Here is a 72,089-nt window from a genome sequence, read left to right as displayed (position 1 = left end):
TGAGTCCACTCCCCCCAGTCTCCCCATCATGAGTTCACTTTCCCCAGTCTCCCCATCATGAGTCCACTTCCCCCAGTCTCCCCATCATGAGTTCACTTTCCCCAGTCTCCCCATCATGAGTTCACTCCCCCCAGTCTCCCCATCATGAGTTCACTCCCCCCAGTCTCCCCATCATGAGTCCACTCCCCCCAGTCTCCCCATCATGAGTCCACTCCCCCCAGTCTCCCCATCATGAGTCCACTCCCCCCAGTCTCCCCATCATGAGTCCACTCCCCCCAGTCTCCCCATCATGAGTCCACTCCCCCCAGTCATGCAGGTAATTAGTGGTGTTTACTCCATATGTCTGTTGATTACCGCGTGACAGGTAACACTCACACCTGCCTTCACACTCTCTCTCTTTCTCTATTTTGGTGTTCCCTTTAACCCGCTCTTTTCTATTAATTCTTTAGAGCTATTTCTCTTTCTTCCATTTACTTCCTTTCACATTTCGTCTCTTCTTTTTCCTTTATTCCACTAAATTCTTACCGATCAATATCCGCAATCTCTCGCTTCCTTTCCTTCACTTTCCTTCGCTTCCTTTCCTTCCCTTTCCTTCCCTTTCCTTCGCTTCCTTTCCTTCCCTTTCCTTCGCTTCCTTTCCTTCCCTTTCCTTCGCTTCCCTATCGCTCCCTTTTATATCTCAAAACAGTGAACACAGCGGCCACCCAGAAAAGTGAACACTCTCAGTAGCCTCCCAGAACAGCGAACACACTCAGCAACCCCCAGAACAGTGAACACACTCAGCAACCCCCAGAACAGTGAACACTCAGCAACCCCCAGAACAGTGAACACACTCAGCAACCCCCAGAACAGTGAACACACTTCGAAGCCTCACAGAACAGTGAACACACTCAGCAACCCTCCAGAACCGTGAACACACTCAGCAACCCCCAGAACAGTGAACACTCTCAGCGGCCTTCCAGAACAGTGAGCACACTCAGCAGCCTCTCAAAACAGTGAACACTCTGAGAAGTCTCCTAGAACAGTGAACACTCTCAGCAGCCTCCCAGACCAGTGAATACTCTCAGCAGCCTCCCAGAACAATGAATACTCTCAGCAGCCTCACAGAACAGTGAACACTCTCAGCAGCCTCCCTGAATAGTGAACACAGCAGCTTCCCAGCGCAATGAGCACTCTCAGCAGCCTTCCAGAACAGTGAACACTCTCAGCAACCTCCCAGAACAATGAACACTCTCAGCAGCCTCCCAGAACAGTGAATACTCTCAGCAGCCTCCCAGAACAATGAACACTCTCAGCACTCTTCTAGAACAGTGAACTCTCTCAGCAGCCTCCCAGAACAATGAACACTCACAGAAGCCTCCCAGAACAATGAACACTCACAGAAGCCTCCCAGAACAGTGAACACACTCAACAGCCTCCCAGAACAGTGAACACACTCAGCAGCCTCCAAGAACATTGAAAACTCCCAGCAGCCTCCCAGAACAGTGAACACTCAGGAGCCTTACAGAACAGTGAACACTCTCAACAGTTTCCCAGAACAGTGAACACAGCTTCTCAGAACAGTGAACACTCTCAGCAGCCTCCTAGAACAGTCAACACATTCAGCAGCCTCCCAGAACAGTGAACACTCTCAGCAGCCTCCTAGAACAGTCAACACATTCAGCAGCCTCCCAGAACAGTGAACACAGCTTCTCAGAACAGTGAACACACTCAGCAGCCTCCCAGAACAGTGAACACACTCACCAGCCTCCCAGAACAGTGAACACTCTCAGCAGCCTCCTAGAACAGTCAACACATTCAGCAGCCTCCCAGAACAGTGAACACAGCAGCCTCCCAGGACAGTGAACACAGCAGCCTCCCAGAACAGTGAACACAGCAGCCTCCCAGAACAGCGAACACAGCTGCCTCTCAGAACAGTGAACACACTCAACAGCCTCCCAGAACAGTGAGCACTCACAGCAGCCTCCCACAACAGTGAGCACTCACTGCAGCCTCCCAAAACAGTGAACACTCTCAACAGCCTCCCAAAAGAGTGAAAATACTCGGAGGCCTACCAGAACAGTGAGCACTCACAGCAGGCTCCCACAACAGTGATCACTTTCAGGAGCCACCCAGAACAGTGAACACTCTCAGCAGCCTCCCAGAACAGTGAACACACTCAGCAGCCTCCTAGAACAGTGAACACGCTCAGCAGCCTCCCAGAACAGTGAACACACTCAGCAGCCTCCCAGAACAGTAAACACTCTCAGCAGCCTCCCAGAACAGTGAATACAGCAGCCTCCCAGAACAGTGAATACAGCAGCTTCCCAGAACAATGAACACACTCAGCAGCCTCCCAGAACAGTGAACACAGCAGCTTCCCAGAACAATGAACACACTCAGCAGCCTCCCAGAACTGTGATTTGTCCAGCCAAACTTTCTTCACTCAAGACATGCTCTTTCTTCCCTCAACTGTCACACATTGCAGTTTATTCCGCTCCAGGTTACATTCTAATACAATTCTTCTGCATTTCTTTCAAGATATCTTCTCCGGTTCCTGTGCTGTGTATGTTATGCATTGATGCTAATTCTTGCGTGACATTAAATTCATTGTCGACGCCACAGATGAATACTAGTAGTTGTGATGTGTCACGAGAAAATAAAACTGAAAATTTCGTGCTTTGTCTGCAGTTTGATGAATTATATTGCTTCCTATATCCTCAATTCTACGAGCAACAGTATTTGGCGCAAGACTTAGGATTTTGAAGTTTTTTCTTTTTCTAAGCATAACTCTGCCACAGCTTCCATCATACATTCTTTGATCAGATCTCCATTGGTGAATGGCTTTCCTCTTTTAACTAACACATAAGCTACTTTGAAACTGGTCCTGGTTAAAGCTTCATTTTCTTCTCTCATCTGCGTAAAAAAAACTTCGTTGAAAAGTAATCTGCGTTGCACTGATTCAGATTTTTCCGAACGCCGTGTTCCTGTGAATTGGGAATAACTTGGTTTATGTTTGATCTCAGCGCTGACGTACATTGTACTCCTTCAAAACTGCAGTAGTTTCGTGGCATACGACACACCTGTACAAAGAAGTACTTTACACCTCATTCTTCATTAAACAGGTGGCACTCCCTTTCCACTGTTCTTCCATAACTGAAGGGTCCATTTGAAAAAATGAAAAGATTGGAACTATAATCTGAACAAATTTTGAACAAACCTTAACTTTAAGCGACTGAAAATGAGGGTTTATTAGTGCTACTATTAGTAAATATTTCAAGCTGCTGCAAGCCGCATAAAATCCTTTGGTGGGCCGCAGTTTGCAGACCCCTGAGATAGAGGATGAATCCGAACACATAAGACGGTTTTACTAATTAAGAATTATTCAGTATATACGAAAATGCGATAAACATCTTACCTTAATAGCAGCTGTTACCCTATAAATACCTGATCCAATTGCACAGTAACATAAGTAAGGCGCCTTATTACTTAGTGAAAGATAAATCTTTTACAGTATAATAACAAAGGACAATTTAACTAAATGGAACATATGGGATCACTGAAATTTATTAGTATTCTCGTACTGGGCAGTAATAAATTCGTTGGTAAATACACAACATACATCAAATGAATTAATGCACAAATTATTTACACATAACAAGATTAGTGGGATCCCGTAGGCATAACATAAACACGGGGACAATAATCATCACAGTTTCCAGAAATAGCAAACCCATAATACTGACAGCAGAATTAGCAGCTTACTAGATCTCAGACTGGTGGAGCAAATATCCGAACGAGGGTATGTATTAAAACTAGGCTTCTGTAACATCAATAAAACTGACTACAGCAAAATTCCTCTCAGAACTTTACTGTGATACAGTTCACGGGACAAAAAATAATTACTACTCTCAGATTGTGTCACTCCAGGCTGATTAATAGCAATAGATAAATGGACAGATGCAGCATGTGGTGTGTCGTTGTGCATGCAAGGATAAAAATCTTCGACCCCAAGCATGATTTACAGTGACTTGAACAAAATTCTCCACCAAGAGGCACGAGAAGATTGCCGTGGTAGGAAAATCAGTAATAATCAAGTTATGGTCTAACGAAACAGAATTTTATATCTCGCCGATACACGTCTGCCTACTACAACCTCCCGGTTGCTTCCCTCTAAATCATCCCCGAACCCTACCAGGACGGCATCACGGACGGCATCACAGAAGGTTTAGAACCTGTCAAAAACTGCATAAAAGACGTCAAAGCAGCCAGTTCGAGAAACATCGCAAGATACAGCAGAGCACAGGAATGGGAGTCGGAACCGTCAGACACTACCAGTTGAAGCAATAGCCAGACTGAGTGACTGCCTGTTCAGCCACGTATCTTCTCACCTTTGAGCACAACTGTCAAACAGTCATAGCCTTGTGTGCGTGAAAAACGATTCAATTAGAATCCAGGGCTCCAGAGACTAGCTGAGGACAGCGATATGCCGGAACGACCCAAAAAGGCGGTAGTTTAAGCAATAGATCGTTAACCTACTGTTTAATGCATAAATTCGCATAGAATATACAAATTAATGTAAAAAAACATGAATAGACTTTGATGGACAATATAATTTAGATATCTTGGGTTACAGAAAATGCTTAGATTGAATTTAATATTAAAGTTAAATGTATAGGTGTATCTACTAAATGATAAATTATATTTTTTATGATTTATCACTTACTCTCTCACAATTGTCCAGTTATATGGCCAGGTACGTTCGCTTTCGTCTCTTGCCTGAGATCGTTGGTTCGAACTATCTCACACTTATCTGCATGCTCTCTCTCTTACGCTCCTACACCCACCTTTACACACCCTCACACTCTCCCTTCACACTTTCCCTGCCTTACACGATTTTCAAACTCTCAATTACCTCTCTCACTCATTGTCACAGTCTTACACTCATCTTTCAATAGTGGGGCCAGGCACATCACCCTGCTCCAGATTAAGTCCTAGTCAAATGGTGGGCCCAGATATATTGTTCTGGGTCCTGAGAGAATCCTAAGCAAAGCACCTACAATAAGTCACAATAAAAGGATATACTAAAAAAATCAGTATTTAGACAGGAGTGAACCAAACTATGAAGCGCTTTCCTAAACGTTTACTACGGGCTGAAAGATAAGAGATATTTAAGTTAGGAAATAAGAGACTGGCAGAGCACTTGCAAGGCAGGGAAGACTTCACGAGACAAACACCACGGTAGTAGGAATAGCAAGTCCTGCTTCATAGAGTTTTATGGCAGGGTGACGGAAATCAAGCAGAAAAGAGAAGAATGGGAACACTGCCATAAAGGTATTCGATACAGTGCCCCGCCAGAAAACGGAATATTCCCAGAGATACAGACTGGGATGATACCAGGGTTCCACTGGGTAAAAAGTACTTAATGGTGGTGTCTTTTATGCTTAGGGAAAATGTCTCTTGACTCGGAAGTTGTTTACATGTTGACCAGTTCAGTGATTAAGCAACTGCTGGATTATTGATACTAGGGTTCCACCTCTGACTGGTGTACCCGTGCTAAGGATCCATGTCTGATTGGCGTACCCGTGCTGGGGATCTACGTCTGACAGGTGTATCGGTGTTAGGTAAGAGGTATCAGTGTTAAATATCCACACCTGACTGGAGTATCAGTACTAAGGATCCACACCCAACTGAGGTATCAGTGCTAAGGATCCACACCTGACTGGTGTATCAGTACTAGGGATGCACACCTGACTGGTGTATCAATGCTAGGAATTCACGTCTGACTGGTGTATCAGTGCTAGGGATCCATACCAATTGAAAACCTGAAGGGATCGAACTTCTACACACCTCACCTTGTATCCTGAACACTTCGGATACAAACGACAAAAATATTCAGATCATAATCCTAGTTAAAACTAGATCATAATGGGCAGAAGTTATTCGTAGTCTGTCAAGGATTTGTTGATGGATGCGTACTCTTTCTTACGTACATGAACATGCCAGGGAGTCCGTTGCTTGTGCTCCGGACGATGCTGAACTGACGGGGATACGAAGGACGATAATGGATAGCTGCTTGATGGTCCGGAGGGACAAGAAGATTGGTCCACTAAGTAACTTTTGAAGTTAATCCTTGACAAGTGCAGGAAGCTGGAAGATGAGGAATGGAGACGAGAGACAGTTTAGTAGACGGAGGATCGAACCCCCCTCCCCCCTCTCCCCCCTCCCCCCCTCTCCCCTCTCCCCCCAAAAAATACTTCAAATGGGTTTATTGCTTTACATAATAATAATAATAATAATAATAATATAATAAAAGGGTCTGGGGGTAGACATCATACCGGACATGTCCCCCAACACAAAAACATAGTATCAACACTAAATGTAAGGCTTGTAAACTTAGGGAACGCCTTCAGCCTCATTAACACTGTTCTGGAGTACACAGTACCATGTTTTAATCCCTATGTAAAAACGTAATAAAGCTGGAGAACTTCGGAATTGTTCAACAGACCGGTTTTGGAGCTGAGAGAAATGAATTACCAGGAAGGGCTTAAGGAGACATTTCATACAACACTGAAATGTCGAATATACAAAGGAGTCATCAAGCCCTGCACAAGGTGCGCCTTGGCTTGGAAAGCGTGGTCACGAATGAATTATTTGACGTGGACGTCGAGAAGCAAGAAGAAAAAAAGAGGATACAAGTCGAAAGTTGCACAACACCTGAATGTGATGTAGGAGAATACAAAACCAAATACACAATTTAAGAAAAAAAGGTTTGGAATCAACTATACCGGCGGCCAGGTGAATACTAAGAGGCGGGCCCAGGAAAAACAGTTCAACTCTGCAATCACTAATAATGTGGCAGCGAAGACTGAAAGTCGAGTGTAGTAGAAATACAAGAGTCTTAGAGTGAACAACGTATTCTTTTTTGCAGTGACAAGACAGTCATGGAGTAACATTAAGGTATTCTTGCAATGACAGAGTCTTACAGATTGCACCTGGTGTATAATGAAGCGGAAATGCATTTACTGATGGGCAGTAAGAAGTTGGAAGAAGAGATCTAAGAAGCCAAGATAGCTCAAGGAGGCTGACGCAAGTTGTGAAATATTTCTTTAACGTTATAGCCAGAAATAGTAAATCAAAGAAAATGGAAACGACCACGTGGAGAGGGAATGTAGAGATAGGGGAAAGATGCAAGGGAAGAGGAAGAGGCAGGGGGAAAAGGCAGGGAAAATAGGGAGACGAAGTAGTGGGGGAGGTAGGAAAAAACTGGGGAGAGGGGGGGAAGAGACAAGGGTAAAGGAGGTAGGGAAAGTAAACCAACAATATCGAGCACAGAAGACAAACGCTGTAAACTTTTAAAGTATATGATCATCGACAAGCAAATGACGAATGAAAGTATGGATAGAGAAGGAAGAAGAAAATAAAGAAGGGAGGAAACAGCACGCTTGCGCGCCCCCACCCACCCCACACGCACACACGTACACACGTACGTTGCAAAACTAATGAGGAGCATAATAAGTGACAAGCACTGCTGAGAGCTCCACTGACACCTGGAAAAAGCTTCAGGAATGGATGGAAAAATGGCTGCCAGAACTCAACCCTCATGTCATGAAAATGTGAAAAGACCTAAGAGATATCATCGCACTTATACTATCGCCAGTTTTATGTGAAGCGCCAAATCCGTATTGATAAATCAGCGCAAGGTAAGGTGGAGGCTCAATCCTCCGTTTGCTAAGCGCGAAGCAAAAACCCTTCCTCATTCTTCTTAGTTTATTGCACCAGAAATCCACATGTATCAAATACCAGCCGCATAAAATAAACTTGAGAATACATGAGTGTCATTCTGGAACATAAAGAAACATTCAGAACACTTTACATAAGGCTTGTTAAAGTAATCCTGGAGTACTGGGACTCGACGCAGTGCACAAACTCACGGGGAAACCTGGAAAAGTGAAAAAGTTTGCAATAATATTGGTACGGGAGTTAAGGAACAAACGCTATGAAGAAACCTGTGAGGAATAGAAGTCAAGACGCTAGAAAACAGAAGAACGCGAGGAGACATGATCATTACACAGGAAATGATCAGAGAATTAGACAAGGTAAACATTACAGACTGAAAGGTAAGAAAAAGCGTAGACGCAGTTAAAAGCTGAATACTGAAGTGACTGCAGACGTGGTTATAAAGGCGATAAAAACGAAGGAAAGACAAGTACAGAGTAGCTTTTATTATGACGACGTTACACTCTATGACAGAACTATATACACAGAGAATATTGTTACAGTAGAAGCTACCTCTGCGTCTTTTCTTTTTTTTTTTCACCAGCAGAGAAGTTATGAAACATTTACCTCCAACAACCAATAAAAATGATAAAAAAGACAGTAGAATAACATCGTGGAGACTCAAACCATATATAACTTGAGAGAAAGATAACGTAAACCAATTCGGTGTTACGAGCGACCCTAGAAAAAAAAAGAATGATTAGGATGAAGAGGTGGCAAAGGCAGACTTTATATACAACTTTAAAAATAGGCATGGCAGGGCCCAGGAGACAAGGAGTGAGTGACTCTGGAGATGTAAAGTGGAGAGGTGGGACCAGGAGCTGAGACTCGACCCTCCCCACACTCTCCACCACTCACACTCATACATACTCAAACACACAAATATTTGGGCATCTGTAAGAGACTAAACCTCACCGACTGAAGACGGTCATAAAAGGTGTGTTCTGAGCTTCCTGCACTACCACTATCGTCAACACTCCACCACCACTACTACTACCTCCGACAACTTGTCGCCACTGCCTGCAACACTCCACCACCATCATCAGCTCTAAAACTCTACCACCGCCGCCACCACCACCATCACCACCAACAACAATAAGAACACTTAACCACTATTTTCTCTAACACACTTCCGTTGTTGTCAACTTTATTACTCCGGCACCTCCATCGTCTTCGTCTTTCCATTAACACTACCTCCAACACACTGTCATTATCTTAACTACCACAACTTCCAATATTCAGCCATCATCAACACCACACCAACACTACACTACCACCTTCACCATCACCTCCAACACTCTACTACCATCACCACTACTATCACAACCCCCAATACTCCACCACCATAATTACCACCTGTCTCAGTCAAACACTACTACTACTACTACTACTACTACCACCACCACCACCACCACCTCTACAACCACCACCACCTCCACCTCTACAACCACCATCACCTCCACCTCTACAACCATCATCACCTCCACCTCTACCACCACCACCACCACCACCACCTCTACTACCACCACCACCTCCACCTCTACCACCATCACCTCTATAACCACCATCACCTCCACCTCTACAACCACCACCACCACCACCTCTACTACCACCACCACCTCCACCTCTACCACCATCACCTCTATAACCACCATCACCTCCACCTCTACAACCACCACCACCACCACCTCTACTACCACCACCACCTCTACTACCACCACCACCACCACCACCTCTACTACCACCACCACAACCTCTACTACCACCACCACCACCTCTACTACCACCGCCACCTCCACCACCACCACCACCACCCCCCCTACCACCACCACCTCTACCACCACCACCTCTACCACCTCTACAACCACCACCACCTCTACAACCACCACCACAACCTCCACCTCTACCGCGTCTACAACCACCACCACCACCACCTCCACCTCTACCACCTCTACCACCTCTACAACCACCACCACCACCACCTCCACTTCTACCACCTCTACAACCACCACCACCTCCACCTCTACCACCTCTACAACCACCACCACCACCTCCACCTCTGCCACCTCCACAATCACCACCACCACCACCACCACCACCTCCACAATCACCACCACCACCACCACCTCCACAATCACCACCACCACCTCCACAATCACCACCACCACCATCACCACACCACCACCACCACCACCACCACTACCACTAATTTTCTCAACCAGATCGTTCCACTTCTATACTAACCTCAAACTCAAATCTACCATCTGAAGTTCCTTTTATTTCTGTTTATTTTGGTTTAGCTTCCATTTATATTCTTTCCTAAATGGGCCTCACACTTCCATCAGTCTCTCTTTATCGACCTTATCAGCTTCTGTAAGTTTCCTGTACATCATAATCCAATCTTCCTTAGTCCTTCTCTCGTCCAAAGCCATTAGTATTCGATTCTTTAGTATCTCCTCGTGGTTCCTACTCCTCATTTCTGGGGCTAATCACGGTTGGAAATCTTTGGATAATTTCAAGTAGAAACTAGCGGTTGTTTGAGCAAGTGCATGACTGAACACGCATGACTGAACACACAAGACATGTTAGAACAGGTAGGGAAGCAGTTCTGTGTTTTGCAATGAACATGATTGTGATTACAATGTAGATTTAAACAAACGCTAACTGGTGTTCAGACTTAATAATTTCATAACACGGAGAATAGTTGCATCAAGCCTTGTTGCCTCAGCTAAGAATTTTAATTTTTATGGAGAGCCAAATAATTTCAATGTTGTACATAATTCGTGCGAAAATAAGAATCTCGGAAAAAAGACGTAAGTAGTTTGCGGGAATGTTGAGAACAATGAAAGTCAAACTGGTATCCATGTAAGGCTTATGTATACCTTTACATAAATTTTTCGCCATGTGGCTTGTTGTTATATATATATATCTATATATATATATATATATATATATATATATATATATATATATATATATATATATATATATATAATTGCAATAAGATCACAGTAAACAGGTGATTTTAAATATGCAATATGGTAAAAATCTCGAACTTAGATTAAAACAACCTAAATATAGCATTAGAACTGGACAAGATTCCAATGCTCTATTTATTCATGTGAGAGATTTTAACCATCCAATTGATTTTCAAAAAGTTGAGAAAGTTGTATCAAGAAAGTCCATGGTTGACAGAAATATAATTGAATCTTGTTTCATAAAAAGCAGTTTTGAAAATAATATGAGTATTTCCTTAGGTTTATATAAATTAGACTCATTTATAATTAATAAAATTTGGTTAGAGTTTAATAATATATTGGACAAATAATAAACCTTATTTCTTGGGTAGAATATTTTGTTGGTGGGATGTCGTGAGGACCTGTCTAGTTGGACCAGCGGACCTACTGCAGTGTTCCTCTTTTCTTATGAGTCCGGTATTGTCGCGCGTCAGGTATTTCTTTGTTGTGGGGGGATGACTGTGAGGTGTAGTCTAAGCCCTTTAATTGCCTTCCTTTGATGTATTACTTTTATAGTTCCTTGACAATGTGAGTAGTCACGAAAGCGCTTGGAATTTCACTACTTTTGCATACATATATATATATATATATATATATATATATATATATATATATATATATATATATATATATATATATATATGTATGTATATATATATATATATATGCAAAACAACCACTGTGAAAGAATAGAGAAATTCCAAGCGCTTTCGTGACTACTCACATTATCAAGGAACAATGAAAGTAAAGCATCAAAGGAAGGTACATAAAGGGTCTAGCCTACACCTCACTATCAGATCCCACAACAAAACAACACCTGATGCGCGACTCATAAGAAAGGGAACACTGCAGCAGGCCCGCCGGCCCAACTAGACAGGTCCTTCACACAACCCACCAACAAACTATTCTACCCAAGAAATAAGAATTTTAAAAACTATTATTTGTCCAATGTATTATTAAATTCTTCCCAAATTCTATTAATTATAAATTGATCTAATTTATATAAACCAAAGGAAATATTCATATCTCTATCTTGATGCGAAGAATAATAGTGGACATAGGAATAGTTATTTGTAGGTTTTCTGTAAATTTTAAATTTGAATTCATTATTACCCTTAATAATTAAAACTTCTAGAAAAGGCAATGAGTTATTTTCTTCAAACTCAACAGCAAAGTTTATAGAATGGGCTAAGCTATTTAATTTGCCAAGGAAATGGTGTATATCTACATTTTTGGGCATAAGACACAAAATATCATCAACATATCTGAACCATTTAGCTCTCTTAGGGAGGATTGTGTTAAGCACCCTTGTTTCAAAAAATTCCATGTATAGGTTACTAAGAACAGGTGAAAGAGGATTTCCCATTGCCATACCAAACTTCTGAGTGTAAAACTTATCATTAAATACAAATTTTGCATCAAAAATACAAAGTTTAATAAGTTTAATGATCGTAGGAACTGGCAATGGTAAATCATAATTAACGAGTTCTTCGGATAAGAAACTTAATAAATCATCAACAGGAACTTTCGTAAACAAGGAAGTAACATCAAAACTAACCTTGTCAAAATCATGTAAGTCAGTCAAGGAGCTTAATTTATCAATTAAATCTTTGTTTTTAACATTAAAGTTAGAAATTTTGCCAACAATAGGGCTCAAAATATCAAGCCATTTGGATAATTTATATGAAACTGATCGTATAGAGCTAATAATTGGTCTGACTGGATTCCCTGGTTTTTGTGTTTTTATTAGTCCTTATATGTAAGGTAAAGATGGATTAGTGGAAGTAAATTGTGTGACTAATTCATCTAATTGGTTCTGATATGTTGATGATATTTTGTGTCTTATGTCCAAAAATGTAGATATACACCATTTCCTTGGCAAATTAAATAGCTTAGCCCATTCTATAAACTTTACTGTTGAGTTTGAAGAAAATAACTCATTGCCTTTTCTAGATGTTTTAATTATTAAGGGTAATAATGATTTAAAATTTAAAATTTACAGAAAACCTACAAATAACTGTTCCTATGTCCACTATTATTCTTCGCATCAAGATTGAGTTAAACTGTCTGTTTTCTCATCATTGTTTTTGAGAGCTTTACGAATTTGTAGTCCAGAGTTCATAGATGATGAATTATCCAAAATTTATGAAATAGGTAATGATTTGAAATACCCAAGAAACGTAATTGATAAATCTTTTAAAGTTGCTAGAAATACTTTTTACAATCCAAAAAGGGACAACCAGCCTTTTTCAACTAAAAATATGTTGGTTCTCCCTTACCATGAAAACTTGGTTGATATGCCTTCTCTTCTTAAGACTTTTCATATTAAATTTGTATTCAAAAATCTTGATACAGTAAAAAAAAACTTTTGATAAAGAATTCCCCCCAAAATGCTGATGGATGTGTCTATAAGATTGATTCCTTGTAAAATTTGCGATAAAGTTTATTACGGTCAAACTGGTAAAAATATCGAACTCAGATTAAAGCAACATAAATATAGCATTAGAACTGGACAAGATTCCAATGCTCTTTTTATTCATGTGAGTGATTTTAACCATCCAATTGATTTTCAAAAAGTTGAGAAAGTCCAAGCAAGTCCATGGTCGACAGGAATATAATTGAATCTTGTTTCATAAAAAGCCATTTTGACAATAATATGAATATTTCCTTTTATTTACATAAATTAGATCCATTTATAATTAATAGAACATGGGAAGAATTTAATAATACATTGGACAAATAATAATTTTTAAAATTCTTATTTCTTGGGTAGAATAGTTTGTTGGTGGGTTGTGTGAAGGATCTGTGTAGTTGGGCCGGTGGGCCTGCTGCAGTGTTCCCTTTCTTATCAGTCGTGTGTCAGATGTTCTTTTGTTGTGGGATCTGATAGTGAGGTGTAGGCTAGACCCTTTATATACTTTCCTTTGATGCTTTACTTTCATTGTTCCTTGATAATGTGAGTAGTCACGAAAGCGCTTGGAATTTCTCTATTCTTTCACAGTGGTTGTTTTGCATATATATATATATATATATATATATATGTATATATATATATATATATATATATATATATATATATATATATATATAATAAATATATATATATATAATATATATATATATATATATATATATATATATATATATATATATATATAATAAATATTATATATATATATATATAATTAATAAATATATATATATATATATATATATATATATATATATTATTATCACACTGGCCGATTCCCACCAAGGCAGGGTGGCCCAAAAAAGAAAAACTTTCACCATCATTCACTCCATCACTGTCTTGCCAGAAGGGTGCTTTACACTACAGTTTTTAAACTGCAACATTAACACCCCTCCTTCAGAGTGCAGGCACTGTACTTCCCATCTCCAGGACTCAAGTCCGGCCTGCCGGTTTCCCTGAATCCCTTCATAAATGTTACTTTGCTCACACTCCAACAGCACATCAAGTATTAAAAACCATTTGTCTCCATTCACTCCTATCAAACACGCTCACGCATGCCTGCTGGAAGTCCAAGCCCCTCGCACACAAAACCTCCTTTACCCCCTCCCTCCAACCTTTCTTAGGCCGACCCCTACCCCGCTTTCCTTCCACAACAGACTGATACACTCTTGAAGTCATTCTGTTTCGCTCCATTCTCTCTACATGTCCGAACCACCTCAACAACCCTTCCTCAGCCCTCTGGACAACAGTTTTGGTAATCCCGCACCTCCTCCTAACTTCCAAACTACGAATTCTCTGCATTATATTCACACCACACATTGCCCTCAGACATGACATCTCCACTGCCTCCAGCCTTCTCCTCGCTGCAACATTCATCACCCACGCTTCACACCCATATAAGAGCGTTGGTAAAACTATACTCTCATACATTCCCCTCTTTGCCTCCAAGGACAAAGTTCTTTGTCTCCACAGACTCCTAAGTGCACCACTCACTCTTTTTCCCTCATCAATTCTATGATTCACCTCATCTTTCATAGACCCATCCGCTGACACGTCCACTCCCAAATATCTGAATACGTTCACCTCCTCCATACTCTCTCCCTCCAATCTGATATCCAATCTTTCATCACCTAATCTTTTTGTTATCCTCATAACCTTACTCTTTCCTGTATTCACCTTTAATTTTCTTCTTTTGCACACCCTACCAAATTCATCCACCAATCTCTGCAACTTCTCTTCAGAATCTCCCAAGAGCACAGTGTCATCAGCAAAGAGCAGCTGTGACAACTCCCACTTTGTGTGTGATTCTTTATCTTTTAACTCCACGCCTCTTGCCAAGACCCTCGCATTTACTTCTCTTACAACCCCATCTATAAATATATTAAACAACCACGGTGACATCACACATCCTTGTCTAAGGCCTACTTTTACTGGGAAAAAATTTCCCTCTTTCCTACATACTCTAACTTGAGCCTCACTATCCTCGTAAAAACTCTTCACTGCTTTCAGTAACCTACCTCCTACACCATACACTTGCAACATCTGCCACATTGCACCCCTATCCACCCTGTCATACGCCTTTTCCAAATCCATAAATGCCACAAAGACCTCTTTAGCCTTATCTAAATACTGTTCACTTATATGTTTCACTGTAAACACCTGGTCCACACACCCCCTACCTTTCCTAAAGCCTCCTTGTTCATCTGCTATCCTATTCTCCGTCTTACTCTTAATTCTTTCAATTATAACTCTACCATACACTTTACCAGGTATACTCAACAGACTTATCCCCCTATAATTTTTGCACTCTCTTTTATCCCCTTTGCCTTTATACAAAGGAACTATGCATGCTCTCTGCCAATCCCTAGGTACCTTACCCTCTTCCATACATTTATTAAATAATTGCACCAACCACTCCAAAACTATATCCCCACCTGCTTTTAACATTTCTATCTTTATCCCATCAATCCCGGCTGCCTTACCCCCTTTCATTTTACCTACTGCCTCACGAACTTCCCCCACACTCACAACTGGCTCTTCCTCACTCCTACAAGATGTTATTCCTCCTTGCCCTATACACGTAATCACAGCTTCCCTATCTTCATCAACATTTAACAATTCCTCAAAATATTCCCTCCATCTTCCCAATACCTCTAACTCTCCATTTAATAACTCTCCTCTCCTATTTTTAACTGACAAATCCATTTGTTCTCTAGGCTTTCTTAACTTGTTAATCTCACTCCAAAACTTTTTCTTATTTTCAACAAAATTTGTTGATAACATCTCACCCACTCTCTCATTTGCTCTCTTTTTACATTGCTTCACCACTCTCTTAACCTCTCTCTTTTTCTCCATATACTCTTCCCTCCTTGCATCACTTCTACTTTGTAAAAACTTCTCATATGCTAACTTTTTCTCCCTTACTACTCTCTTTACATCATCATTCCACCAATCGCTCCTCTTCCCTCCTGCACCCACTTTCCTGTAACCACAAACTTCTGCTGAACACTCTAACACTACATTTTTAAACCTACCCCATACCTCTTCGACCCCATTGCCTATGCTCTCATTAGCCCATCTATCCTCCAATAGCTGTTTATATCTTACCCTAACTGCCTCCTCTTTTAGTTTATAAACCTTCACCTCTCTCTTCCCTGATGCTTCTATTCTCCTTGTATCCCATCTACCTTTTACTCTCAGTGTAGCTACAACTAGAAAGTGATCTGATATATCTATGGCCCCTCTATAAACATGTACATCCTGAAGTCTACTCAACAGTCTTTTATCTACCAATACATAATCCAACAAACTACTGTCATTTCGCCCTACATCATATCTTGTATACTTATTTATCCTCTTTTTCTTAAAATATGTATTACCTATAACTAAACCCCTTTCTATACAAAGTTCAATCAAAGGGCTCCCATTATCATTTACACCTGGCACCCCAAACTTACCTACCACACCCTCTCTAAAAGTTTCTCCTACTTTAGCATTCAGGTCCCCTACCACAATTACTCTCTCACTTGGTTCAAAGGCTCCTATACATTCACTTAACATCTCCCAAAATCTCTCTCTCTCCTCTGCATTCCTCTCTTCTCCAGGTGCATACACGCTTATTATGACCCACTTCTCGCATCCAACCTTCACTTTAATCCACATAATTCTTGAATTTACACATTCATATTCTCTTTTCTCCTTCCATAACTGATCATTTAACATTACTGCTACCCCTTCCTTTGCTCTAACTCTCTCAGATACTCCAGATTTAATCCCATTTATTTCCCCCCACTGAAACTCTCCTACCCCCTTCAGCTTTGTTTCGCTTAGGGCCAGGACATCCAACTTCTTTTCATTCATAACATCAGCAATCATCTGTTTCTTGTCATCCGCACTACATCCACGCACATTTAAGCATCCCAGTTTTATAAAGTTTTTCTTCTTCTCTTTTTTAGTAAATGTCTACAGGAGAAGGGGTTACTAGCCCATTGCTCCCGGCATTTTAGTCGCCTCATACGACACGCATGGCTTACGGAGGAAAGATTCTTTTCCACTTCCCCATGGACAATAGAAGAAATAAAGAAGAACAAGAGCTATTTAGAAAAAGGAGAAAAACCTAGATGTATGTATATATATATGCATGTGCGTGTCTGTGAAGTGTGACCAAAGTGTAAGTAGGAGTAGCAAGATATCCCTGTTATCTAGCGTGTTTATGAGACAGAAAAGGAAACCAGCAATCCTACCATCATGCAAAACAGTTACAGGTTTCTGTTTCACAGTCATCTGGCAGGACGGTAGTACTTCCCTGGGTGGTTGCTGTCTACCAACCTACTATATAATATATATATATATATATATTATATATATATATATATATATATATATATACATATATATATACATATATATATATATATATATATATGTATATATATATATATATATATATATATTTATATATATATATATATATATATATATATATATATATATATATATTACTATTATTATTACATCAACGTCAACAGCAGTACCAGTACATGCAAACTCTGTATCAGAGTACATAGTACTTTACAGCGAAGCCAGACTGGGGTCAGGTTTCGTGGTAAAGTACTGTGTACTCTGATACAGAGTTTGCATGTTCGAATCATGTTGCGGACGTAGAGATAATGTTTGTAAATAATTTCGCTTGTTTTCGAATTGTTAAGCATATATAATGTCGTGCCAAATAGGTAAAACTTGCTATTTTGGCTTGAAAAGCTACGGTATTCATGCCGTGTAAGGCAAACGAAAATTTGTGTATGCAAGGCTTTCTCAAAAATCATTCTAAACATAACGATAAAAATATATATCATTGTGTTTGTTTATTATTAAATTATTGTAAACTTACCTAAAATATATTTAGCTGCATTAGGCTAAATTAAATTGCGCTTGTTATAAAAAGGTTAGGTATGTTTTCTAAGGTTCTTTACGTACAAAATTATTAATTGTTATATTCACGTAAATGAAAAATATAAATCTTTAAAAGTATAAGAGAAAATTTAGAAATGACTTAATTTTAAACGAGTTCATGCTAATTGACCAGTTTTACCTATTCGTTTTATGTATATATATATAATTATATATATATATATATATATATATATATATATATATATATATATATATATATATATATATATAAATATATTTATATATATATATATATATATATATATATATATATATATGTATATATGTATATATATACGTGTCTGTGTGTATGTAGGTATGTAGGTAGTAGGTTGGTAGGCAGCAACCACCTAGGAAGGTGCTACCTTCCTGCTAGATGAGTGTGGAACAGAAACCTCCAATTGTTTTACATGATGGTAGGATTGCTGGTGTCCTTTTTCTGTCACATAAACATGCGTAATAACAGGTATATTTTGCTATTTCTACTTACACTTAGGTCAGACAACACATACATGTACACGCATATATATTTACACATCCATCTGGGTTTTATTTTCTTAATAGTTCTTGTTCTCCTCTATTTCCTATCTCCATAGGAAAGTAGAAAATAATTCTTCCTCTGTAAATCATGCATGTTGTAAGAGGCAACTAAAATGCTGGGAACAAGGGGTTAGTAACCCCCTTTCCTGTATAAATTACTAAATTTAATACACACACACACACTACATATATATATATATATATATATATATATATATATATATATATATATATATATATATATATATATATATATATATATATATAATGTGTGTGTGTGTAGTGCCGAATATGTAAAACTGGTCAGTTAGCAAGAACTCATTTAAAATTAAGTCCTTTCTGAAATTTTCTCTTATACGTTTAAAGATATATTTTTTCATTAATGTTAATGTAAAAAATTTTAATTTTGCACCAAAAGAATCTTAGAAAACTTACCTAACCTTATTATAACAAGCGCAATTTATTTTAGCCTAACCCAACTAAATATATTTTACATTTGTTTACAATAATTTAATACTAAACAAACTCAGTGAAATATATTTTTTTCGTTAGGTTGAGAATGATTTTGGCGAAATTATTGCATACACAAATTTTCGCTTGTCCTATATGGCAAGATGAGCGTTGCTATTTAAGCCAAGATAGCAAGTTCTGCCTATTCGGCACAACATATCTATCTATCTATATATATATATATATATATATATATATATATATATATATATATATATATATATATATATATATATATATATATATATATACAATAAAATCACAGTAAACAAGTGATGTCACAATTTGCAGAATAACCACTGTGAAATTTCAAGCACTTTCATGACTTCTCACATTATCAAGGAACTATAAAAACAAAATATCAACAAGGCATACATGGGCAAGACTGTACCTCACAGTCGCGTCACAACACCCGATTCTGTGAAACAACTGACACTTTACCCTAGCATTAAGATCTTTTACTTGTCTAATGTATCATTAAATTTTTCCCAAGTTTTGTTAATTATATTCATAATATTTTCAAAACTGCTTTTTATGTAACACGATTCAATTACATTCCTGTCGACTATGGACTTGCTTGATACAACTTTCTCAGCCTTTTGAGAATCAATTGGATGGCTAAAATCTCTCACATCAATAAAAAGAACATTAGAATCTTGTAAAGCTTCAATGCCATATTTATGTTGTTTTAATCTTGGTTCAAGACTTTTAACAGTTTGACTGTAATAAACTTTATCGCATATTTTACAAGGAATCTTCTAGACACAACAGTCAGCATTTTGGGAGGAATTTTCTATCAAATTTTTTTTTTATTGAATCAAGATTTTGAAATGCAACTTTGACATTAAATGTCTTAAGAGAAGGCATGTCAACCAAGTTTTCATGGTAAGGGAGAACCAACATATTTGTAGTTGAATAAGGTTTGTTGTCCCTCTTTGAACTGTAAAAGGTATTTCTGACAATTTTAAAAGATTTATCAATTAAGTTTCTTGGGTATTTTAGATCGTTACCTATTTCATAATTTTTTTAGATTTCTTCATCTATGAATTCTGAACTACAAATACGCAAAGTTCTCAGTGTTTTTGAGAACTTTGCGTATTTCTGGTCCAGAATTCATAGATGAAGAAATCTCAACTAAATATATTTTAGATAAGTTTACAAATATTTAATGATGAGAAACACAATGAAATATATTTTTTCGTTAGGTTCAGAATTATTTTTTTGCGACATTATTGCATACGCAAATTTTTTATTGCTTTATTCGGCAAGAAGAGCTTTGTTATTTAAGCCAAAATAGCAAGTTTTACCTATTCGACATGCATATATATATATATATATATATATATATATATATATATATATATATATATATATATATATATATATATAGAAGCATCAGGGAAGAGAGAGGTGAAGGTTTATAAACTAAAAGAGGAGGCAGTTAGGGTAAGATATAAACAGCTATTGGAGGATAGATGGGCTAATGAGAGCATAGGCAATGGGGTCGAAGAGGTATGGGGTAGGTTTAAAAATGTAGTGTTAGAGTGTTCAGCAGAAGTTTGTGGTTACAGGAAAGTGGGTGCAGGAGGGAAGAGGAGCGATTGGTGGAATGATGATGTAAAGAGAGTAGTAAGGGAGAAAAAGTTAGCATATGAGAAGTTTTTACAAAGTAGAAGTGATGCAAGGAGGGAAGAGTATATGGAGAAAAAGAGAGAAGTTAAGAGAGTGGTGAAGCAATGTAAAAAGAGAGCAAATGAGAGAGTGGGTGAGATGTTATCAACAAATTTTGTTGAAAATAAGAAAAAGTTTGGAGTGAGATTAACAAGTTAAGAAAGCCTAGAGAACAAATGGATTTGTCAGTTAAAAATAGGAGAGGAGAGTTATTAAATGGAGAGTTAGAGGTATTGGGAAGATGGAAGGAATATTTTGAGGAATTGTTAAATGTTGATGAAGATAGGGAAGCTGTGATTTCGTGTATAGGGCAAGGAGGAATAACATCTTGTAGGAGTGAGGAAGAGCCAGTTGTGAGTGTGGGGGAAGTTCGTGAGGCAGTAGGTAAAATGAAAGGGGGTAAGGCACCCGGGATTGATGGGATAAAGATAGAAATGTTAAAAGTAGGTGGGGATATAGTTTTGGAGTGGTTGGTGCAATTATTTAATAAATGTATGGAAGAGGGTAAGGTACTTAGGGATTGGCAGAGAGCATGCATAGTTCCTTTGTATAAAGGCAAAGGGGATAAAAGAGAGTGCAAAAATTATAGGGGGATAAGTCTGTTGAGTGTACCTGGTAAAGTGTATGGTAGAGTTATAATTGAAAGAATTAAGAGTAAGACGGAGAATAGGATAGCAGATGAACAAGGAGGCTTTAGGAAAGGTAGGGGGTGTGTGGACCAGGTGTTTACAGTGAAACATATAAGTGAACAGTATTTAGATAAGGCGAAAGAGGTCTTTGTGGCATTTATGGATTTGGAAAAGGCGTATGACAGGGTGGATAGGGGGGCAATGTGGCAGATGTTGCAAGTGTATGGTGTAGGAGGTAGGTTACTGAAAGCAGTGAAGAGTTTTTATGAGGATAGTGAGGCTCAAGTTAGAGTATGTAGGAAAGAGGGAAATTTTTTCCCAGTAAAAGTAGGCCTTAGACAAGGATGTGTGATGTCACCGTGGTTGTTTAATATATTTATAGATGGGGTTGTAAGAGAAGTAAATGCGAGGGTCTTGGCAAGAGGCGTGGAGTTAAAAGATAAAGAATCACACACAAAGTGGGAGTTGTCACAGCTGCTCTTTGCTGATGACACTGTGCTCTTGGGAGATTCTGAAGAGAAGTTGCAGAGATTGGTGGATGAATTTGGTAGGGTGTGCAAAAGAAGAAAATTAAAGGTGAATACAGGAAAGAGTAAGGTTATGAGGATAACAAAAAGATTAGGTGATGAAAGATTGAATATCAGATTGGAGGGAGAGAGTATGGAGGAGGTGAACGTATTCAGATATTTGGGAGTGGACGTGTCAGCGGATGGGTCTATGAAAGATGAGGTGAATCATAGAATTGATGAGGGAAAAAGAGTGAGTGGTGCACTTAGGAGTCTGTGGAGACAAAGAACTTTGTCCTTGGAGGCAAAGAGGGGAATGTATGAGAGTATAGTTTTACCAACGCTCTTATATGGGTGTGAAGCGTGGGTGATGAATGTTGCAGCGAGGAGAAGGCTGGAGGCAGTGGAGATGTCATGTCTGAGGGCAATGTGTGGTGTGAATATAATGCAGAGAATTCGTAGTTTGGAAGTTAGGAGGAGGTGCGGGATTACCAAAACTGTTGTCCAGAGGGCTGAGGAAGGGTTGTTGAGGTGGTTCGGACATGTAGAGAGAATGGAGCGAAACAGAATGACTTCAAGAGTGTATCAGTCTGTAGTGGAAGGAAGGCGGGGTAGGGGTCGGCCTAGGAAGGGTTGGAGGGAGGGGGTAAAGGAGGTTTTGTGTGCGAGGGGCTTGGACTTCCAGCAGGCATGCGTGAGCGTGTTTGATAGGAGTGAATGGAGACAAATGGTTTTTAATACTTGACGTGCTGTTGGAGTGTGAGCAAAGTAACATTTATGAAGGGATTCAGGGAAACCGGCAGGCCGGACTTGAGTCCTGGAGATGGGAAGTACAGTGCCTGCACTCTGAAGGAGGGGTGTTAATGTTGCAGTTTAAAAACTGTAGTGTAAAGCACCCTTCTGGCAAGACAGTGATGGAGTGAATGATGGTGAAAGTTTTTCTTTTTCGGGCCACCCTGCCTTGGTGGGAATCGGCCGGTGTGATAATAAAAAAAAAAAAATAATATATATATATATATATATATATATATATATATAATTGCTAATTCTTAATGTAACCTTAATCTACGTGAATTACAAATAGCTTAATTTTTAATTAGAGTTTAGAGTTTATTTAACTGAACAGCTAATTTGTAAATTGTAAAATATTAATGTGTAAGTCTAGGGTATATTTTTGTCATTAGGATATTTTTATGACTATGAGAGTTGTTAGAGAATAGTAAATTTTTTATATTCTAGATAAGTGTGTGTGTTACTTATTAAATATAAAACAAAAATGAGCATTTTATTTAACCTTAAGTAATGAAAAAGATTTTGCATATTCCATTTGAGAAACTGAGGTGAATGTCTCATGGTGTACGTATGTTCAAAATTTGATTTAATTTCATTTTTGGAAATGAAAATATTCTTGTCTGGTTGTGAACAGGTGATGTCAAGCCTTAATGACCCACTAAGTAGTAGATTGGTCTTAAGCCCAGCTAAATATATGGAACACAGGCATTAACAACATCGAGTTTTTAAAGTCTTCTGGTAAACCAATGGAAAGCCTCATTCATATGACTAAAAGTTCCTGTAGCAGGTCATCACATGACCATGACACGGGTCATGAGACATTTGTTCAGTTCTCTAACAAATCTTACCTACCCTATGAAACACAGGATATATATATATATATATATATATATATATATATATATATATATATATATATATATATATATATATATATATATATGTGTGTGTGTGTGTGTGTGCACACTGAGATGTGTTTCGCTCTCAGTATATATACTTTGAGAATTTACCTTATTTTATATTTCTGGGATTAAACTATTCTTGACTGGTGATATACAGCTGAAATGCAGCCTAAATGACCCTCGTGTAGTCGACAGGCTTTAAGCCTAAAGTTGAGGTAAGTGAGAAGACTGGTTTTAAATAGAGTAACCGGATTTTTGCAGTGCTGCATGTGCTTTGTAAGATGACTGTTTTACTCAAGTTATATCAAACATTTTATATTTTTGTGAAGTTCTGGCTCGAATTCAACTACAAGCAGCACAAACTAAGCCCCAGGGACGCTGTTAATAAAAAAATGGGTCTCAGCGTGGGACTGAAATATATATTAATTCTGAATTGTATACCATTCTTTACAGGGTGGAAAGGAAGGCTTTGATGTCGGTGAAGTGCTTTTGATGTGAGAAATATGAGCCTCTCCTCCCCTTGCTCGGATCGAACCCAATTGCTTTCTATTCACCAGGCGATGTATAATCCCCTACGGGCTTAGCCCTCCCCCACGAATGAAGTAATCGGAAATTACGTCGTCAATTCTCCATCTGAGTTGATTGCTGCCACTGATAATTATTTATTATAGTTTTATGACTGGATTATTCACGTACATAAATTATATAAATGTACAGATATAGATTCTGCTGATGTCACTATATATCGATAATAATTTTGTAAATGTGTATTGTTAGACTGCTGGAATAAAATATTTACGTGACCTCATACAAGTTGTTAATATATATATATATATATATATATATATATATATATATATATATATATATATATATATATATATATATATATATATAATTATCAGATCATTTTTAGTTGTAGCTACAGTGAGAGTAAAAGGTAGATGAGATACAAGGAAAATAGAAGCAGCAAATAAGAGAGAAGCGAAGTCTTATAAACTAAAGGAGGAAGCAGTTAGGGTAAGACATAAGCAACTATTGGAGGATAGATGGGCTAGTGAGAGTATAGGCAATGGGGTCGAAGATGTATGGGGTAGGCGGGAGGGAAGAAGAGTGATTGGTGGAATGATGTAAAGAGAGAGTAGTAAGGGAGAAAAAGTTAGCATATGAGAGGTTTTTACGAAGTAGAAGTGACGCAAGGAGGGAGGAGTATATGGATAGAAAAAGTGAGGTTAAGAGAGTGGTGAAGCAATGTAAAAAGAACAAATGAGAGAGTGGTTGAGATGTTATCAACAAATTTTGCTGAGAATAAGAAAAAGTTTAGAGTGAGATTAATAAGTTGAGGAAGCCTAGGGAACGAATGGATTTCATAGTCAAAAATAGCAGAGGAGAGTTATTAAATGGAGAGTTAGAGGTATCAGGAGGGAGAGAATATTTTGAGGAATTGTTAAATGTTGATGAAGATAGGGAAGCTGTGATTTCGTGTATATGGGAAGGAGGAATAATATTTTGTTGGAGTGAAGAGGAGCGAGTTGTGAGTGTGGGGGAAGTTTGTGAGGTGGTGGGTAGAATGAAACGGGGTAAGCAGCAGGGATTGATTGGATATAGATGGAAATGTTAAAAGCAGGTGAGGATATAATTTTGGAGTAGTTGGTGCTTTCATTTAATAAATGTATGGAAGAGGGTAAGGTACCTAGGGACTGGCAGAGAGAATGTATAGTTCCTTTGTATAATAAGAACATAAGAACATAAGAACGAAGGAACACTGCAGAAGGCTTACTGGCCCATGCGAGGCAGGTCCAAGTCTCCTACCGGCTTAAGCCAATGCACCCAACCTAGTCAGGTCAGGTCACATTGACTTAAGGGAGGAACACGGCAACCGACCTGGTAGCACAAGCTATCAGGTCTAACTCACACCCACCCACATCCACTCATGTATTTATCCAACCTATTTTTAAAGCTACACAACGTTCTGGCCTCTATAACGGTACTTGGGAGTTTGTTCCACTCATCCACAACTCTATTACCAAACCAGTACTTTCCTATATCCTTCCTGAATCTGAATTTTTCCAACTTAAAACCATTGCTGCGAGTCCTGTCTAGGCTAGATATTTTCAGCACACTATTTAAGAAGAACATAAGAACATAAGAACGAAGGAACACTGCAGAAGGCCTACTGGCCCATGCGAGGCAGGTCCAAGTCCCTACCGGCTTAAGCCAATGCACCCAACCTAGTCAGGTCAGGTCACATTGACTTAAGGGAGGAACACGGCAACCGACCTGTTAGCACAAGCTATCAGGTCCAACTCACACCCACCCACATCTACTCATGTATTTATCCAACCTATTTTTAAAGCTACACAACGTTCTGGCCTCTATAACTGTACTTGGGAGTTTGTTCCACTCATCCACAACTCTATTACCAAACCAGTACTTTCCTATATCCCTCCTGAATCTGAATTTTTCCAACTTAAAACCATTGCTGCGAGTCCTGTCTAGGCTAGATATTTTCAGCACACTATTTACATCCCCTTTATTTATTCCTGTCTTCCACTTATAAACCTCAATCATATCCCCCCTAATTCTACGTCTTTCTAGAGAGTGCAGTTTCAGGGCCCTTAGTCTATCCTCATATGGAAGGTTTCTGATACATGGGATCATCTTTGTCATCCTCCTTTGTACATTTTCCAGAGAATTTATATCCATTCTGTAATACGGTGACCAAAACTGTGCAGCATAATCTAAATGAGGCCTAACCAAGGATGTATAGAGTTGAAGAACAACCTGAGGACTCCTATTATTTATGCTTCTTGATATGAAGCCAAGGATTCTATTAGCTTTATTGCGAACACTTATGCACTGTTGTCTTGGTTTCAGATTACTGCTAACCAGAACTCCTAAATCTTTTTCGCAATCCGTAATATTAAGATCTACATTATTTAGTTTATATGTGGCATGGTTATTGTCCTGTCCAACATTTAGAACTTTGCATTTGTCTATATTAAACTGCATCTGCCACTTCTCCGACCACTGCATCAGTCTATTCAAATCTTCCTGGAGTGCTCGAATGTCCTCGTCAGAATGAATTCGACGGCCTATTTTGGTGTCATCGGCAAACTTGCCGATGTCGCTCTTTATGCCCTCATCTATGTCGTTTATGTAGATTGTGAACAGCAGGGGGCCCAACACTGACCCCTGTGGAACACCGCTCGTGACGCTTCCCCACTCTGATTTCTCCCCATTTATGCAAACTCTCTGCTGCCTATTTGTCAACCATGCCTCTATCCAGGAAAAAATTTCTCCTCCTATTCCATGTGCTTTAATTTTCCTCAATAGTCTCTGATGTGGGACCCTGTCAAAAGCCTTACTGAAGTCCATATACACAATATCATATTCATTACCATGATCTACCTCCTCAAATACCTTAGTGAAAAAAGTTAATAAATTCGTAAGGCAGGAACGCCCCTTTGTAAAACCATGCTGAGATTCGTTGATTAATTTATGCTTTTCAAGGTGGCTACGAACTGCCTCGGCAATTATTGATTCCATAAATTTTCCCACTATGGAGGTTAGGCTTATTGGTCTATAGTTCGAAGCTAAGGACCTGTCACCTGTTTTGAAAATAGGTATCACATTTGCCATTTTCCACTTATCTGGCACCATGCCAGTTTGTAGTGATATGTTGAAAAGATTAGCCAAAGGTGTGCTAAGCTCCTCTTTACATTCCTTTAGAACCCTTGCATACAGTTCATCAGGGCCTGGGGATTTGTTAGGTTTTAATTTATCTATTTGCCTAAGGACCATGTCACTTGTGACCCTAATAGTGCACAGTTTATTATCGTCCTGTTCTACATAATTTATCATTACTGGAATATCGCTGGTATCCTCCTGTGTAAAAACTGAGAGGAAGTATGTGTTAAAAATTCTACACATTTCCTTATCACTGTCAGTGAGCTGACCCGAGGAACTTTTGAGTGGGCCTATCTTGTCCCTGATCTTACTTCTGTATACCTGAAAGAATCCTTTTGGGTTAGTCTTCGATTCTCTTGCAACTTTAACCTCATAATCTCTATTTGCTTTTCTAATTCCCTTTTTTATTTCTCTCTTTAACTGAATATATCGATTTCTTAATTGCCCCTCTCCTCTTTTGATTTGCCTATATATGCCTCTCTTTTGACCAATCAGATATTTTAATCTATTGTTCATCCATTTAGGATCATTTTTGTTTGATCTGATTTCCCTATTTGGAACATAATTTGACTGAGCAGCTAGAACTATGCCCTGGAAAGCATCATATCGGCAACCATCACCACCTACCTGACCCCTAGTCAGGTCATTCCAGTTCAGCCCACCTAAGTAATTTTTCAGTCCTATGAAATCAGCCAAGCGAAAGTCAGGGACGGAGACTTGATTGCCATTATTAGGGGAATTCCATGATATGTTAAAACTGAGTGATTTGTGATCACTCTCCCCAAGCTCATCATTAACCTCAAGATTATTAATTAGTGTTTCCCTACTGGCAAGAACCAAGTCAAGGAGGTTATTTCCCCTAGTTGGCTCTGTCACAAACTGTTTTAAAAAACAATCCTGGATCGTATCAAGAAAGTCACCCGACTCTAAATTTCCTGTCAAATTGCTCCAGTCAATCTGTCTATAGTTGAAATCTCCCATTAGCACAACATTTTCGTATGTAGATGCCTTACGAATTTCGTCCCATAGAAGTTTACTGCACTCCCTATCAAGATTTGGGGCCCTGTAAATCACACCCAAAATTAGTTTTTCTCGGCCCTCGAGAAGCTGTAACCAAACAGATTCAGTGGCTGACGCTTCTAATTTAATATCTTGTCTAACACAACAATTTAAATTGTCTCTGACATACATCGCTACTCCACCACCTTTCCTGTTGACCCTGTCAGTCTGGAATAATTTATAGCCTTGTATGTGACATTCAGAGGGCATCTCTCTATCTTTCAGATTGAGCCAGGTCTCTGTTATAGCAATAATATCTATGTTTCCTGCACTTGCAATTAATCTTAGCTCATCTATCTTATTTCTAACACTCCTGCTATTAGTATAGTAAACCTTAAGGGAGCTAGTCCCTTGCTGCCCTCTGCTGTCCCCCTTTGTTTGCTGACCTGTTCTATTGTCTTTATTTATAACTTCATGCTGAATGCCTTTTATACATTTACTGTTTCCAACCCTAGTGTTGCAACCTGCTTGTTTCCCACACACACCCATACCTCTATCTTCCATCAGTTTAAAATCATAGGCATTTCACCAATGGCCTTCTCAATCGAGTCTGCAAGTGCTACCACCCCTGCCCCAGAGAGATGAACCCCATCCCTTGCATACATATCATGTTTGCCATAAAAGTTGTTCCAGTTGTCAATGAATGGGATTGCAAGTTCCTTGCAGTATCTGTCTAGCCAGCAATTTACACCAATTGCCCTAGACAACCATTCATTTCCTACTCCCCTTCTAGGCAAGATGCTACATATGATTGGGATCCCTCCCTTAGACTTAATGAAATCTATAGCTGACCTGTACTTATCTAGCAGCTCTTCTCTCCTACCCTTCCCAATATCATTTCCACCAGCACTGAGACAGATAATGGGCTTGTTCCCATTACCTGACATGATATTATCCAGTCTGTTGACAATGTCCCCAACACCAGCTCCAGGGAAGCACACACTATCTCTCATCTTCTTATTCCTATTACAAAAAGCACGATCAACATATCTTACCTGAGAGTCACCAACCACAAGAATGCGCTTACCTTCATTAGCAGGGGCAGTAGTACCCTTACCTTCACTGGCCACTGAAGTACATTCATCCTGGAGAACAGAGAAGCGATTTCCTACCTTCAGATCTGCACTCTTAACTTTCCTTACTCTGATGCGCCTCCCATTACTGTGAACAACTCGCCACTTGTAGCAGGTGCTGGGCTGCACCTCACTGCTGGTAGCCGTTGCTACCACCCCACCAACAGCCTCCTCACAGTGAGAGACAGACTGCACCTCACTGCTAGAAGCCTCATTCCCCACATCTCCAACCACCTCACACTCTCTCCCAGGCCCATTGAGGTGGACCTTCAGCCTCCTAATCTCCTCCTGGAGAAGCAAGACCTCCTCCTTCAACTTTCCAACCTCAGCTTTTAAAACACTGTAGAAGCAAGCCATGCTTTGTAACCGTCCACGCTAATCCCCAAGCAGCTCAGGGTCTGTGACCTCACGTGACGACTGACCATTTATACACCTCAATCATATCCCCCCTAATTCTACGTCTTTCTAGAGAGTGCAGATTCAGGGCCCTTAGTCTATCCTCATAGGGAAGGTTTCTGATACATGGGATCAACTTTGTCATCCTCCTTTGTACATTTTCCAGAGAATTTATATCCATTCTGTAATAAGGTGACCAAAACTGTGCAGCATAATCTAAATGAGGCCTAACCAAGGATGTATAGAGTTGAAGAACAACCTGAGGACTCCTATTATTTATGCTTCTTGATATGAAGCCAAGGATTCTATTAGCTTTATTGCGAACACTTATGCACTGTTGTCTTGGTTTCAGATTACTGCTAACCAGAACTCCTAAATCTTTTTCGCAATCCGTAATATTAAGATCTACATTATTTAGTTTATATGTGGCATGGTTATTGTCCTGTCCAACATTTAGAACTTTGCATTTGTCTATATTAAACTGCATCTGCCACTTCTCCGACCACTGCATCAGTCTATTCAAATCTTCCTGGAGTGCTCGAATGTCCTCGTCAGAATGAATTCGACGGCATATTTTGGTGTCATCGGCAAACTTGCCGATGTCGCTCTTTATGCCCTCATCTATGTCGTTTATGTAGATTGTGAACAGCAGGGGGCCCAACACTGACCCCTGTGGAACACCGCTCGTGACACTTCCCCACTCTGATTTCTCCCCATTTATGCAAACTCTCTGCTGCCTATTTGTCAACCATGCCTCTATCCAGGAAAAAATTTCTCCTCCTATTCCATGTGCTTTAATTTTCCTCAATAGTCTCTGATGTGGGACCCTGTCAAAAGCCTTACTGAAGTCCATATACACAATATCATATTCATTACCATGATCTACCTCCTCAAATACCTTAGTGAAAAAAGTTAATAAATTCGTAAGGCAGGAACGCCCCTTTGTAAAACCATGCTGAGATTCGTTGATTAATTTATGCTTTTCAAGGTGGCTACGAACTGCCTCGGCAATTATTGATTCCATAAATTTTCCCACTATGGAGGTTAGGCTTATTGGTCTATAGTTCGAAGCTAAGGACCTGTCACCTGTTTTGAAAATAGGTATCACATTTGCCATTTTCCACTTATCTGGCACCATGCCAGTTTGTAGTGATATGTTGAAAAGATTAGCCAAAGGTGTGCTAAGCTCCTCTTTACATTCCTTTAGAACCCTTGCATACAGTTCATCAGGGCCTGGGGATTTGTTAGGTTTTAATTTATCTATTTGCCTAAGGACCATGTCACTTGTGACCCTAATAGTACACAGTTTATTATCGTCCTGTTCTACATAATTTATCATTACTGGAATATCGCTGGTATCCTCCTGTGTAAAAACTGAGAGGAAGTATGTGTTAAAAATTCTACACATTTCCTTATCACTGTCAGTGAGCTGACCCGAGGAACTTTTGAGTGGGCCTATCTTGTCCCTGATCTTACTTCTGTATACCTGAAAGAATCCTTTTGGGTTAATCTTCGATTCTCTTGCAACTTTAACCTCATAATCTCTTTTTGCTTTTCTAATTCCCTTTTTTATTTCTCTCTTTAACTGAATATATCGATTTCTCAATTGCCCCTCTCCTCTTTTGATTTGCCTATATATGCCTCTCTTTTGACCAATCAGATATTTTAATCTATTGTTCATCCATTTAGGATCATTTTTGTTTGATCTGATTTCCCTATTTGGAACATAATTTGACTGAGCAGCTAGAACTATGCCCTGGAAAGCATCATATCGGCAACCATCACCACCTACCTGACCCTTAGTCAGGTCATTCCAGTTCAGCCCACCTAAGTAATTTTTCAGTCCTATGAAATCAGCCAAGCGAAAGTCAGGGACGGAGACTTGATTGCCATTATTAGGGGAATTCCATGATATATTAAAACTGAGTGATTTGTGATCACTTTCCCCAAGCTCATCATTAACCTCAAGATTATTAATTAGTGTTTCCCTACTGGCAAGAACCAAGTCAAGGAGGTTATTTCCCCTAGTTGGCTCTGTCACAAACTGTTTTAAAAAACAATCCTGGATCGTATCAAGAAAGTCACCTGACTCTAAATTTCCTGTCAAATTGCTCCAGTCAATCTGTCTATAGTTGAAATCTTCCATTAGCACAACATTTTCGTATGTAGATGCCTTACGAATTTCGTCCCATAGAAGTTTACTGCACTCCCTATCAAGATTTGGGGCCCTGTAAATCACACCCAAAATTAGTTTTTCTCGGCCCTCGAGAAGCTGTAACCAAACAGATTCAGTGGCTGACGCTTCTAATTTAATATCTTGTCTAACACAACAATTTAAATTGTCTCTGACATACATCGCTACTCCACCACCTTTCCTGTTGACCCTGTCAGTGTGGAATAATTTATAGCCTTGTATGTGACATTCAGAGGGCATCTCTCTATCTTTCAGATTGAGCCAGGTCTCTGTTATAGCAATAATATCTATGTCTCCTGCACTTGCAATTAATCTTAGCTCATCTATCTTATTTCTTACACTCCTGCTATTAGTATAGTAAACCTTAAGGGAGCTAGTCCCTTGCTGCCCTCTGCTGTCCCCCTTTGTTTGCTGACCTGATCTATTGTCTTTATTTATAACTTCATGCTGAATGCCTTTTATACATTTACTGTTTCCAACCCAAGTGTTGCAACCTGCTTGTTTCCCACACACACCCATACCTCTATCTTCCATCAGTTTAAAATCATAGGGATTTCACCAATGGCCTTCTCAATCGAGTCTGCAAGTGCTACCACCCCAGCCCCAGAGAGATGTACCCCATCCCTTGCATACATATCATGTTTGCCATAAAAGTTGTTCCAGTTGTCAATGAATGGGATTGCAAGTTCCTTGCAGTATCTGTCTAGCCAGCAATTTACACCAATTGCCCTAGACAACCATTCATTTCCTACTCCCCTTCTAGGCAAGATGCTACATATGATTGGGATCCCTCCCTTAGACTTAATGAAATCTATAGCTGACCTGTACTTATCTAGCAGCTCTTCTCTCCTACCCTTCCCAATATCATTTCCACCAGCACTGAGACAGATAATGGGCTTGCTCCCATTACCTGACATGATATTATCCAGCCTGTTGACAATGTCCCCAACACCAGCTCCAGGGAAGCACACTCTATCTCTCATCTTCTTATTCCTATTACAAAAAGCACGGTCAATGTATCTTACCTGAGAGTCACCAACCACAAGAATGCGCTTACCTCCATTAGCAGGGGCAGTAGTACCCTTACCTTCACTGGCCACTGAAGTACATTCATCCTGAAGAACAGAGAAGCGATTTCCTACCTTCAGATCTTCACTCTTAACTTTCCTTACTCTGATGCGCCTTCCATTACTGTGAACTACTCGCCACTTGTAGCAGGTGCTGGGCTGCACCTCACTGCTGGTAGCCGTTGCTGCCTCCCCAACTACAGCCTCCTCACAGCGAGAGACAGACTGCACCTCGCTGCTAGAAGCCTCATTCCCCACAACTCCAGCCACCTCACTCCAGCCACCTCACACTCTCTCCCAGACCCATTGAGGTGGACCTTCAGCCTCCTAATCTCCTCCTGGAGAAGCAAGACCTCCTCCTTCAACTCTCCAACCTCAATTTTTAAAACACTGCAGAAGCAAGCCATGCTTTGTAACCGTCCACACTAATCCCCAAGGCAGCTCAGGGTCTGTGACCTCACGTGACGACTGACCACTGAGTACTGACAAAAGAGAGTCCAAAAATTATAGGGGAATAAGTCTGTTTAGTATACCTGGAAAAGTGAATGGCAGAGTTATTATTGAAAGAATTAAGAATAAGACTGAGAGTAGGATAGCAGATGAACAAGGAGGCTTTAGAAAAGGTAGAGGGTGTGTGGACCAGGTGTTTACAGTGAAACATATAGGTGAACAGTATTTAGATAAGGGTAAAGAGGTTTTTGTGGCATTTGTGGATCTGGAAAAAGCATATGATAGGGTGGATATAGGGGCAATGTGGTAGATGTTACAAATGTATGGAACAGGAGGTAGGTTACTGAAAGCAGTGAAGAATTTTTATGAGGATAATGAGGCTTAAGTTAGAGTATATAGGAGAGAGGGAGATTATTTCCCAGGAAAATTAGGCCGTAGACAAGGATGTGTGATGTCACCACGGTTGTTCAATATATTTATAGATGGTTATAAGAGGGTTGTAAGAGAAGTGAATGCTTGGGTGTTGGCAAGAGGTGTAGGGTTAAAGATAAAGAACCTAACAGTTCTTCTTCGCTGATGACACTGTGCTTCTGGGAGATTCTGAAGAGAAGTTGCAGTGGTTGGTGGATGAGTTTGTTAGGGTATGTAAATGAAGAAAATTAAAAGTGACTGTAGGAAAGAGTATGGTGATAAGGATAAAAAATAATTAGGTGACAAAAGACTGGATATCAGATTGGAGGGTGAGAGTTTGGATGAGGTGAATGTATTCAGATATATAGGAGTGGACGTGTCAGCAGATAGGTCTATGAAAGATGAGGTGAATCATAGAATTGATCACAGGAAAACGGTGAGTGGTGCACTTAGGAGTCTGTGGAGACAAAGAACTTTGTCCGACGATGCAAAGAGGGAAATGTATGAGAGTATAGTTATACCAACGCTCTTATATAGGTGTGAAACATGGGTGATGAATGTTGCAACAAGGAAAAGGCTGGAGGCAGTGGAGATGTCATGTCTGAGGTCAGTGTGTGGTGTGAATATAATGCAGAGAATTCGTAGTTTGGAAATTAAGAGGAGGTATGGGACTACTAAAACTATTATCCAGAGGGCTGAGAAGGGATTATTGAGGTGGTTCGGACATGTAGGGAGGTTGGAACAAAATAATATGACTTCGAGAGTGTATAAATTTGTAGTGAAGGGAAGGCAGGGTAGGGATCGGCCTAGGAAAAGTTGGAGGGAGGGGGTAAAGGAGGTTTAGTGTGCAAGGGATTTGGACTTCCAACAAGCATTCCTGAGCGTATTTGATAGGAGTGAATGGAGACAAATGTTTTTTAGTACTTGATGTGCTGTTGGAGTGCGAAAAGTAACATTTATGAAGGGATTCAAGGAAACCGGCAGGCCGGACTTGAGTCCTGGAGATGGAAAGTACAGTGTCTGCACTCTGTAGGAGGGGTGTTAATGTTGCAGTTTTATAAACTGTAGTGTAAGCACGCCTCTGGCAAGACAGTGATGGAGCGAATGATGAAAGTTTTTCTTTTTCAGGCCACCCTGCTTTGGTAGGAGGCGGCCTTTATATATATATATATATATATATATATATACAAAATTAATTATACTTTCAAAATAAATAGTAGTGATCATACCAGTAACTGATTTATTATTACGAGACATATGGACGGGTAAGCAGCTGGAAATAAATATTTACAGTTGTGTAAATAAATTCCTATGATAGTTTCTTCATATACTGAAAAACTTTCTTGAAATTTCGTATGAGTAAAAGGTGTAAACCAAAAAATATAAATGTTTAGACGGTCTAAACCAAAAATCCTACGTGTTTAGTAGGAGGAAAAAAAAGTAGGTGTAAACCAACTGTGAGTTTAGCGTCTAATAAAATAAAATAAAGTACAGTAAGTGGTTTAGAAAGATGGAGTGGCGTCTGAATCCAAACTTGAATTCCAGAGCAGGTATGAAAAGGCTCAGCAGGAGGGGTGTAAACAACATCAAATAAATGATCAAACAGCTGGCCTAGGAGCTGGATTTCAACTTGTCTACATAGTAATCAACTATGCAAATAAATATGTTGATAAACAGCAACCGCCCAAGGAGGTACTACCGTCCTGCCAAGTGAATGTAAAATGAAAGCCTGTAATTGTTTTATATGATGGTAGGATTGCTGGTGTCTTTTTTTCTGTCTCATAAACATAAAAGATTTCAGGTAGGTCTTGCTACTTCTACTTACACTTAGGTCACACTACACATACATGTACACGTTTATGTAAACACACTCATCTGAGTTTTCTTTGATTTTATCTTAATACTTCTTTTTCTTATTGCTTTTCCTTTTATATCCATGAGGAAGTGGAACAAGAATCTTTCCTCCGTAAGCCATGCGTGGTATAAAAGTCAACTAAAATACCGGGAACTGTGGGCTAGTAACCCCTTTTCCCGTATAACCTACTAAAAAGAAAAAGAAAACCGTCAAAGTGGGATGTTTAAATGTGCGTGGATGTTGTGCGAATGATAAGAAAGAGATGATTGTGGATGTTATGAATGAGAAGAAGCTGGATGTCCTGGCTTTAAGTGAAACAAAGCCAGGGGGGTAGGAGAGTTTCAGTGGGGAGAAATAAATGGGATTAGGTCAGGGGTTTCAAATAGAGTTAGAGCTAAAGAAGGAGTAGCAATAATGTTGAAGGATAAGTTATGGCAGGAAAAGAGGGAATATAAATGTATAAATTCAAGGATTATATGGAGAAAAATAAGGGTTGGGTTTGAAAAGTGGGTCATAGTAAGTGTTTATACACCTAGAGAAGAGAGAAGTGTATTGAGAGATTTTGGGAAATGATGAGTGAGTGCGTGGGGAGTTTTGAACCAAGTGTGAGAGTACGTGTGGTTGGGGATTTCAATGCTGAAGTGGGTAAAAATGTTGTGGAGGGAGTAGTAGGTAAATCTGGGGTGTCAGGAATTAATGAAAATGGGGAGCCTTTAATCGAGCTACGTGTAGAAAGAGGTTTGGTAATAAGTAATACATATTTTATGAAAGAGGATAAATAAGTATACAAGGTATGATATAGCACGTAATGAAAGTGGTTTGTTAGATTATGCATTGATGGATAAAAGGTTGATGGGTAGGCATCAGGATGTACATGTATATATAGGGGCAACTGATAGGATCATTATTTAGTTGTAGCTACAGTAAGAGGTAGATGGGACAAAAGGAAAACGGCAACAAGTAAGAGAGAGGTGAAAGTGTATAAACTAAGGGAGGAGGAAATTACCGTGAGATATAAGCAATTATTGGCAGAAAGGTGGGCTAGTGCAAGTATGAGTAGTGGGGGGGGGGGTTGAAGAGGGATGGAATAGTTTTAAAAATGCAGTATTAAAATGTGGGGTAGAAGTTTGTGGCTATAGGAGGGAGGGTGCAGGAGGAGAGAGGAGTGATTGGTGGAATGATGAAGTAAAGGGTGTGATAAAAGAGAAGAAGGTGGCCTATGAGAGGTTTTTACAAAGCAGAAGTGTTATATGAAGAGCAGAGTATATGAAGGGTAAAAGAAAGGTGAAGAGAGTGGTGAGAGAGTGCAAAAGGAGAGCAGATGATAGAGTGGGAGAGGCACTGTCAAGAAATTTTGATGAAAATAAGAAAAAAATTTGAAGTGAGATAAACAAGTTAAGAAAGCCTAGGGATCGAATGGACTTGTCAGTTAAAAACAGAGTAGGGGAGTTAGTAGATGGGGAGCTGGAGGTACTGGGTCGATTAGATTTTGCCACCGAAGTGGCTAGTTTATTGTTCACCCCACATCCATCCTGTGGACGGTAGCACAAGAGCTTATCGATACACAAAAGGCCTAGGAACTAGGCCCCAAAAGGGTTAACAGGTGTACATATGGGTTTATATCTACATATCTACAGTTCACTTATCTGTTACAAGCAAATTTAGGAAATTTGCTTAGTATATCTGGTATCCTATTTTCATTAATACGATACCTTGACATGTCACATAGGTTATTATGCTGTCTGTCTCTGTATTCCTCAATAAGTGGACAATTAAGCACATACTGTTCAAGGCAGTGACCATATGCCTGATCACATAATTTGCATTTAGTTTGATCATCATCTGTGTGTCTCCCAAACTGCCAGCACTTGTAACCAAGCCTAAGCCTGGCCACTACAACATCAGTCAGTCTGTTCGCATTGCACGTTGCTCCATAAACATACTTATCTACGTTCATGTTATAGTGGGTTATAGATCTACTCAGGCTTCTGACTGCATTCCTATAACAATCAAAGGAAGGTATATAAAGGGTCTAGACCACACCTCACTATCACATCCCACAAAGCAACATCTGAAGAGCGACTCATAAGAAAGAGAACACTGCAGCAGGCCCACTGGCCCAACTAGACAGGACCTTCACACAACCCACGAACAAACTATTCCACCCAAGTACCAAGAATTCCAAAATTTATTATTTGTCCAATGTATTATTAAATTCTTCCCAAATTCTACTAATTATAAATTAATCTAATTTATATAAACCAAAGGAAATGTTCATATTATTGTCAAAACTTCTTTTTATTAAACAAGATTCAATTATATTCCTGTCGATCATGGACTTGCTAGATACAACTTTCTCAACATTTTGAAAATCAATTGGATGGTTAAAATCTCTCACATGAATAGAGCATTGGAATCTTGTCCAGTTCTAATGCTATATTTATGTTGTTTTAATCTTAGTTCGAGACTTTTACCGGTTTGACCGTAATAAACTTAATCGCAAATTTTACAAGGAACCTTATATACACACCCATCAGCACTTTTGGGAGAATTCTTTATCAAAAGTTTTTTTTACTGTATCAAGATTTTTAAATACAACTTTGATATTAAAAGTCTTAAGAAGAGAAGGCATATCAACCAAGTTTTCATGGTAAGGGAGAACCAACATATTTTTAGTTGAATAAGGCTGGTTGTCCCTTTTTGGATTGTAAAAAGTGTTTCTAGCAATTTTAAAAGATTTATCAGTTACGTTTCATGGGTATTTCAAATCATTACCTATTTCATAAATTTTGGATATTTCCTCATCTATGAACTCTGGACTACAAATACGTAAAGCTCTCAAAAACATTGATGAGAAAACAGACAGTTTAACTCTATCTTGATGTGAAGAATAATAGTGGACATAGGAACAGTTATTTGTAGGTTTTCTGTAAATTTTAAATTTGAATTCATTATTACCCTTAATAATTAAAACATCTAGAAAAGGCATTGAGTTATTTTCTTCTTAGTCAACAGTGAAATTTATAGAATGGGCTAAGCTATTTAATTTGTCAAGGAAATAGTATATATCTACATTTTTGGGCATAAGACACAAAATATCATCAACATATCTGAACCATTTAGCTCTATTAGGGAGGATTGTGTTAAGCAGCCTTGTTTCAAAAAATTCCATGTATAGGTTACTAAGAACAGGTGAAAGAAAATTTCCCATTGCCATACCAAACTTCTGAGAGTAAAACTTATCATTAAATACAAATTTTGCATCGACAATGCAAAGTTTAATAAGTTTAATGATAGTAGGAACTGTCAATGGTAATTCATAATTAATGAGTTCTTCAGATAAACTTAATAAATCATCAACAGGAACTTTCGTAAACAAGGACGTAACATCAAAACTAACCATGTTAAAATCATTTAAGTCAGTCAAGGAGCTTAATTTATAAATTAAATCTATGTTGTTTTTAACATTAAAGTTAGAAATTTTGCCAACAATAGGGCTCAAAATGTCAACAAGCCATTTGGATAATTTATATGAAACTGATCCTATGGAGCTAATAATTGGTCTGACTGGATTCCCTGGTTTGTGTGTTTTTATTATTCCATACATGTAAGGTAAAGATGGATTAGTGGAAGTAAATTGTATGATTAATTCATCTTTGCCTTTCAGAAGTTTTATTATTTTATTGAAATTGCTGTTAACGGTTTCTAGGGAATTTTTTCCAAGTTTATAATAGGTTTCAGTATCATCTAAGAGATTATTCATTTTTTCTTGGTAATCATTTTCTTTCATAATTACTATTGCATTTATTTTATCTGCTTTAGTAAGACGCAAATTTTTATTGTTATTAAGTGTATCATAAGACTTTAGAATCTTTGAGGGCAATTTGGAATGTTTGGTTTTAACATAGAGCTGTATACCATTCCTTTACTAATATTAATTTCATCAGGGGATAAATCAGAAAAATTTTCAAAGTTACAAAAGGCTTTTGCAATTTCAACATTATTAAGTTTTTTTGAAGTTAACTCATTGCCTTTTCTAGATGTTTCAGTTATTAAGAGTAATAATGAATTCAAATTTAAAATTTACAGAAAACCTACAAATAACTGTTCCTATGTCCACTATTATTCTTCACATCAAGATAGAGTTAAACTGTCTTTTTTCTCATCAAGGTTTTTGAGAGCTTTACGTGTTTGTAGTCCGGAGTTCATAGATGAGGAAATATCCAAAATTTATGAAATAGCTAATGATTTGAAATACCCAAGAAACGTAATTGATAAATCTTTTAAAATTGCTAGAAATACTTTTTACAATCCAAAAAGGGACAACCAACCTTATTCAACTAAAAATATGTTGGTTCTCCCTTACCATGAAAACTTGGTTGATATGCCTTCTCTTCTTAAGACTTTTAATATCAAAGTTGTATTTAAAAATCTTGATACAGTAAAAAAAACTTTTGATAAAGAATTCCCCCCAAAATGCTGACGGATGTGTCTATAAGGTTCCTTGTAAAATTTGCGATAAAGTTTATTACGGTCAAACTGGTAAAAGTCTCGAACTAAGATTAAAACAACATAAATATAGCATTAGAACTGGACAAGATTCCAGTACTCTATTCATGTGAGAGATTTTAACCATCCAATTGATTTTCAAAAAGTTGAGAAAGTTGAATCAAGCAAGTCCATGATCGACAGGAATATAATTGAATTCTTGTTTCATAAAAAGCAGTTTTGACAATAGTATGAATATTTCCTTTGGTTTATATAAATTAGATCCATTTATGATTAGTAGAGTTTGGGAAGAATTTAATAATACATTGGACAAATAATAAATTTTGGAATTCTTAGTTCTTGGGTGGAATAGTTTGTTCGTGGGTTGTGTGAGGGACCTGTCTAGTTGGGCCAGCGGGTCTGCTGCAGTGTTCCCTTTCTTATGAGTCGCGCGTCAGGTGTTGCTTTGTTGTGGGATGTGATAGTGAGGTGTGGTCTAGACACTTTATATGCCCTCCTTTGATGCATTACTTTTATTGTTCCTTGATAATGTGAGTAGTCACGAATGCGATTGGAATTTCTCTATTCTTTCACAGTTTTGCATTTATATATATATATATATATATATATATATATATATATATATATATATATATATATATATATATATATATATATATATATATATATATGAAAGAGTAAGGATATGAGGATAAAAAGATTAGGTGACGAGAGAGTGGATATCAGATTGGAATTAGAGAGTATGGAGGAGGTGAACGTATTCAGATATTTGGGAGTGGACGTTTCATGCTTCAGTCATCTCCCACCACAAAAAAAAAGATGTACATTCACAATCATTAAGCCAATAGCGTTCTTGCCAGAAGTGAACAAGCATGACAATTCCAGTGACGTTCTGATCAGACACTACTTCCCATATCAAGAACTCAAATCCAGCTAGTCGGTTTATTATGAATTCCCTCATAAATGTTACCTTACTAATACTACAAGCGTACCTCAAACCCAATAAACCACGTGACCCCACTCACTCCGATCTAATATGCTCACACGTTAATTCTGGAAGCACAAGCCCCGACCATTTGCAACCTCATTCACCGTCCTCCCTCCTTTCAACACTTTCTGGGAGGACCCCTTACCCTATTTCCTGCCACCATTTATTTACACACCCGTCATCCAATTCTTCATTTTTTTTCTAGCTGGTCAAACCACTTGAACAATCCTTCCTTACTCTGAATTATACCTTTTGAAACCTCGCACCGTCTTCTCATTTCTGCGGTCCTAATTCTCTACATAATATTCTCACCACACGTTCTCAGACGACATTTCCACTGCTTCCTGCTCTTCCTCAATGCAAAGTTTAAATCCCATGCCTCATGTTCGTACCAGTGTACTCTGATAAATTCTTCTTCTTTGCACCTTCAGATAAGTTTTATTGTTTCCCGGATTTTCTCTTACTAACCCAACCTTTTTTTTCCCCTCGCCTGTTTTGCGTGTCACCTCGTCTTTCTTAGACTTATCTGCCGACACGTCCGCTCCAAATATCTAAATTCGTTCACCGCATCCATACTTCCTCCAGTTTGATGTCCAGTCTTTTATTGCCTAATTTTCTCGTTACTATCATTACCTTGCTCTTTTCTGCTCTCTTTCAGTTGGTTTCTGCTACACACTCTTTCAAACTCCTCCACCATCGGCGAAGAACTGTAAAAATTCCACACCGTATTATTACTAGTAGTAGTATTATTATTATCGTGTGAAAGTGTTAAACCCATTAGAGTCATACAGCTCTTAGTGAATAAAAGAAAGTTTGATCTGAGGAAGTAAACGAGTAGCTTAAATGCTTCTGATCAAAAGCTCTTCACCATCATCGTTACTGCACATGAAGGGTTGGTAATAGAGCGCCACGTAGCTTAGTGGCAGATCAATCGACTCGCAATCGCAAGGTTCCGGGTTCGATCACCTTGCACGGAGAAATATATATGCCAGCTTCCTTTCACCCCTCCTGCTTTTGCCCTCCTAGCAGTTAAAATAGGTACTTGTGTGTAAGCTGGCCGTTGTGAGAGCATTTAAAGGAAAATATGTTAGAAAACTCCAATCCTGCTGGAGTGTCATCTCCTATGTTAGAAAACAAATAGTCCTGTGTGTAAGTAACTTTGGTCTTACTCGAATATCATATCCTGTGCTAGAAAGTACTGCAGTCTTGTATGCAAGGAGCACCAATCCATCTGGTATCTTACATCCTGTGTTACAAAACTCTCGGATCTTGCAAGTAAGCAATTCCAGCTCTGCTCGAATGTCTTATCCTGTGCAAGAAAACGTTCCAGTCGAGTGTGCAAGAAACTCCAGTACCTGAAGGAAGTATTCAAGTGTTGGGTAAAATGTATCCATGGACCTAATGATGTTAATAAAAGAAATACCGAGAGCTCGGTCTTGCGGCGGGTGAGAGAGGCTGCTGCTGCTGCCGTTGTTTACCCGTGATAATAAACTAAGGTAAACACTTCCACTCTCAGTCTCAACTCGACTTGTAAAAAGTCATAAAAAGTCAAAACAACTCTGCGTATTGGAAAGTTCCTGGAGAGCTTGCACGGGTGCCGAGTGCTCGTTCCCACCTGCATGGGTATATATAAACCTAGCTAGATTGACCTAATATAAGCTTGTGGAGGTTGTGCTCGAGCTCCAGGTGTCGCCTCTTAACATTTATTCGAATGGCATGGTTTGATTTTTGTCATATTTTCTTTTTGATTCATGTATAGTAACAGCTATATATCTTCTTAGATCACTTCACTTCATTGATAACCTTGTGTGTGTCAGGTTCACTTCAATGATAGTCTTGTATATCAGGTTCACTTCAGTTTTCAGCTTCTCTCGTCCTGGCTCCTCATAAGAAAGTGGTAAACTGTAACAGCCATATAGTGCCTGGGAAATGTGAGTTAATTATGTATCATCCAAAGTAAGGAAGAGAAGTTTCAGTTCCTTGGATCAAGAGCACTTACATAGCATCAAGACACTTCGTTCCTTTCCCAGGCTAAACCTCGGCCTGGCCCCTCCTTGAAGACATCTGTTCGTACCTAAACTGTGTTAAAAGAAGCGGTTAGAGAGTAACTGCTTCTTTAACACAGTTAAGGTACGAACAGATGTGTTCTTTTAAGGGCCAGGCCGAGATTTGGCAGACGGTAACTCGACACGCCACCAGCCTTGAAAGCTGCACCCAGTTCCTCACTGAACGCTCACACACACTAACATTCTCCACAAATTCTTTCGTCTGGTGCCCAGCTTCGTGAAGCCCTATAATCTGAGCTATAGTTTCAGGTGTTAAAGACTTCCTTTTACCTATAGTCAAATATGTATAGCCCCAAAACCAAAGGGAACACTGGACAAAAGATGAGTTGGATGAGAGACAAAAGTGCAGCACTTCCTCTCACCACGGCAGCTACGAGCAATGAGAAGTCACTGTGAAGTGTGCCGGCAGGCAGTGACGTAAGGCTAATGGCTGCTACCCAACAGAATGCATTGACAAGAAAAGACACCCTTGTATGGTAGGGCTTTCATCTTAGGAGTGACACCTGACGACTCCACTTATTAAATTGTTCATTCCAGTGTCTGTGTTTCAGGTATTCCATCATCCCGGTGGGCAAGCATCTTGACTTTCACGTCTTCATCTCCGTGTACTGTGGAGATAACTGTCAGTTTGCTTGAAACAGACACACATGCAGAGGAAAACTTTGGGAAGACGTTTTGCCTGCACAATAGCCTATACAACATCCTTGTATAACAGACTTCTTCAAATCTGTTATATAAACGGAACAATACCTCGGTCAATGTTTCGCTCTGCACATGTAACAATTCGTAACTAACCCACAATACTGTTGTTGTAACTGTTCACAACTAATCCACAATACCGTGGATGTAAAAAAAACACATTTCAGTCCGTTCTGGATCATTACGTATTAGAATATTTGCTATTCCTTATCCCGAGCTAGAGCTAAAAATACTATTACCATTAAGTGGTCAGGCCACTTATCCTTTCTCTCTCTCTCTCTCTCTCTCTCTCTCTCTCTCTCTCTCTCTCTCTCTCTCTCTCTCTCTCTCTCTCTCTCTCTCTCTCTCTCCCTCCCTCCCTCCCTCTCTTTCTCTTTTTCTCTTCCTATCTAAAATACTATATTTTTCCACTTCCCTATCATATCACTGTGTGTGTGTGTGTGTGTGTGTGTGTGTGTGTGTGTGTGTGTGTGTGTGTGTGTGCGCGCGCGCTAGGGAGGTCCGCCTGGTTGTATATCAACCTGTCTGCCTCTCTCTCCCTCTCACTAAAAGCCTTCATACACCCCCCTTCCCCTCCCCTCTTCCCACCCTGAATGAATTTACATCTGATTTTTAATGCCTCTTAGTCATCTCCCGTAAATGCGGAATCCTGGTTCTTACCGTAATGGATGTTTCCCGAATGAGGTTTGCATGCGTGGAGGCTGGGAGGGTTGTTGCGAGGTGGACGGGGAGAGGGAGAGGAGTGGAGGGGAAGGGAGGGAGGGAGATGGAGACATCACAGGTGCCAGGTGGCCACCCATACACCAAGCCTCCCCGAGTCGCCATGCAGGATTCATCTCTATCTGATGCTGTAGCTCAGAAAGATGATCGCTGGAATCCGATTCCCTCGCCCGAAGACGTTTAAGTGTTGCGTTCATAAATCGCAATCAGGCCCGTTCCAAGGCACGGGCCGGCCTGTAGAAGGGATGGATAGCTGTTTTTTTGTGGTCACTTCTCTTGTTGGGTTTTGCTATTACTCTGATTTTCTTCTTTGGTTTTTGCTGTCACTCTGTTTCTCTTGTTTGGTTTTTGTGATTACTAATGCTCTTGTTAGCTTCCAGGCTTTTTTTTTATTGTTGTTGCAAAGTTGAATTTTGCAATTGTTAAAGAGGCTAATCAAAGATTAATACAGTTATTGAGAATGAAAGTATAACTAGAGACATCACATTTTCTTGGACACGTTCAACAGAGCTTGACAGTGCGAGAAAAGTTAGGCACTTTCAGTTTATTTTTTTTTATTGCTCAGGCAGTCTTCTTTCAGTTTTTGTTTACTCAATCTGCTTTTAGTTAGCGTTGAGACAGTTTGCGTTCAGAAAGTTTTCATTCCATTTAGTAAGCCTACGTGCTGTCAGTTTACGTTCAGTTAGTATACTGTCAGATAGTCTGCATTCAATTTGATAATAGATAGTTTCCGTTCAGTTAAACTACACTCGGATACTTGACGTTCGGTCAGTAAATATCCACAAAAGCTGAGTTGCCCGATTCATCAGCATCGATCCTCGAGTCCTCATCTCTTGGAACGTGTCGCACCAGGAAGATTTATTTGAAGATTTATGTAAAAGCATTACGAGAACTGGTGCTTTCTCGAATCCTTACCCTGTAAGGACTGTGCCTTGATGCTAGTGAAAGGCCCTTGAGCCAAAGAATTGAAGTTACCCCTCCCCCCGTTTCACTGGATCAGACTTGATTACCTCCCATGTCCCGAGGCGCTGAATGACCCCTTAGAGCGTAGTGCTTGACCATAATTGTATTTTAATAGCAGATCTCAAGACCTCCAAATCACTGGCTCCTGACGTATTCCATTTTGCGAGCGTGAATACTAAGGTTATACTCCATAGATCGAGGGTTCGAATTTAGGTGACAGCCAGATTAGATAATTGTGAGCCTTTCTAAAAGTAAGTGCTGTTTGCAGGTGAAGAGGAGGCTGACATCTCTACCCTGGAAATCGCCGTCCAGATACGACCTTATCGCTGGTTCATAAAAGCAACAGCAGGAAGACGGCCTCGGTGAGGTCCTCTGTTTCTGGTTACGTGGTCGAGTTTGTTCCCAGCCGTGTGCAGGCATTAAGTTGCAGGTGGACACCGTAAAATATAGATACGAAGCTCTAAACCCGTCTGGATTGCTGCTCTCAGTGTGTATTTATCGACTTTATCAAACGCTTATAATATATACAACAAGAAATAATCTCTGGTTTGTTTATCGACTACGTCATTAAAGCTGCATCTCCTGTACAACACTAGTCAAGGGTTCCATACTCCCTTAAACAAGTACTGAAGTACACTCAGCGTGTACAGTATCCACTGAAGGACATACATTTCTTGGTTTATGTGCATTTATTTACACTGATTACTTCGTAGGTTTATTAGGTTTGAAACCTGTTAACTACACGAAGGTCATAAAAAGAGTTTCAAGTGGGAATTTTTTTTTCTCTAAAATATTTTACGTGACAAATCAAAGTCTCACAAGGGTGCATACACCGAGAACTGTAACTCTCTTATTGTCTATATGACCCAGTTAACTGTAATTCCTGTTTTAGGGATTAAATATTCATGACTAATGATTCGAGGACAGCGTGAAACAAGCTTTTATGCCACAAGACGGGCAGAAAGCAGCAACTTCACTCTGGCTGTACCCTTCTCCAGAACTTCACTCCATCTGAGATCCTATATACCCAGGATGACTCGAGTATGGAACACATTCGTACAGCATAATGATGTCAACGAGATAAAGTCAGTTGATCAAATGAAAATGCTGGCCCACAGATGGCTCCAACTTCATCCTGTTCCCTACTTGTATGTCTCATAACAATAAAAATGCTTTCAAATGAGCTGATGTCAGGTAACAGCTCTTAGCTTGTCAATAAAGTTAGGAATCCTTAACCTGTAAATAGTTTGTCAATAAAGCTAGGGATCCTTAACCTTGTCAAACCCTGTGTAAAAAAAAAAAAATATGTAAAAGATGGCAATCAACATTCAGGTTACTCACACACAGTCATCCCTGTACTTTCATTAACACATTTTAAAATTCAAATAAAAGTCACTCTTACGGCCAAAAAAATGTATTTAGGGTTTGTAAATAAAAGAATATAAAAAAGTGGAATCAGGTTCCATTCGATGAGGTTTGTCGGTACTGTCCCGATCCAGGTCTTGTCCAGTTGGTGACCCGGCGGCGGGATCAGGGAAAATAATGAAGAATTAACAAAGCGAAGGATGACGTGTTAAGTGGCAAAGCTCAACACTAGTCGTACTGTCAATCAAATAGAATGCCCTCATGTATTTTTACTTTATAAATTAATATATCACCATTATCCTTATTACACTCTAGTTTACAAAAGTAGTATTAAATGTTCACAATTATACACGTGTGTTGTACTGGCTGACTTCATTTAAAAGTGTGAATCAGACCTACATGTTCAGTTCATTAAAGTTTGTGGATACCTAGAAAATATTACTTGGTATTACAGAGTGAAACTAGAGACGCTAGTGGTTCTCTGAAAGTATTACATAAGAACATAAGAAAGAAGGAACACTGCAACACGTCTACTGGCCCATGCGAGGCAGTTCTAATTCTCCTGACCTAGTCAGGTCAGGCCACATTCACTTAAGGAAAGAGCACGGCAGACATATTAGCATAAGCTACTCAGGTCAAACTCGCACCCACCCACACCCATTCATGTATTTATCCAACCTATTTTTAAAACTACACAACATCTTAGCTTCTATGAAGGTACTCGGGAGTTTGTTCCACTCATCTACAACTCTATTACCAAACCAGTGATTTCCTATATCCTTCCTGAATCTAAATTTTTCCAACTTAAAACCATTGCTGCGAATCCTGTCTAGGCTGGATATTTTTAGCTCGCTCTTTGCATCCCCTTTATTTACTCCTGTTTTCCATTTATACACCTCAATCATATCTCTAATTCTACGCCTTTCTAGAGGGTGCAGATTCGTGGCCCACAGTCTATCTTCATAGGGAAGATTTCTGATGCACGAGATTAACTTTGTCATCCTCCTTTGTACGTTTTACAGTGCATTAATATCCATTCTGTAATACGGTGACCAGAACTGTGCAGCATAAACTAAATGAGGCCTAACCAAGGATATACAGAGTTGAACAACCTGAGGACTCGTATTATTTATGCTACTTGATGTAAAGTCAAGGATTCTGTTCACTTTATTGCGAACATTTATGCACTGTTGTTTTGTTTTAGATGGCTGCTAGCCAGAACTCCCAAATCCTTTTCGCAATCAGAAATATTAAGATCTACATTATTTAGATTATATGTGGAATGGTTATTTTCTTGTCCAATGTTTAGAACTTTGCATTTGTCTGTATGAAACTGCATCTGCCACTTCTCCGACCAATGCATCAGTCTATTCAAACCTTCCTGGAGTGCTCTAATGCCCTCATTAGAATGAATTAGGTTACCTATTTTGGTGTCGTCAGCAAACTTGCTTAAGTCGCTGTTTATTCCCTCGTCAGTGTCGTTTATATAAATTGTGAACAACAAAGAACCCAACACTGACCCCTGTGGAACACCACTCGTGACGCACCCCCACTCTGATTTCTCCACATTGATGCAAACTCTCTACTGCCTATCTGTCAATCACGTCTCTACCCAGGAAAAAATTCTTCTATTCCGTGTGCCTTAATTTTCCTCAATAGCCTCTGATGTGGAACTCTATCAAAAGCCTTACAGAAGTCCATATACAAAATATCGTATTCATTACCATGATCTACCTCCTCAGATACCTTGATGAAAAAAAGTTAGTAAATTCGTAAGGCAGGAACGCCACTTTGTAAAGCCGTGTTGAGATTCATTAATCAATTTATGCCTTTCAAGATAGCTACGAATTGCCTCGGCAGTTATTGTTTCCATAAATTTTCCCACTAGGGAAGTAAGCCTTATTGGTCTATAGTTCGAAGTTAAGGACCCATCACCTGCTTTGTAAATAGGCATTACGTTTGTCATTGTCCACTTCTCTGGCACTATGCCAGTTTGTAGTGATATGCTGAAAAGACTAGCCAAAGGTTTACTATGCTCCTCTTTACATTCCTTTAAAACCCTTGCAAACAATTCATCAGAGCCTGGGGATTTGTTAGGTTTTAATTTCTCTATTTGTCTGAGGACCATGTCACTAGTTACCCTAATCGTGCATAGTTTATTATTATCCTGTTCTACATAATTTTTATTTCTGTAGTTTTACAAGTATTTTCCTGCATAAAGACTGAGAGGAAATAAAAATTAAAAATTTCTCACATTTCCTTATCACTGTCAATGATCTGACCTTAGTTATTTCTGAGTGGGCCTATCTTGTCCCTAATCTTACTTCTATATAACTGAAAGGAACCTTTTGGGTTAGTCTTCGAATTCCTTGCTACTTTAGCCTCATGATCTCTTTTAGGTTTTTTATTCCTTTTATTTCTCTCTATAACTGAATTTATTGACTTCTTAACTGTGTGGTGTTACAAACTGAAAATGATGAAACTGGTCAGTCTGTGATATTTTCATGTAAATATGATGTACAGTTTTTAATAATGATTTATGTTATATAGCGATCAAATAGAAATCATTGTACATGTACCTCCAACAGTGATTATACTTCTGTGACCAAACGTGTAGGTATACGGCTCATATTGACTACCGCCCATCTGACTGCAGGTAGACAATGCCGTCAGCAAACTAGTGATAATTCCAAAAATATTTTAAGCAGGAAAAACTTTGTTATACGACGTTTCGTCCACACTGGGATTTACTGGAACACACGGAAATTAACAAGAAGACACCAGCTTATGAAGTATATCATCGTGAGGTCAGTTCAGGTGGTGAAGAGGTTAGTAGAGACGGAGATGAGGTGTTACCACGAGAGGCCGGCGCCTGGCTCTAGGTGTCAGGTAGAGGAGTTGTAGTTTCATATCTTGATCCTGGACAATGTTTGCGATGTTTGTTCGCTAATGTATAAATTTCTAAGTTTTGTTCTGTTGTCTCAATTGTTCTTTTCCCACTACATGTGGGTGTAATGCAGATTATAACTGACCACACAGACTCTGGTATTGTCGTCTACTTTGCGTGCGTATTTGTTTTCTTAACACAAACCATTAAAGAAGTTTCCGAACTTCTGGAACAGTTGCAGATCATTGCATTCCCTGTGGGAAAGCGCAGGGATTTAACCAATTTTATAATGAGAGAGCCCGAGACTTGCAGAAACGCCTTTAGGGATACAAACACGCATGCAACAGAATGGAGAACAACGCAACGTCTGTGTGGTCTGTCGTAACCTGCATTCCCACTACATGGACTGAAGAGAAATATCATTGATTTATTATGAAGACACACTGAAGCAGATACTATCCGCCTCCCTGAAAGAACAGAACAAAACCCAGAATGCATATATTACCAAAATCCATTATTTATATTGTCTTAGTATCACCTGAATTCCGTCTTCCCTTATCTCTTCACCAAACGATCAAACCAAAGAATGCTCGTGTGCTTTATAAAGATACCTTTACCTGTGATGAGTTCTAAGAGCTATTCTAATCTCAGAGCCCGGCCAAGGGCCAAACTCGTCTGGTAGCTGCCTGATCAACCAGGTTGTTGCTGCTGGTGATCCGCCGACCCCCATTTTACATGGTGTGTATTTTTTTGCTTAGTTCTTTGTATCTGATGAAGCTCCCACTGTTCGTGCAACTTTGTAAAGTCAGGGTTTTTACCTGCTTAAAACGTCTTTAAAATTACACATTTGTCTGTATATACCTGTATATACCTGTATATACCTGCAGTTATGTGTTTATTATAACTTATTTGGCTCTTCTCTTTATTACTGTATAATTATTCAGCAGTAATACCTTCAACATAAATGAAGATTTAGACAAGATCAGAAGAAAATTTAAAAACCTTTTGTCATAGATTAAAATCATTATTTTCCAGTTTACTCAGAATATTTAAATTATGTATTGCAAAACATATACACTTTTCAGTGTTAATAGTGAAGGAAAGAAAATTTTGTGAATGTTGTATCCATTTATTAGAATAGAAATTAATAAAATGACTTCAGTTCAGATGTTTAGAACTTTCCCCAAAATTTTCCTTGATTTATTTAGAGGTATGTTATTGACAAAAGTAATGTAAACACAATAAATATAGAGCAGCAAGATTATTTTGCGGCAACGTTTAGCACACTGTAGAGTTTTAACAATTCAACATTTTACTCTGTGAAGCTAAAGCTCTTCACTCTGCGAAACGTTGTCCCAGTTGAAGCTTTTTCTGTATCTATGTATTTTCTTGTAATAAAAGTGTATCGTGTATAGTAAATCCTGTATGTAAAAGGTGCTAAAAAAAATTGTTTAAGAAATGCAGGTGAGCGGCGGAGTGTGGACGATGTGGCTCGGTTGACACAACTGAAATAAAATGTTTTGATTAAATATGCCAGTGTTGTTTTATTTTATAGTTCTTTTTTTAACTCCTTAGCCGCCCTTGTTTAAAATCTCTGAAATATCCTTCGACCATAGTCACCCACTACAGTCACCCACTACAGTCACCCACCACAGTCACCCACCACAGTCACCCACCACAGTCACCCACCACAGTCACCCACCACAGTCACCCACCACAGTCACCCACCACAGTCACCCACTACAGTCACCCACTACAGTCACCCACTACAGTCACCCACCACAGTCACCCACCACAGTTATCCACCACAGTTATCCACCACAGTTATCCACCGTAGACATTTACCACAGTTGACTACCATCAGGTCCATCAAGCTTAGCAACTCCGCAACTGAATCTCAGTGTCATCAGTGTAGAGTTACTGTGACAACTCCCAGTTAGTATCTTTTACAACATGACATTCCATGTCCCTATCTACGATCTACAGTAGATTTACTCATACTTGCCGCTCTTCCATCTTAATAATTCTCATTCCTTCCTCTCCGATGAAGGAACTCTCTAAACTTCGTTTAATCATCTATCTTTAACGTTTCAAAATGTTTTCTCTATTTCTCTAACACCTCTACTTCCTTATCCAGCCTCTCACCACTTAAACTTTTACTCACAAGTTCCTTTATTTCAAATTTTTTTCGCCTAAGATCTCTCCCAGTTTTTTTTTTTTTTTTTATGTTCAGCAAAACTGTCTGCTACTCATTTATTGCTTCGTTGATCATATATTGCACTATTTCAGCACTCATTTAGTTCATCTTTTCTTCTCCACATACTCCATCTGCCTTAATAAATTTTTATATTGGAAAAGTCTTTCATATGCTAACTATTCTGTTTTACTATCCTCATCACCTTATTCCACTAATCATTATTTGTCCCTCCTCCAGTTATTCCTCTGCAACCATAAATCTCTGCTGCACACACAACTGCATTCTTAAGTACAACTTACACTCTGCTGAATTCCTTCATATCACTGTCACTTAAGCCATCTTTTCGTTTAACAAATGCTTATACCTCTCCCTTTCATTTAGTTGCAACTCTCATTTACCCATTTTCGCTATTCTCCTTGTACTTCAACTTTCAATCACTTTAACTGAAACTATCACTAAATGAGGCATCAGTCTCTCCTCTAAAAACTCGTATGCCCAAAATTATATTCCTTTCACTCTTTCATCCGCCAGCAGTTTATGGATAAGATACATAGGCCATAAACCATTCTTAACAGACATAACACAGCATCCAACAAATTGCTCTCATTTTGCACTTCTTACACTCTACTTCATATCTATTTACCCTCTTCTTGAAACATGTCGCTTGCCTGGTTGACAAGGCGAGCAGCAACTCTCGGAGCTCACCAAAAGTAAAAAAATGTCCGAAAGCAGAAACTTGATAGAGACTTGAAGAAACTTTAAATGAATATACAAATATAAAAAGAGAAGTACATTTCAAAAAATAGCAGAGAATAGTAAGGCAGAGATAAACCTACAATGCTCGTTTTACACAATAAATGTGTAAAGTGATTCACAAAAATTTAGTTTTAATGATGAAATTGTTGAAATGGAGACAGAAATAAGACATTACAAAAAATAATTTTTAAAATAAGTATACAATAATCAAGACAAATAAATTCATCCTTTATCCAATAAAAAATAATATAACAGTCTATTAAAATAGCCAGAAATTATCATTTTGACATTTACGAAAGTAATGAAGTGTCAACTTGGGTTTTCCAGGAATTCACATAAAAAATTAAGATATTTACTGTAGTTTATCTTTGCAACTTTATTTAAAGAAGAAGGGCGATCTACTGATGGAAAATATCAGTATTGTTCCACTGTTTCATAACGAATTTAAATAAGATCCTTTGTCTAAGATATATAATCAATAGAACATTTCAAAAAATTATTAGAGAGAAGCACATTATATTTTTTTTCAGGATGAAATCCTGATAATTAATAAGCATTTAATTTAGAATCAGTTAAATCCCATAAATAATTATTTTTAGGTTATTATGGAAGAAATTAATGGGCATATGGCCTATAATACGAGTTTAACTAACATTAAATTGGAGATCACAACAATATGTGAGGTGTAAAATTTATTTTTTCCAATGACTGAGAATATTCTTAAAAAAAAAAAAATACTCTCGTGGTCTAATACGATTACTGAGGTCCCAGGAAGACCCCAGGCTGTTGATATCAGTGTTGATGAGTTACAGAAGGAATAAAGAATTATTTGAATGTGTGATGGAAGAATAATGATTATGTAAACTAGTAAACAGTGATGAATGTAAACATTAGCAGAATTCAGGCTACTCAAACACCTGCATAACGAAATAAATAATAAAATATAATGTTTTTAAAGTTGTGGTCTCGTGGATATGGATGAAAATGCAAGTAACCTCCATAAAGATTCAAGCTGGCGTGATAAAAATTCGCAAACAGAGGAAGAGAGCAGAAAATAATAAAAAACAAGGCATTTCAGCTGTCCTTTTTTTTTTTTTTTTTTTAGGGTTTAGGGTTTAATTCTGTCGACTACATGACGGTCATTAATGCTGCATTCCACCTGTTGACCTTCGGTCAAGTAAACTTTACTTTCTGAAATAGGAATTAAATTGTACTTTTGGAGAATATACACTGAGATATATAGCCCTCACTGTGTATAAGTATATATGCTGCTGCTCTCACTGCATACACAGCGAGGGAAGCTCACTCATCGGAATATATACAAAGTGGTGATTGTATATATATATATATATATATATATATATATATATATATATATATATGTTGCAGTTTAAAAACTGTAGTGTAAAGCACCCTTCTGGCAAGACAGTGATGGAGTGAATGATGGTGAAAGTTTTTCTTTTTCGGGCCACCCTGCCTTGGTGGGAATCGGCCGGTGTGATAATAAAAAAAAAAATATACAACAATGCATTACCAGAGATCTTTTAAACGTAGAAGTAAGAAACTTATATGATTTAATGGCTAATTCAAGGATCAGATGATTATATTTCAAATGACGATCTTTTTAAAATCATTTTTGGCAGGTCGCGCGCCACTAAAAAAAAAATCTTACATAAAAGAATTTCAGAGACACGCTGCTGAACGAATTCCAGATTTGAGTAAAGAGGCGAGTTATGAATAAAGATTAATGGCACTGGAAGAGTCCTCGCTGAAGAGAGGAAGAGCAGAGGCTACATTACATACACAGAACATTTTTTGAAAACCTGTGACAAAATGGCTAAGGAGGATTTCTTGGTGACAGAAACAGCAGGAAACAGATGCTACTTCAACTATTGTCTACGTAAGAAATAATGTAGGATTATGACAAATTTATTCAATATTTTACAGAATATGAGGCACTGAGAAAATATGTTCTTCTCTTGTACGCACGCACGCACACACACACACACACACACACACACACACACACACACACACACACACACACACACACACACACACACACAAACACACAGTCACCTGAAAGCCAGGTAACGAAGCATAGTAGCACGTTAAAACAACAACATAAACCACCCAGGTACTGAAAAAAAGGAGCAGAGGCCCTTAACAAGCTTAATGAAGGAGCCTGTCATTCAAGGTGAGCGCCAAGGAATCCAGGTAAGTTATGTTGAAGGAACACACACACACACAAAAAAACTTACTACTCCGGGTGAGTAGACTTAAGTGTTGAGTAATTAGACTAAGTTGTGACAAGAGCCTTACAGAGTGAATGTCTTTCATACCATGCCAAAGAAAATAGTTGTTCATGTCCATTCTGTGTTAGAGAGAGAGAGAGAGAGAGAGAGAGAGAGAGAGAGAGAGAGAGAGAGAGATGCGTGAAAGGTTCAGGTGAACCTGAGTGTAATTACCTTCATGTAATTAACTATTTTATAATTATCTGTTTACATTCATCTATGTATAAGAATCTTTTTAAAGCTTCTTATTTGTAGTTAAAGGACAGATAATTAGTCTTAAATTTGTTATTAGCTGTGAACGAGGAGGTCCGTTATTTATACACTCGTTGCGGTGTTAACGAACACAAAATGCACACTCTGGAACGCCCGTTGATGCAGTGGAGCACCAACACTCTTACACATGCAGGCCGTGCACATATATGTACATGCAACAAAGATAGGCAGCTGTAGGCCTTTCGGACTGTCACCAGGGTGTCTTCAGGAGCTTCCAAGAAGCAAGAAATGGGAAAGTGAGGGAGGAGAATTGAGTCTCTTGTCAGTCGTTATTATGAAAACAGTGCAGAATGCCCTCACATGAGAGATGCACTGTCAGGTGTGTATCTTCTACTGTTCATGTACTGAGTTTTCTTCAGTTGCCACTTCTGGGATTAACTTATTCTTGACTGGTGTTCAAAGACGACGCCAGAAAATCTGTACTAGGGACGGGGGGGGGGGAGTAGCTAGATAGTGGGGGTGCTTAGGGGTGGCTATCTAGCTAGATGGTCGGGGTGCTTAGGGGTGGCTATCTATCTAGATGGTGGGGGTGCATAGTGGTAGCTATCTAGCTAGATGGTGGGGGTGCTTAGGGGTAGCTATCTAGCTAGATGGTGGGGGTGTTTAGGGGTAGCTATCTAGCTAGATGGTGGGGGTGCTTAGGGGTAGCTATCTAGCTAGATGGTGGGGGTGTTTAGGGGTAGCTATCTAGCTAGATGGTGGGGGTGCTTAGGGGTAGCTATCTAGCTAGATGGTGGGGGTGTTTAGGGGTAGCTATCTAGCTAGATGGTGGGGGTGCTTAGCGGTGGCTATCTAGCTACATGGTGGGGAGTGCTTAGGGGTGGCTATCTAGCTAGATGGTAGGGGTGCTTAGGGGTGACTGTCTAGATGGTGGGGGTGCATAGTGGTAGCTATCTAGCTACATGGTAGGGGTGCTTAGCGGTGGCTATCTAGCTACATGGTGGGGAGTGCTTAGGGGTGGCTATCTAGCTAGATGGTGGGGGTGCTTAGGGGTAGCTATCTAGCTAGATGGTGGGGGTGCTTAGGGGTAGCTATCTAGCTACATGGTAGGGGTGCTTAGCGATGGCTATCTAGCTACATGGTGGGGAGTGCTTAGGGGTGGCTATCTAGCTAGATGGTGGCAAATGTGCTTAGGGGTGGCTATCTAGCTAGATGGTGGGGGGTGCTTAGGGGAGGCTATCTAGCTAGATGGTGGGGGGTGCTTAGGGTAGCCATCTAGCTAGATGGTGGAGGGTGCTTAGGGGTGGTTATCTTGCTAGATGGTGGGGGTGCTTAGGGTGGCCATCTAGCTAGATGGTAGAGGGTGCTTAGGGGTGGTTATCTAGCTAGATGGTGGGGGATGCTTAAGGGTGGCTGTCTAGCTAGATGGTGGGGGTGCTTAGGTGTGGCTATCTAGCTACCTGCTGGGGGTGCTTAGGGGAGCCTAGCTAGATGGTGGGGTGCTTAGGGGTGGCTATCTAGCTAGATGGTGGGGGTGCTGAGGGTGGCCATCTGGCTAGACGGTGGGGGGTGCTTAGGGGTGGTTATCTAGCTAGATGGTGGGGGATGCTTAAGGGTGGCTATCTAGCTAGATGGTGCGGGTGCTTAGGGGTGGCAATCTAGCTAGATGGTGGGGGTGCTTAGGTGTGGCTATCTAGCTAGATGGTGGGGGGTGCTTAGGGGATGGCCATCGAGCTAGATGGTGGAGGGTGCTTAGGGGTGGCTTGCTAGATGGTGGGGGTGATTAGGGGTGGCTATCTAGCTAGATGATGGTGTGCTTAGGGGTAGCTATCTAGCTAGATGATGTGGGTGATTAGGGGTGGCTATCAAGCTAGATGATAGGGGGTGCTTAGGGGTGGCTATCTAGCTAGATGATGGGGGTGCTTAGGGGTGGCTATCTAGCTAGATGGTGAGAGTGCTTAAAGGTGGCTATCTAGCTAGATGGTGGGGGTGCTTAGGGGTGGCTATCTAGCTAGATGGTGGGGGTGTGCTTAGGGGTGCTATCTAGTTAGATGGTGGGAGTGCTTAGGGGTGGCTTGCTAGATGGTAGGGGTGCTTAGGGGTGGCTATCTAGCTAGATGGTGGGGGTGATTAGGGGTGGCTGTCTAGCTAGATGATGGGGGGTGCTTAGGGTTGGCTATCTAGCTAGATGATGGGGGTGCTTAGGGGTGGCTCTCTAGCTAGATGGTGGGGGGTGCTTAGGGGTAGCTATCTAGCTAGATGATGGGGGTGCTTAGGGGTGGCTATCTAGCTAGATGGTGGGGTGCTTAGGGGTGGCTATCTAGCTAGATGGTAGGGGTGCTTAGGGGTGGCTATCTAGCTAGATGGTGGGGGTGCTTAGGGGTAGCTATCTAGCTAGATGATGGGGTGCTTAGGGGTGGCTATCTAGCTAGATGGTAGGGGTGCTTAGGTGTGGCTATTTAGCTAGATGATGGGGGTGCTTAGGGGTGGCTATCTAGCTAGATGGTGGGGGGCTTAGGGGTGGCTATCTAGCTAGATGGTAGGGGTGCTTAGGTGTGGCTATCTAGCTAGATGATGGGGGTGCTTAAGGGTGGTTATCTAGCTAGATGGTGGGGGTGCTTAGGTGTGGCTATCTAGCTAGATGGTGGGGGTGCTTAGGGGTGGCTATCTAGCTAGATTGTGATGGGGGGGATAGTGCTAGGAGGAATTTTTATAAAACAGGTATTTTTATTAGCATTTTTATGGTGAACAGGTGACATGCAGCTGTGATGACCCTTGTGTGGTCGACAAGCACTAAACCCTCATGAACTGACTTGTACAACGTGCGCGACCTCCCGTGTGAATATAAAATGCAGGCTCATACATCTAAATGCACTCCTACAATCTAACTACCAAAACAACTCATCCATCACAATCTTTACCGAATTCCTCTGCAGTTTTATTCATTTTCATGGTGCCACAACTGTATCACAACTCTGCCACAACACCACAATCACTCCACAACTGTATCACAACCATACCACAACACCACAATCACTCCACAATTGCATCACGACCATACCACTACACCACAATCACACCACAACTGTATCACAACCATACCACAACACCACAATCACTCCACAACTGCATCACAACCATACCACAACACCACAATCACACCACAACTGCATCACAAACATTCCACAATGCGACAATCATACCACAACTGCATCACAACCGTGCCCCAACAACACCACAGTGCATCAGAACCAGGGCACAACACCAGTCACACCACAACTGCATTACAACCATAATACAACCACACAAGTATACTTCAACGCACAACAACCCTCCTCCACTAAACAAACACAAGTAACACCATACAACACACTCCAACACAGTGCATATATACTCTTCTGGTCTTGCTTTCACGTATGTTTTCTTTTATTGGTTTTCGTTTTTCTCTTGTGTGAGATAGATTGACCAGGTGACGTGTGTGTGTGTGTGTGTGTGTGTGTGTGTGTGTGTGTGTCTGTGTGTGTGTGTGTGTGTGTACTCACCTAGTTGTACTCACCTAGTTGAGGTTGCGGGGGTCGAGTCCGAGCTCCTGGCCCCGCCTCTTCACTGATCGCTACTAGGTCACTCTCCCTGAGCCGTGAGCTTTATCATACCTCTGCTTAAAGCTATGTATGGATCCTGCTTCCACTACATCGCTTCCCAAACTATTCCACTTACTGACTACTCTGTGGCTGAAGAAATACTTCCTAACATCCCTGTGATTCATCTGTGTCTTCAGCTTCCAACTGTGTCCCCTTGTTACTGTGTCCAATCTCTGGAACATCCTGTCTTTGTCCACCTTGTCAATTCCTCTCAGTATTTTGTATGTCGTTATCATGTCCCCCCTATCTCTCCTGTCCTCCAGTGTCGTCAGGTTGATTTCCCTTAACCTCTCCTCGTAGGACATACCTCTTAGCTCTGGGACTAGTCTTGTTGCAAACCTTTGCACTTTCTCTAGTTTCTTCACGTGCTTGGCTAGGTGTGGGTTCCAGACTGGTGCCGCATACTCCAATATGGGCCTAACATACACGGTGTACAGGGTCCTGAATGATTCCTTATTAAGATGTCGGAATGCTGTTCTGAGGTTTGCTAGGCGCCCATATGCTGCAGCAGTTATTTGGTTGATGTGCGCTTCAGGAGATGTGCCTGGTGTTATACTCACCCCAAGATCTTTTTCCTTGAGTGAGGTTTGTAGTCTCTGGCCCCCTAGACTGTACTCCGTCTGCGGTCTTCTTTGCCCTTCCCCAATCTTCATGACTTTGCACTTGGTGGGATTGAACTCCAGGAGCCAATTGCTGGACCAGGTCTGCAGCCTGTCCAGATCCCTTTGTAGTTCTGCATGGTCTTCGATCGAGTGAATTCTTCTCATCAACTTCACGTGTGTGTGTGTGTGTGTGTGTGTGTGTGTGTGTGTGTGTGTGTGTGTGTGTGTTATTAAATGTTATAAACTGCTTCTTTAGCATTTCTTCGACCACTTATTTATAACTTGCCAGTATAGCATACGAGCTTCTCACATTTCGAATATACGATAATCCGGTGACAATTGTTTTTGATGATGATGACTCAAAGATTGTTATCGCTGAAATGCTTTGTCACACAGTCTAAATATCCTTCATGTCGACTGATATCACTTGCTTCCTCTCCCATTATATGATACTTATCTGCGTTGAATTCTATCAACCATCAATCACTCTACGTGCTCATTTTATCCAATTCATCCTATTATAGGTTTATGGACAAATCGAGCTGAAGAATTTTGTCCCGGCCTTTTAAATGCCAAAAGGATAGAATATGAGGACAAGCGTCCCAGGAGCATGAAAGGATTTTATCAACGATGTTCGGCCTGAGTGTGAGGTCGACACACCATGACCGTCACTGAAGTCTTCCCTCAGAACAATGTTTCCTTGTGTTTAAGGGCTCGAAGGGCTTCCTGTGTGACCTCTCTTAAAATTTAGGAGTAGGGCATCACTGTTGTATCTAGTTCTGCCAAATAAAAGTAAACACAAGTGTTGCTGTTATATTTAAGGGCAACATCGGCTCGTTCAGTGTGAGCCCGATCTTGTTTGTGGTTTCTCTGGGATCAGCTGACACTTTGTAAACACACACAGTCCATCAACTGATGCTGCTTTGATGAAGTTGTTTGCATTGTTTCAATTTCATATACGTATATTGTATATATATTGGTTGGTTAAAGTCTCGGTGTACTCACCTATTTGTACTCACCTATTTGTGGTTGCAGGGGTCGATTCATAGGTCTTGGCCTCCCCTCTTCACAGATCGCTATGTCCTCTCTTCCTGCTCCATGAGCTTTATCAAACCTAGTCTTAAAACTATGTATGGTCCCTGTGTGCACTACGTCACTTGCCAGATTATTCCACTTCCTGACAACTCTATGACTAAAGAAATACTTCCTAACAACCCTTTGACTCATCCGAGTCTTCAACTTCCAATAGAGAAACCTTGTTTCTGTGTCCCATCTCTGGAACATCCTGTCTCTGTCCACCTTTTCAATTCCTCGCAGTATTTTCCATGTCGTTATCATGTCTTCCCCTACCCTCCTGTCCTCCAGTGTCGTCAGGCCGATTTCCCTTGACCTTTCTTCGTAGGACATTCCTTTTATCTTTGGAATTAGTCTTGTTGCAAACTTTTGTACTTTCTCTAATTGTTTGACGTACTCGACTAGGTGTGGGTTCCAAACCGGTGCTACATAATCTAGTATGGGCCTGATTTACACGGTGTACAGAGTCTGGAACAATTCTTTACCGAGGTATCGGAACGCTATTCTCAGGTTTGCCAGGCGCCCGTATGCTGCAGCAGTTATCTTGTTGATGTGCGCCTCAGGAGATTTGCTTGGTATTATACTCACCCCAGGATCCTTTTCCTTGAGTGAGGTTTACAGACTTAAGTCACCTATCCTACACCCTGTCTTCGGTCTTCTTGCACTTCCCCGATCTTCATTAGTTTGCATTTGGCGGGGTTAAATTCGGAGAGCCATTTGCTGGACCAGTCTTCCAGCTTGTCCAAGTCTCTCTAGTTCTGCATGATCCTCATCCGATTTAATTCTCCTCATTAACTTCGCATCTGGAAACAGAGACACTTCTGAGTCTATCCTTTCCGTTATGCCATTCACATATACCAAAAATAGCACTGGTCCTAGGACTGATCCTTGTGGAACCCCGCTCGTCAGAGGCACCCACTCTAACACCTCGTCAAGTACCAAGACTCGTTGTTGCCTTCATGTCAGGTATTCTCTGATCCATTGTAGTGCCCTTCCTATTATGTGTGCCTGATCCTGTAGCTTTTTGCACTGATAACGTGTGAGGAAATGTGTCGAAGACCTTGCAATCCAAGAAAATGCAGCCTGCCCCCCCCCCTCTCCCTCGTGTCTTACTTCCGTTAACTTGTCATAAAACTCCAAGATTTTCCTTCCCTGAATCAGTGCTGGTTGCCATTTATAAGCTTGTTCCGTTCTACGTGCTCCACCACTCTCCTGATAATCTTCTCCATGACTCCGCATACTATACATGTCAGTGACACTGGTCTGTAGTTAGTGCCTCGTGCCTCCTCCTTTCTTAAAAATTTGTCGTCTTCTATACCTCAGGGAGCTGCCCAGTTTCAATGGATGTGTTGAAAAATGTTAAGTGGCACACGCAGCATATCTGCTCCCTCTCTGAGAACCCATGGAGAGATATTGTCCGGTTCCACTGCATTTGAGGTAACAAATTCACTTAGCTTCTTCACCTCCTCCTCGGTTACCCTCTCCACTTGTAACTCTACTATGTATTCAAAGCTGAGAACCACATGATCACTAGCTCCGAGGGGCCTTTCATACGTGATGTCCTCGATGTCTGAACTACTCAGGGTGAATACGAGCTCCAGTCTTGCTAGTTCATCTTTACCTCTCTCTCTGGTAGTGTCCCTAACATGTTGGTGCAAAAGGTTTTCCAGTACCACATCCATCATCTCGGGTCTCCATACTTTGGGACCCCCGTATGGCTCCTGGTTTTCCCAGTCAATCCCGTTGTGATTGAAATCACCCATAACTAGTACCTTTGCTCTACCCGTTTGAGCCCCTCTGGCCACCTCATCTACTGTATCCACCATTGCTCCGTTGCTCTCTTCATATTCCTCTCTTGGCCTCCTGCAGTTCTGTAGAGGGTTGTACATCACTGCAATGACTACCTTATCAATAATTGCCGAGGCAATTCGTAGCCATCTTGATAGGTATAAATTGATAAATGAATCTCAACACGGTTTTACTAAGGGGCGTTCCTGTCTTACGAATTTACTTTTTTCTCTGAGGTGTTTGAGGAGGTAGATCATGGTAATGAATATGATATTGTGTATATGGACTTCAGTAAAGCTTTCGATAGAGTTCCATATCAGAGACATTTGAGGAAACTTAAGGCACACGGAATAGGAAGAGAAATTTTTTCCTGGGTAGAGGCATGGTTGACAAATAGGCAGCAAAGAGTTTGCATAAATGGGGAGAAATCAGAATGAGAGCACGTCACAAGCGGTGTTCCTCAGGGGTCAGTGTTGGGCCCGTTGTTGTTCACAATTTACATAAGCGATATAGATGAGGGAATAAATAGCAACATAAGTAAATTTGCTGATGACACCAAAATAGGCCGTCCAATTCATTCTATTGAGGACTTTAATGCACTCCAGGATGATTTGAATAGACTGATGCAGTGGTCGGAGAAGTGGCAGATGCAGTTTAATATAGACAAATGCAAAGTTCTAAATGTTGAACAGGACAATAACCATGCCACTTATAAACTGAATAGTGTAGATCTTAATACTACTGATTGCGAAAAGGATTTAGGAGTTCTGGTTAGCAGTAATCTGAAACCAATACAACAGTGCATGGCTTCATATCAAGAAGTATAAATAATAGAAGTCCTCAGGTTGTTCTTCAACTCTATATATCCTTGGTTAGGCCTCATTTAGATTAGGCTGCGTAGTTCTGGTCACCATATTGCAGAATGGATATAAATGCAATGGAAAACGTACAGAGGAGGATGACAAAGTTGATCCCATGTATTAGAAATCTTCCCTATGAGGATAGACTGAGGGTCCTGAATCTGCACTCTCTAGGAAGGCGTAAAATTAGGGGGGATATGATTGAGGTGTATAAATGGAAAACAGGAATAAATAAAGGGGATGCAAATAGAGCGGTGAAAATATTCAGCCAAGACAGGACTCGTAGCAATGGTGTCAAGTTGGAAAAGTTCAGATTCAGGAAGGATATAGGAAAGCATTGGTTTGGTAATAGAGTTGTGGATGAGTGGAACAAACTCCCGAGTACCATCATAGACGCTAAGACCTTGTGTAGTTTTAAAAATAGGTTTGATAAATACGTGAATGGGTGTGGGTGGGTGTGAGTTGGACCTGACTAGCTTGTGCTACCAGTTCTGGTGCCGTGCTCCTTCCTTAAGTGGAAGTGACCTGACTAGGTAGTCATTGTCCTAGGCCGGGTGGCTTGGACCTGCTTTGCATGGGTCAGTAGGCCTGCTGCAGTGTTACTTCTTTCTTATATTCTTATGTCCCCCCAGATTCAATTGTACCCATTCGCCCATTTCGTCCATTCCTTCCATTTCCTCAAATTCCCATCGGTTTTTAATGAGCAGTGCAACTCCTTCTTCCCCTTTGCTCCCTCTATCTTTCTTCAGGATCTGATATCCGGGTGGGAAGATTGCGTCTCCGTTATTCTTTCATGTCGTTCATCACATTTGTTATTCCATCCATATTAGTATATCAAACCTTCAACTTCTTTTCTAAATCTCTGGTCTCTGAAGAACGTTGGGGTTTGGGAGCGGGAGACCTGGCAGGGAACTATGGGGGGAGGGGTTGTTGTTGTGGGGGTGGAGTTTGTGATGAGGGTGGGGCAGTGGGTATGGTGTGTGTGTTTTGGGTTAGATTGGTTGCATTGGGGTTGTCGTGGTTGAGGTCCTTCTGTAGGTGGTCCTGAGGGAGGTTGTATTTGCTCGTCCTCCTGAATCTGGGTTGTCCTGCTCATCTCTGTCTTTGTCTCTCTCTTCTTTTTCCTCTTGTATGTGTGTGTGTGTGTGTGTGTGTGTGTGTGTGTGTACTCACCAGGGTTGCCATGTTGATTTTCATTAACTTCTCATCGTAGGACATATTCCCTTAGCTCCAGGATTAGTTGCAAACCCATGCACTTTCTCTAATTTCTTTACGTGCTTGACCAGGTGTGGGTTTCATACTGGTGCTGCACACTCCAATGTGAGCCTGATGTACACGGTGTACAGTGTCGTGAATGACTCCTTATTTACATGTCGAAATGCTATTCTTAGGCTTGCCAGGCGCTCGTGTACCGCAACGGTTATTTGGTTGATGTGTACTTCAGGCGATGTGTTCGGTGTGATGCTCTCCCCAAGATCCTTTTCCTTAAGTGAAGCTTGCAGTCTTTAACCCCAAGTATATACTCCTTCTGGGGTCTTCTTTGTCCTTCCCGAAGCTTCATGACTTTGCACTTGGTGGGATTAAACTCCCGGAGCCATTTGTCAGACCAGGCTTGCAGCCTATCCACAAACCTTTGTAGTCTTTCCTTATCATCGTTCGCTTGAGTTTTCCGCATTAGCTTCATGTCGCGTGTGTTCGTGTGTGTTCGTGTGTATGGGTGGGTGGGTGCGGGCGCATGCATGTGCGCGTACCTGCACAGGGATCTTTGCGCGCGCGCGCGCGTGTGTGTGAGTGTGTGTGTGTGTGTGTATCGGCACGCGCTTCTGTAAACTTTACCTCTTCCCGTTTTTTTGGAAATCAACCAAAGGCACTGAACATTTTAGTTCAGTATTCTCTCGAACGAATAAACACACACACACACACACACACACACACACACACACACACACACACACACACACACACACACACACACACACACAGAAAACACACACAAAACGCACACAAAACGCACACACAACACACACACACACACAACACACACACACACACACAACACACACACAGACACAGACACAGAGATTGGACACACACACAGTTGGAAGCTGACACAGATGAATCACACAGCACACAGTAAGTGGAATAGTTTGGGAAGCGCACACACACAGAATGATCACTAGTAGCGATCAGTAAAGAGGCAGGAGCTCGGACATCACACACACACACACGCACACACACAGAATATCCCGGCACTTCCCAGGTATACTTCGTGTCTCACAAACTAAGCCATAAAGGTAAAAAGGTTAATGAAACCTTTCCTTAATTTAGCAGCTCCTCTGATGATTTCAAAAGTTTTCCTTCTCACACCTGCCATGTCAGGAGGCAGGTGTGGGAGACTCGCACCCCTACACCAGCCTTGCCAGAGACAGGAATGGGGGACTGATGCCCCTTTATCTGTATATACCTTTATTTTAGATTGTAAGAAATAATATGACTGATTTCATTCATGTAATTTTTCAGCTCTAAGTGAAACAAACCAACAAAATACCCCCGAGGATCTCTATCTCCAAATAATAATGCTGGGACACTTTATATGCTTTTGAAATCAGTTTAAAATGAGCTTTACAGTATGTGCTGCTCAACATAGCTCACCAGTTTGTTCTACCTTGCAAATCAATATTTTGAAGGGCGTAGGTCTTTATGAAATCAGTAAAAAAGTTACAATGTCAATCAACCTAGTGTAGCCAAAAAAAACTTTCTTCTGTTTTGGAGCGCCGCGCCCCTTATTTAAAATTTTAGCAATGCAGAATAGCCTAAAATCTGCTCGTGAGTGTAAGGAAACCAGCAACATAATTGGGCTGCACTTGCTTTTTCTTTGGATTTATATAAGAACTTACTAACAAACATAATTTCACACACACACACACACACACACACACACACACACTGACTCAGATGAGTCACTGGGATGTTAGAAAGTATTTTTTCAGTCACAAAATTGTCATGTAGTGGAATAGTCTGGGAAGTGATGTGGTGGAGGCAGGATCCATACATAGCTTTAAGAAGAGATATGATGAAGCTCATTGAGAGTGGATTTAGTAGCGACCAGAGAAGAGGCAGGGCCAGGATACATACATTATATATATATATATATATATATATATATATATATATATATATATATATATATATATATATATATATATAGATATGTCGTGCCGAATATGTAAAACTTGCGATCTTGGCTTAAAAAGCAACGCTTATCTTGCCATATAGGACAAGCGAAAATTTGTGTATGCAATAATTTCGCAAAAATCATTCTGAGCCTAACGAAAAAAATATATTTCACTGTGTTTGTTTAGTTTTAAATTATTGTAAACGTATCTAAAATATATTTAGTTGGGTTAGGCAAAAATAAATTTGGCTTGTTATAATAAAGTTATGTAAGTTTCTAAGATTATTTTGGTGCAAAATTATAATTTTTTACATTAACGTTAATGAAAAAATTATATCTTTAAACGTATAGAAGAAAATTTCAGAAAGGACTTAATTTTAAATGAGTTTTTGCCAATTGACCAGTTTTACATATTCGGCAATATATATATATATATATATATATATATATATATATATATATTGTGTGTGTGTGTGTGTGTGTGTGTGTGTGTGTGTGTGTGTGTGTGCAAGGAATTCGCAAGAGCTGGCGAAATATACACAAACACTGATCTCTGGCTGAAGGAGACTCGAACCTACGAACCTTAGGACAAGGTACGCAGTGCTTTACCAATCTACCCACACTGGACCAATACCTTGGCGTGTAGCATGCGCTACACGTTTGATCCAAGGCAGCCAGCTTTCAGGGAGAAGGCTTACAGCTTTTCATCTCATCCCCTGCATGCATCAGCCTTACTAGAGATTTGAACAATGCAAGGAATTCGCGAGAGCAGGCGAAATATACACAAACACTGATCTCTGGCTGAAGGAGACTCGAACCTACGAACCTTAGGACAAGGTACGCAGTGCTTTACCAATCTCACCACACTGGACCAATACCTTGGCGTGTAGCATGCGCTACACGTTTGATCCAAGGCAGCCAGCTTTCAGGGAGAAGGCTTACAGCTTTTCATCTCATCCCCTGCATGCATCAGCCTTACTAGAGATTTGAACAATGCAAGGAATTCGCGAGAGCAGGCGAAATATACACAAACACTGATCTCTGGCTGAAGGAGACTCGAACCTACGAACCTTAGGACAAGGTACGCAGTGCTTTACCAATCTCACCACACTGGACCAATACCTTGGCGTGTAGCATGCGCTACACGTTTGATCCAAGGCAGCCAGCTTTCAGGGAGAAAGCTTACAGCTTTTCATCTCATCCCCTGCATGCATCAGCCTTACTAGAGATTTTAACAGTGCAAGGAATTCGCAAGAGCAGGCGAAATATACACAAACACTGATCTCTGCCTGAAGGAGACTCGAACCTACGAACCTTGGAAAACACACACACACACACACACACACACACACACACACACACACCATATATATATATATATAATATATATATATATATATATATATATATATATATATATATATATATATATATATATATATATATATATATATATATATATAGAGGAGAGAGAGAGATTTTGGGAGATGTTAAGTGAATGTATAGGAGCCTTTGAACCAAGTGAGAGAGTAATTGTGGTAGGGGACTTGAATGCTAAAGTAGGAGAAACTTTTAGAGAGGGTGTGGTAGGTAAGTTTGGGGTGCCAGGTGTAAATGATAATGGGAGCCCTTTGATTGAACTTTGTATAGAAAGGGGTTTAGTTATAGGTAATACATATTTTAAGAAAAAGAGGATAAATAAGTATACACGATATGATGTAGGGCGAAATGACAGTAGTTTGTTGGATTATGTATTGGTAGATAAAAGACTGTTGAGTCGACTTCAGGATGTACATGTTTATAGAGGGGCCACAGATATATCAGATCACTTTCTAGTTGTAGCTACACTGAGAGTAAAAGGTAGATGGGATACAAGGAGAATAGAAGCATCAGGGAAGAGAGAGGTGAAGGTTTATAAACTAAAAGAGGAGGCAGTTAGGGTAAGATATAAACAGCTATTGGAGGATAGATGGGCTAATGAGAGCATAGGCAATGGGGTCGAAGAGGTATGGGGTAGGTTTAAAAATGTAGTGTTAAAGTGTTCAGCAGAAGTTTGTGGTTACAGGAAAGTGGGTGCAGGAGGGAAGAGGAGCGATTGGTGGAATGATGATGTAAAGAGAGTAGTAAGGGAGAAAAAGTTAGCATATGAGAAGTTTTTACAAAGTAGAAGTGATGCAAGGAGGGAAGAGTATATGGAGAAAAAGAGAGAAGTTAAGAGAGTGGTGAAGCAATGTAAAAGGAGAGCAAATGAGAGAGTGGGTGAGATGTTATCAACAAATTTTGTTGAAAATAAGAAAAAGTTTTGGAGTGAGATTAACAAGTTAAGAAAGCCTAGAGAACAAATGGATTTGTCAGTTAAAAATAGGAGAGGAGAGTTATTAAATGGAGAGTTAGAGGTATTGGGAAGATGGAAGGAATATTTTGAGGAATTGTTAAATGTTGATGAAGATAGGGAAGCTGTGATTTCGTGTATAGGGCAAGGAGGAATAACATCTTGTAGGAGTGAGGAAGAGCCAGTTGTGAGTGTGGGGGAAGTTCGTGAGGCAGTAGGTAAAATGAAAGGGGGTAAGGCAGCCGGGATTGATGGGATAAAGATAGAAATGTTAAAAGCAGGTGGGGATATAGTTTTGGAGTGGTTGGTGCAATTATTTAATAAATGTATGGAAGAGGGTAAGGTACCTAGGGATTGGCAGAGAGCATGCATAGTTCCTTTGTATAAAGGCAAAGGGGATAAAAGAGAGTGCAAAAATTATAGGGGGATAAGTCTGTTGAGTGTACCTGGTAAAGTGTATGGTAGAGTTATAATTGAAAGAATTAAGAGTAAGACGGAGAATAGGATAGCAGATGAACAAGGAGGCTTTAGGAAAGGTAGGGGGTGTGTGGACCAGGTGTTTACAGTGAAACATATAAGTGAACAGTATTTAGATAAGGCTAAAGAGGTCTTTGTGGCATTTATGGATTTGGAAAAGGCGTATGACAGGGTGGATAGGGGGGCAATGTGGCAGATGTTGCAAGTGTATGGTGTAGGAGGTAGGTTACTGAAAGCAGTGAAGAGTTTTTACGAGGATAGTGAGGCTCAAGTTAGAGTATGTAGGAAAGAAGGAAATTTTTTCCCAGTAAAAGTAGGCCTTAGACAAGGATGTGTGATGTCACCGTGGTTGTTTAATATATTTATAGATGGGGTTGTAAGAGAAGTAAATGCGAGGGTCTTGGCAAGAGGTGTGGAGTTAAAAGATAAAGAATCACACACAAAGTGGGAGTTGTCACAGCTGCTCTTTGCTGATGACACTGTGCTCTTGGGAGATTCTGAAGAGAAGTTGCAGAGATTGGTGGATGAATTTGGTAGGGTGTGCAAAAGAAGAAAATTAAAGGTGAATACAGGAAAGAGTAAGGTTATGAGGATAACAAAAAGATTAGGTGATGAAAGATTGAATATCAGATTGGAGGGAGAGAGTATGGAGGAGGTGAACGTATTCAGATATTTGGGAGTGGACGTGTCAGCGGATGGGTCTATGAAAGATGAGGTGAATCATAGAATTGATGAGGGAAAAAGAGTGAGTGGTGCACTTAGGAGTCTGTGGAGACAAAGAACTTTGTCCTTGGAGGCAAAGAGGGGAATGTATGAGAGTATAGTTTTACCAACGCTCTTATATGGGTGTGAAGCGTGGGTGATGAATGTTGCAGCGAGGAGAAGGCTGGAGGCAGTGGAGATGTCATGTCTGAGGGCAATGTGTGGTGTGAATATAATGCAGAGAATTCGTAGTTTGGAAGTTAGGAGGAGGTGCGGGATTACCAAAACTGTTGTCCAGAGGGCTGAGGAAGGGTTGTTGAGGTGGTTCGGACATGTAGAGAGAATGGAGCGAAACAGAATGACTTCAAGAGTGTATCAGTCTGTAGTGGAAGGAAGGCGGGGTAGGGGTCGGCCTAGGAAGGGTTGGAGGGAGGGGGTAAAGGAGGTTTTGTGTGCGAGGGGCTTGGACTTCCAGCAGGCATGCGTGAGCGTGTTTGATAGGAGTGAATGGAGACAAATGGTTTTTAATACTTGACGTGCTGTTGGAGTGTGAGCAAAGTAACATTTATGAAGGGATTCAGGGAAACCGGCAGGCCGGACTTGAGTCCTGGAGATGGGAAGTACAGTGCCTGCACTCTGAAGGAGGGGTGTTAATGTTGCAGTTTAAAAACTGTAGTGTAAAGCACCCTTCTGGCAAGACAGTGATGGAGTGAATGACGGTGAAAGTTTTTCTTTTTCGGGCCACCCTGCCTTGGTGGGAATCGGCCGGTGTGATAATAAAAAAAAAATATATATATATTTATATATATATATATATATATATATATATATATATATATATATATATATATATATATATATATATATATATATCAATAACAACACTGCACTAGCCAAAGACTCGAACCCATGCTGCTTTGGCCTGCCTCATGGTGGGCGAAAACGCATGACGCCCTTATCCACTGAACCATACGATTCTTAAAAGTAGGGCATCCAGCGGAACTGGATGTGGTACTCCCTACCCAAGGACACACGATGGTGTGGATGACTCTAGGCTAATTTCATTCTAGTCCCTGTTTGGTGTACTAGTTCAACGGGCAGCATGGGTTCGAGTCCTTGGCTAGTGCAGTGTTGTTATTGATCAATACCACTCGTTCGTGGTCACAATAATATATATATATATATATATATATATATTATATATATATATATATATATATATATATATATTATATATATATATATATATATATATATATATATATATATATATATATATATATATATATATATATATATATATATATATATATATATATATAATGTTGTGCGGAATTGGTAAAAATGGCCAATTATCAAGAACTCATTTAAAATTAAGTCCTGTCTAAAATTTTCTCTTATACGTTTAAAGATATACTTTTTCATTTATATTAATGTACAAATTAATAATTTTGTACCAAAAGGACCTTAGAAAACTTACCTAACCTTATTATAACAAGCGCAATTTAATTTATCCTAATCAAACTAAATATATTTTAGATAAGTTTAGAATAATTTAATAAGCACAATGAAGTATATTTTTTTCGTTATGTTTAGAATGATTTTTGCGAAATTATATATATATATATATATATATATATATATATATATATATATATATATATATATATATATATATATATGCAAATAAAGTGTAAATTCTACTTAAATCTGGCTTAAAAAATGTAAATAGAAAAATCAGTAGTGAAATGAGTGAGATTTCCGAGTGTGGTATTAGGGCGACGGATGAGGATACCAGACTGAGCACTCGCAGAAACACTGCCAAGATCTTAGTAAAT

The sequence above is a fragment of the Cherax quadricarinatus genome, chromosome 17 (genome assembly GCF_038502225.1).
Source record: "Cherax quadricarinatus isolate ZL_2023a chromosome 17, ASM3850222v1, whole genome shotgun sequence".
Taxonomy (NCBI): Eukaryota; Metazoa; Arthropoda; class Malacostraca; order Decapoda; family Parastacidae; genus Cherax; species Cherax quadricarinatus.
This window is presented reverse-complemented; position numbering follows the sequence as displayed.